Here is a 72089-nt window from a genome sequence, read left to right as displayed (position 1 = left end):
GGTACCCTTCCCCAGATCTGTGCCTCGACACAATCCTGTCTCGGAGCTCTACGGACAATTCCTTCGACCTCATGGCTTGGTTTTTGCTCTGACATGCACTGTCAACTGTGGGACCTTATAGGAATAGAGGAGATGTCTGTGCTAACCAATAGGAATAGAGGAGATGTGTGTGCTAACCAATAGGAATAGAGGAGATGTCTGTACTAACCAATAGGAATAGAGGAGATCTGTGTGTACTAACCAATAGGGATGGAGGAGATCTGTGTGTACTAACCAATAGGGATGGAGGAGATCTGTGTGTACTTACCAATAGGGATGGAGGAGATCTGTGTGCACTAACCAATAGGAATAGAGGAGATCTGTGTGCACTAACCAATAGGGATGGAGGAGATGTGTGTACTAACCAATAGGAACAATTCTTTCGACCTCATGGCATAGTTTTTGCTCTGACATGCACTGTCAACTGTGGGACCTTATATAGACAGTTGTATGCCTTTCCAAATCATGTCCAATCAATTGAATTTAGCACAGGTGGACTCCAATCAAGTTGTAGAAACATCTCAAGGATGATCAATGGAAACAGGATGCACCTGAGCTCCATTTCAAGCCTCATAGCAAAGGGTCTGAATACTTATGTAAATAAGATATTTCTGTTTTTCAATTTTTATAAATTTTCCAACGAATCATGTTGTCATTATGGGGTATTGTGTTTGGATTGTTGAGGATTTTTATTTATTTAATCCATTTTAGAGTAAGGCTGTAACGTAACAAAATGTGGAAAAAGTCAAGGGGTCTGAATACTTTACGAATGCACTGTATATACACACACTTTTAAAAAAAAACAATAACTGCCCTATCTGTCCTAGACCTCATCATAACTAAACACATGAGGACCTCATCATAACTAAACACATGAGGACCTCATCATAACTAAACACATGAGGACCTCATCATAACCAAACACATGAGGACAAGGTTATCATTAACTGCCTTATCTGTCCTAGACCTCATCATGACTAAACACATGGGGACAAGGTCATCATTAACTGCCTTATCTGTCCTAGACCTCATCATGACTAAACACATGGGGACAAGGTCATCATTAACTGCCTTATCTGTCCTAGACCTCATCATGACTAAACACATGGGGACAAGGTCATCATTAACTGCCTTATCTGTCCTAGACCTCATCATGACTAAACACATGGGGACAAGGTCATCATTAACTGCCTTATCTGTCCTAGACCTCATCATAACTAAACACATGAGGACAAGGTCATCATTAACTGCCTTATCTGTCCTAGACCTCATCATGACTAAACACATGAGGACAAGGTCATCATTAACTGCCTTATCTGTCCTAGACCTCATCATGACTAAACACATGAGGACAAGGTCATCATTAACTGCCTTATCTGTCCTAGACCTCATCATGACTAAACACATGAGGACAAGGTCATCATTAACTGCCTTATCTGTCCTAGACCTCATCATGACTAAACACATGAGGACAAGGTCATCATTAACCTGCTAACTCCTACTGCATGTAATCTGGTCCTTAACCTGCTAACTCCTACTGCATGTAATCTGGTCCTTAACCTGCTAACTCCTACATCATGTAATCTGGTCCTTAATCTGCTAACTCCTACTGCATGTAATCTGGTCCTTAACCTGCTAACTCCTACAGCATGTAATCTGGTCCTTAATCTGCTAACTCCTACTGCATGTAATCTGGTCCTTAATCTGCTAACTCCTACTGCATGTAATCTGGTCCTTAATCTGCTAACTCCTACTGCATGTAATCTGGTCCTTAATCTGCTAACTCCTACTGCATGTAATCTGGTCCTTAACCTGCTAACTCCTACAGCATGTAATCTGGTCCTTAATCTGCTAACTCCTACTGCATGTAATCTGGTCCTTAATCTGCTAACTCCTACTGCATGTAATCTGGTCCTTAACCTGCTAACTCCTACTGCATGTAATCTGGTCCTTAACCTGCTAACTCCTACAGCATGTAATCTGGTCCTTAACCTGCTAACTCCTACTGCATGTAATCTGGTCCTTAACCTGCTAACTCCTACAGCATGTAATCTGGTCCTTAACCTGCTAACTCCTACTGCATGTAATCTGGTCCTTAACCTGCTAACTCCTACAGCATGTAATCTGGTCCTTAACCTGCTAACTCCTACAGCATGTAATCTGGTCCTTAACCTGCTAACTCCTACTGCATGTAATCTGGTTTTTAACCTGCTAACTCCTACTGCATGTAATCTGGTCCTTAACCTGCTAACTCCTACTGCATGTAATCTGGTCCTTAACCTGCTAACTCCTACAGCATGTAATCTGGTCCTTAACCTGCTAACTCCTACTGCATGTAATCTGGTCCTTAACCTGCTAACTCCTACTGCATGTAATCTGGTCCTTAACCTGCTAACTCCTACTGCATGTAATCTGGTTTTTAACCTGCTAACTCCTACAGCATGTAATCTGGTCCTTAACCTGCTAACTCCTACAGCATGTAATCTGGTCCTTAACCTGCTAACTCCTACAGCATGTAATCTGGTCCTTAACCTGCTAACTCCTACTGCATGTAATCTGGTCCTTAACCTGCTAACTCCTAAAGCATCTATTGATATCTGTATTGGGCCAATGTTGCCGTTAGTTATATGTTAACTATATATATCTCCTTTAAATCTTAGTCCACCTTCTCTCTGGGTAGAACCTTTAAATCTGAATCCACCTTCTCTCTGGGTAGAACCTTTAAATCTGAATCCACCTTCTCTTTGGGTAGAACCTTTAAATCTGAATCCACCTTCTCTCTGGGTAGAACCTTTAAATCTTAGTCCACCTTCTCTCTGGGTAGAACCTTTACATCTTAGTCCACCTTCTCTCTGGGTAGAACCTTTAAATCTGAATCCACCTTCTCTCTGGGTAGAACCTTTAAATCTTAGTCCACCTTCTCTCTGGGTAGAACCTTTAAATCTTAGTCCCCCTTCTCTCTGGGTAGAACCTTTAAATCTTAGTCCACCTTCTCTCTGGGTAGAACCTTTAAATATTAGCCCCCCTTCTCTCTGGGTAGAATCTACCTCTCCTGTTCTATTATAGTCCTAGTCAGAGAGATTCTCAACTAGAATAGCTACGTTGTGTCCTTCCTCCACTTCCTGACAGTTCCATTAGGTTTCATAACATCACTGTAGAATGTTCTACGTTAATAGGAGACATACTGTAGACACACATTTACATCATTAATGACTGCATGGAAATCCATCAGGAAAAAGTCAAATATAGCACACACACACACACACACACCACACACACACACACCACACACAGGCACACATACGCATGCACACACTCATGCACGCACACCACACACACACGCACGCACGCACACCACACACACACACACGCACACACGCACGCACACACCACACGCACCACACGCACACCACACACACACACACCACACGCACGCACACACACACACACACACACACGCATGCACGCACACCACACACGCACGCACACCACACACACACACACACACACACCCCCTTATCCTCATAAACCAGATAGGACATGAATAAGTCAGCCCCTGACCAGATGGCTTCTCTCTCAGTCTCAGATAAGACAGAGTCCTAGAAACACTCCACACGCCCTACATGCCCCCTATTCCCTACATAGAGCTCTGGTCTAAAGTAGTGCACTATAAATGGCTCCCTATTCCCTACCTAGAACTCTGGTCTAAAGTAGTGCACTATAAATGGCTCCCTATTCCCTACATAGAGCTCTGGTCAAAAGTAGTGCACTATTCCCTACATAGAGCTCTGGTCAGAAGTAGTGCACTATTCCCTACATAGAGCTCTGGTCAGAAGTAGTGCACTATAAATGGCTCCCTATTCCCTACATAAAGCTCTGGTCAAAAGTAGTGCACTATTCCCTACATAGAGCTCTGGTCAGAAGTAGTGCACTATTCCCTACATAGAGCTCTGGTCAGAAGTAGTGCACTATAAATGGCTCCCTATTCCCTACATAAAGCTCTGGTCAAAAGTAGTGCACTATTCCCTACATAGAGCTCTGGTCAGAAGTAGTGCACTATAAATGGCTCCCTATTCCCTACATAGAGCTCTGGTCAAAAGTAGTGCACTATAAATGGAAAAGGGAGCCATTTGGGACACACTCCATTGAAGGGCAGAGCAGCGTCCAGTATGTAGAAGCTTTATCATTGAGAGAACAGTTAGCTACTCTGTCAGGTCACGACCCAGCCTGAAATACGACGCTTCCTGGCTAATGAGTAGCTGCAGTTTATACAGTAACTTCAGAAGTATTCAGACCCCCTGACCTTTCCACATTTTGTTAGGTTACAGCCTAATTACAAAACTGGTTCAATTGTTTTTTCCAGATCCTTTATCTACGTACAATACCCCACAATGACAAAGCAAAAACAGGTCAACTTTGTTTTGCTAATTTATTACAAATTAAAAAATTAAATGTCATATTTACAGACCCTTTTCCCAGTACTTTGTTGAAGCACCTTTGGCAGCGATTACAACCTTGTGTCTTCTTGGGTATGACGCTACAAGCTTGGCACACCTGTATTTGGGGAGTTTCTCCCATTCTTCTCTGCAGATCCTCTCAAGCTCTGTCAGGTTGGATGGGGAGCGTTGCTTCACTGCACAGCTATTTTCAGGTCTCTCCAGAGATGTTCGATCGGGTTCAAGTCCAGGCTCTGGCTGGGCCACTCAAGGACATTCAGAGACTTGTTCCAAGGCCATTCCTGTGTTGTCTTGGTTGTGTGCTTAGGGTCGTCGTCCTGTTGGAAGGTGAACCTTCGCCCCAGTCTGAGGTCCTGAACACTCTGGAGCAGGTTTTCATCAAGGATCTCTCTGTATTTTGCTTCGTTCATCTTTGTCTCGATCCTGACGAGTCTCCCAGTCCCTGCCGCTGAAAAACATCCCCACAGCATGATGCTGCCACCACCATGCTTCACCGTAGGGATGATGCCAGGTTTCCTCCAGACGTGATGCTTGGCATTCAGGCCAAAGAGTTCAATCTTGGTTTCATCAGACCAAAGAATCTGGTTTCTCATGGTCTGAAAGTCCTTTAGGTGCCTTTTGGCAAACTACAAACTGGCTGTCATGTGCCTTTTACTGAGGAGTGGCTTCCGTCTGGCTACTCTACTATAAAGGCCTGATTGGTGGAGTGCTGCAGAGATGGTTGTCCTTCTGGAAGGTTCTCCCATCTCCACAGAGGAACTCTAGAGAGGTGACCATCAAAGTGACCATCAGGTTCTTGGTCACCTCCCTGACCAAGGCCCTTCTCCTCCGATTGCTCAGTTTGGCAGGACAGCCAGCTTGGTGGTTCCAAACTTCTTCCATTTAAGAATGATCAAGGGGACCTTCAATGCTGCAGAAATGTTTTGGTACCCTTCCCCAGATCTGTGCCTCGACACAATCCTGTCTCGGAGCTCTACGGACAATTCCTTCAACCTCATAGCTTGGTTTTTGCTCTGACATGCACTGTCAACTGTGGGACCTTATAGGAATAGAGGAGATGTCTGTGCTAACCAATAGGAATAGAGGAGATGTGTGTGCTAACCAATAGGAATAGAGGAGATGTCTGTACTAACCAATAGGAATAGAGGAGATCTGTGTGTACTAACCAATAGGGATGGAGGAGATCTGTGTGTACTAACCAATAGGGATGGAGGAGATCTGTGTGCACTAACCAATAGGGATGGAGGAGATCTGTGTGTACTAACCAATAGGGATGGAGGAGATCTGTGTGTACTTACCAATAGGGATGGAGGAGATCTGTGTGCACTAACCAATAGGAATAGAGGAGATCTGTGTGCACTAACCAATAGGAATGGAGGAGATCTGTGTGTACTAACCAATAGGGATGGAGGAGATCTGTGTGTACTGACCAATAAGGATGGAGGAGATCTGTGTGTACTAACCAATAGGAACAATTCCTTCGACCTCATGGCTTAGTTTTTGCTCTGACATGCACTGTCAACTGTGGGACCTTATATAGACAGTTGTGTGCCTTTCCAAATCATGTCTAATCAATTGAATTTAGCACAGGTGGACTCCAATCAAGTTGTAGAAACATCTCAAGGATGATCAATAGAAACAGGATGCACCTGAGCTCAATTTCAAGTCTCATAGCAAAGGGTCTGAATACTTATGTAAATAAGGAATCTGTTTTTCAAATGTTATAAATTTTCCAACGAATCATGTTGTCATTATGGGGTATTGTGTTTGGATTGTTGAGGATTTTTATTTATTTAATCCATTTTAGAATAAGGCTGTAACGTAACAAAATGTGGAAAAAGTCAAGGGGTCTGAATACTTTACGAATGCACTGTATATACACACACTTTTAAAAAAAACAATAACTGCCCTATCTGTCCTAGACCTCATCATGACTAAACACATGAGGACCTCATCATAACTAAACACATGAGGACAAGGTCATCAATAACTGCCTTATCTGTCCTAGACCTCATCATAACCAAACACATGAGGACCTCATCATAACTAAACACATGAGGACCTCATCATAACTAAACACATGAGGACCTCATCATAACTAAACACATGAGGACCTCATCATAACCAAACACATGAGGACCTCATCATAACTAAACACATGAGGACCTCATCATAACTAAACACATGAGGACCTCATCATAACTAAACACATGAGGACCTCATCATAACCAAACACATGAGGACCTCATCATAACCAAACACATGAGGACCTCATCATAACCAAACACATGAGGACCTCATCATAACCAAACACATGAGGACCTCATCATAACTAAACACATGAGGACCTCATCATAACTAAACACATGAGGACCTCATCATAACTAAACACATGAGGACCTCATCATAACTAAACACATGAGGACCTCATCATAACTAAACACATGAGGACCTCATCATAACTAAACACATGAGGACCTCATCATAACAAGGTCATCATTAACTGCTGTCACGTTCGTCATACGAATTAGACCAAGGTATAGCGTGCTATGCGTACATTCCTTCTTTATTTAAAGAATGAAACACTGAACAAACTAACAAAATACTAAACATAGAACAAGATCCTACAAACACCAAAGGAATATGGCTACCTAAATATGGTCCCCAATCAGAGAAAACGATAAACAGCTGCCTCTGATTGGGAGCCATATCAGGCCACCATAAACATACAAATACCTAGACCTACAAAACTCTAGACAATTCAAAACCCCTAGACAATACAAAACCCCTAGACAATACAAAAACTAGCGTATCCACCCTAGTCACACCCTGAGCTAACCAAAATATAAAGAAAACAGAGACATCTCAGGTTAGGGCGTGCCAACTGCTGTATGTGGCCTAGCCCTAAACCACTGTAATGTAAACTAAGTCTCTCGCTTCCAGCTGCTTTCTGTGTTGCAATGTCAGGCTAAAAAACACAAGGTCCTCTCAGGTACGTAGCTTTTGGTTTGCAGCGTTCTATAATATAGTAATATAACATAGTAACATAATAATATCAAGATCTTCTAGACACCAACCGATAATGATGGAGGAGGCTTGTGTGCTAACCAATAGGAATAGAGGAGATGTGTGCGCTAACCAATAGGAATAGAGGATATGTGTGCGCTAACCAACAGGAATAGAGGAGATGTGTGTGCTAACCAATAGGAAGAGAGGAGATCTGGGTACTAACCAATAAGGATGGAGATCTGTGTAAATTAAATAACATTTTGTTGGTAACATACACATGGTTAGCAGATGTTATTGCGAGTGTAGCGAAATGCTTGTGGTGTAGAGAAATGCTTTTACTGACCAATAAGGATGGAGCAGATGTGTGTACTAACCAACAGGGATGGAGGAGATGTGTGTACTGACCAATAGGAATAGAGGAGATCTGTGTGTACTAACCAATAGGAATAGAGGAGATCTGTGTGTACTAACCAATAGGAATAGAGAAGATCTGTGTGTACTAACCAATAGGAATGGAGGAGATGTGTGTACTAACCAATAGGAATGGAGGAGATGTGTGTACTAACCAATAGGAATAGAGGAGATGTGTGTACTAACCAATAGGAATAGATGAGATCTGTGTGTACTAACCAATAGGAATAGATGAGATATGTGTGTACTAACCAATAGGAATAGAGGAGATCTGTGTGTACTAACCAATAGGAATAGAGGAGATCTGTGTGTACTAACCAATAGGAATGGAGGAGATGTGTGTACTAACCAATAGGAATAGAGGAGATCTGTGTGTACTAACCAATAGGAATAGAGGAGATCTGTGTGTACTAACCAATAGGAATAGAGGAGATCTGTGTGTACTAACCAATAGGAATAGAGGAGATCTGTGTGTACTAACCAATAGGAATAGAGGAGATCTGTGTGTACTAACCAATAGGAATAGATGAGATGTGTGTACTAACCAATAGGAATAGAGGAGATGTGTGTACTAACCAATAGGAATAGAGGAGATCTGTGTACTAACCAATAGGAATAGAGGAGATCTGTGTGTAGACGTCCAGCATGCGGTTTCCGTCCACGTCCACCAGGTAGTTTCCTCTGCTCTCCTCATAGTTACAGAAGAAATTGATTGCTCCCACGTTCTGGGGGGGAGGGGGGGAGGGAGAGAGCGAGAGAGAGTGAGATGGACAGAGAGAGAGAGAGAGAGAGAGAGAGAGAGAGAGAGAGAGAGAGAGAGAGAGAGAGCGAGATAGTGAGATGGACAGAGAGAGAGAGAGAGAGAGAGAGAGAGAGAGAGAGAGATAAGGTATTCATCCAGTTAACTCAGTCTAGACACAGAGAGAGGCTGTGTGTCTGCGTTGTGTGTGTCTGCGTTGTGTGTGTCTGCGTTGTGTGTGTCTGCGTTGTGTGTGCACGCATGCAAGCGTGTGACGCAATAATGCATTGTTTTATTTCATCATCAAAACAGCCTCACACACACACACACACTCTCTCTTGGCGTACCTGCATCTCTCCCAACTGTTTGGTCAGCTCCTGGTAGGGGAGGAGAAGGAGAGAGGGAGGAGAGAGGAGGGAGGGGAGGAGAGAGGAGGAGGGAGGGGAGGAGAGGAGGGAAGAGGGAGGGGAGGAGAGGAAGAGAGAGATGTCAGGTCAGGGTGGTTCCTCAACAGTAGGTTAATGTATCTCAAAATGGCAGTCTATTCCCTCCATAGTACCCTGGTCTAATGCAGTCTATTCCCTCCATAGTGCAGTCTATTCCCTCCATAGTGCCCTGGTCTAATGCAGTCTATTCCCTCCATAGTGCCCTGGTCTAATACAGTCTATTCCCTCCATAGTGCCCTGGTCTAATACAGTCTATTCCCTCCATAGTGCCCTGGTCTAATACAGTCTATTCCCTCCATAGTGCCCTGGTCTAATACAGTCTATTCCCTCCATAGTGTCCTGGTCTAATGCAGTCTATTCCCTCCATAGTGCCCTGGTCTAATAAAGTCTATTCCCTCCATAGTGTCCTGGTCTAATGCAGTCTATTCCCTCCATAGTACCCTGGTCTAATGCAGTCTATTCCCTCCATAGTGTCCTGGTCTAATGCAGTCTATTCCCTCCATAGTGCCCTGGTCTAATACAGTCTATTCCCTCCATAGTGCCCTGGTCTAATGCAGTCTATTCCCTCCATAGTGCCCTGGTCTAATACAGTCTATTCCCTCCATAGTGCCCTGGTCTAATGCAGTCTATTCCCTCCATAGTGCAGTCTATTCCCTCCATAGTGCCCTACCCTATGGGCCCTGGTCTAATGCAGTCTATTCCCTCCATAGTGCCCTACCCTATGGGCCCTGGTCTAATGCAGCCTATTCCCTCCATAGTGCCCTGGTCTAATGCAGTCTATTCCCTCCATAGTGCCCTGGTCTAATGCAGCCTATTCCCTCCATAGTGCCCTGGTCTAATGCAGTCTATTCCCTCCATAGTGCCCTGGTCTAATACAGTCTATTCCCTCCATAATGCCCTGGTCTAATGCAGCCTATTCCCTCCATAGTGCCCTGGTCTAATGCAGCCTATTCCCTCCATAGTGCCCTGGTCTAATGCAGCCTATTCCCTCCTTAGGGTTCTGTTTGGGACGAAGCCTGTGTGCAACACAGTGTTCAGGGTGGGTGTGTACAGTCCACTGTTCCCATGGCAGGGTCACACAGAGGTCACCATTGAACATGACCCATGTCAAACAGAAGGAGCCTGTTAACAGACAGCTATAGTTCCTACTGGTCCATGGTGCTGTTAGTGACGTACAGGGACTCTGTGTGGTTCAGTACCTGTTAACAGACAGCTATAGTTCCTACTGGTCCATGGTGCTGTTAGTGGCGTACAGGGACTCTGTGTGGTTCAGTACCTGTTAACAGACAGCTATAGTTCCTACTGGTCCATGGTGCTGTTAGTGACGTACAGGGACTCTGTGTGGTTCAGTACCTGTTAACAGACAGCTATAGTTCCTACTGGTCCATGGTGCTGTTAGTGGCGTACAGGGACTCTGTGTGGTTCAGTACCTGTTAACAGACAGCTATAGTTCCTACTGGTCCATGGTGCTGTTAGTGACGTACAGGGACTCTGTGTGGTTCAGTACCTGTTAACAGACAGCTATAGTTCCTACTGGTCCATGGTGCTGTTAGTGGCATACAGGGACTCTGTGTGGTTCAGTACCTGTTAACAGAGAACTATAGTTCCTACTGGTCCATGGTGCTGTTAGTGGCGTACAGGGACTCTGTGTGGTTCAGTACCTGTTAACAGACAGCTATAGTTCCTACTGGTCCATGGTGCTGTTAGTGGCGTACAGGGACTCTGTGTGGTTCAGTACCTTGGAACGGGGTCCTGGGACCTCGGTCTTCATGGACGGCCCATCGTATTCAAACTCCAACTGAGTCTTAGCTGCTGCCTTACTCACATACCTGCAGCCTGTACACACACACACACACACACACACACACACACACACACACACACACACACACACACACACACACACACACACACACACACACACACACACACACACACACACACACACACACACACACACACACACACACACACACACACACACACACACACACACACACACAGTTAAGGCAATGCTGTGTTGCTGACTTGTCCTGCAGAAGATCCTTCAGCTTAACCTTAGACAAGGACAAACCCTCCATTCATTATGTTATGCCGTACCAGCCTTAGTTCCTGTCTGTCTGGCCACAGGGTATGTAGGGTGATGTCATTAGTCTGTCTGGCCACAGGGTTATATAATTAGTCTGTCTGGCCACAGGGTTATACCATTAGTCTGTCTGGCCACAGGGTATGTAGGGTGATATCATTAGTCTGTCTGGCCACAGGGTTATATCATTAGTCTGTCTGGCCACAGGGTTATATCATTAGTCTGTCTGGCCACAGGGTGATATCATTAGTCTGTCTGGCCACAGGGTGATACCATTAGTCTGTCTGGCCACAGGGTATGTAGGGTGATACCATTAGTCTGTCTGGCCACAGGGTATGTAGGGTGATATCATTAGTCTGTCTGGCCACAGGGTATGTAGGGTGATATCATTAGTCTGTCTGGCCACAGGGTATGTAGGGTGAAATCATTAGTCTGTCTGGCCACAGGGTATGTAGGGTGATATCATTAGTCTGTCTGGCCACAGGGTTATACCATTAGTCTGCCTGGCCACAGGGTATGTAGGGTGATATCATTAGTCTGTCTGGCCACAGGGTATGTAGGGTGATATCATTAGTCTGTCTGGCCACAGGGTATGTAGGGTGATATCATTAGTCTGTCTGGCCACAGGGTATGTAGGGTGATATCATTAGTCTGTCTGGCCACAGGGTTATATCATTAGTCTGTCTGGCCACAGGGTATGTAGGGTGATATCATTAGTCTGTCTGGCCACAGGGTTATATCATTAGTCTGTCTGGCCACAGGGTTATATCATTAGTCTGTCTGGCCACAGGGTATGAAGGGTGATATCATTAGTCTGTCTGGCCACAGGGTATGTAGGGTGATATCATTAGTCTGTCTGGCCACAGGGTACGTAGGGTGATATCATTAGTCTGTCTGACCACAGGGTACGTAGGGTGATATCATTAGTCTGTCTGGCCACAGGGTACGTAGGGTGATATCATTAGTCTGTCTGGCCACAGGGTACGTAGGGTGATATCATTAGTCTGTCTGGCCACAGGGTACGTAGGGTGATATCATTAGTCTGTCTGGCCACAGGGTACGTAGGGTGATATCATTAGTCTGTCTGGCCACAGGGTATGTAGGGTGATATCATTAGTCTGTCTGGCCACAGGGTATGTAGGGTGATATCATTAGTCTGTCTGGCCACAGGGTATGTAGGGTTAAATCATTAGTCCGTCTGGCCACAGGGTATGTTGGGTGATATCATTAGTCTGTCTGGCCACAGGGTACGTAGGGTGATATCATTTGTCTGTCTGGCCACAGGGTATGTAGGGTGATATCATTAGTCTGTCTGGCCACAGGGTATGTAGGGTGATATCATTAGTCTGTCTGGCCACAGGGTATGTAGGGTTAAATCATTAGTCCGTCTGGCCACAGGGTATGTAGGTTGATATCATTAGTCTGTCTGGCCACAGGGTATGTAGGGTGATATCATTAGTCTGTCTGGCCAGAGGGTGATATCATTAGTCTGTCTGGCCACAGGGTATGTAGGGTGATATCATTAGTCTGTCTGGCCACAGGGTATGTAGGGTGATATCATTAGTCTGTCTGGCCATAGGGTGATATCATTAGTCTGTCTGGCCACAGGGTATGTAGGGTGATATCATTAGTCTGTCTGGCCACAGGGTATGTAGGGTGATATCATTAGTCTGTCTGGCCACATGGTATGTAGGGTGATATCATTAGTCTGTCTGGCCACAGGGTATGTAGGGTGATATCAGTAGTCTGTCTGGCCACAGGGTATGTAGGGTTAAATCATTAGTCCGTCTGGCCACAGGGTATGTAGGGTGATATCATTAGTCTGTCTGGCCACAGGGTACGTAGGGTGATATCATTAGTCTGTCTGGCCACAGGGTACGTAGGGTGATATCATTAGTCTGTCTGGCCACAGGGTATGTAGGGTGATATCATTAGTCTGTCTGGCCACAGGGTATGTAGGGTTAAATCATTAGTCCGTCTGGCCACAGGGTATGTAGGGTGATATCATTAGTCTGTCTGGCCACAGGGTATGTAGGGTGATATCATTAGTCTGTCTGGCCATAGGGTGATATCATTAGTCTGTCTGTCCACAGGGTATGTAGGGTGATATCATTAGTCTGTCTGGCCATAGGGTGAAATCATTAGTCTGTCTGGCCACAGGGTATGTAGGGTGATATCATTAGTCTGTCTGGCCATAGGGTGATATCATTAGTCTGTCTGGCCACAGGGTATGTAGGGTGATACCATTAGTCTGTCTGGCCACAGGGTATGTAAGGTGATATCATTAGTCTGTCTGGCCATAGGGTGATATCATTAGTCTGTCTGGCCACAGGGTATGTAGGGTGATATCATTAGTCTGTCTGGCCACAGGGTATGCAGGGTGATATCATTAGTCTGTCTGGCAACAGGGTATGTAGGGTGATGTCATTAGGCTGTCTGGCCACAGGGTATGTAGGGTGATACCATTAGTCTGTCTGGCCACAGGGTATGTGTGTGAGCGGTGTGTGTGAGCGGAGTGTGTGAGCGGAGTGTGTGAGGGGCGTGTGTGAGCGGCATGTACCTGGTGCAGTGAGCCTGAGGTTCTGCTGGAGGGAGAGGACCAGCTGCCTGCTGAGCAGGGAGGACGCCATGACTCAGAACAACAGAATGAGACAGAGAGAGAAAGACAGTCCTCAACACCTGCCTTCACGCCACCTGAAGACGGAGGGAGAAATGTCATAAACAATCAGAGGACACACACAGAGAGAGAGAGGACTAAGGCATAGGTACAGTTCTCAGAGCAGTGGTTTTAACTGAGAATCCATCCAACAGCACCACAACAAGTCTGTCAGACAGTGGAGAGGTTAGCAGCACAGAGACAGACAGTGGAGAGGTTAGCAGCACAGAGACAGACAGTGGAGAGGTGTGTGTGTGTGTGTGTGTGTGTGTGTGTGTGTGTGTGTGTGTGTGTGGGGGTGGGGAGGCGTTATGGGTGGGGTTATGATAACTAAAAGGAATCTGAGGACAACTGACTGGCTTCATTAATACCATAGTTGCAACATTCTGGAAACATTCCCAAAATCCTATCAGGTTTTGATCAACTGTATAAATCCCCAGGTTGTATAAATCCCCAGGTGGTATAAACTGTATAAATCCCCAGGTTGTATAAACTGTATAAATCCCCAGGTTGTATAAACTGTATAAATCCCCAGGTTGTATAAACTGTATAAATCCCCAGGTTGTATAAACTGTATAAATCCCCAGGTTGTATAAACTGTATAAATCCCCAGGTGGTATTAACTGTATAAATCCCCAGGTTATATAAACTGTATAAATCCCCAGGTTGTATAAACTGTATAAATCCCCAGGTTGTATAAACTGTATAAATCCCCAGGTTATATAAACTGTATAAATCCCCAGGTTATATAAACTGTATAAATCCCCAGGTGGTATAAACTGTATAAATCACCAGGTTATATAAACTGTATAAATCCCCAGGTTGTATAAACTGTATAAATCCCCAGGTTGTATAAACTGTATAAATCCCCAGGTTATATAAACTGTATAAATCCCCAGGTTGTATAAACTGTATAAATCCCCAGGTGGTATAAACTGTATAAATCCCCAGGTGGTATAAATCCCCAGGTTATATAAACTGTATAAATCCCCAGGTTGTATAAACTGTATAAATCCCCAGGTTGTATAAACTGTATAAATCCCCAGGTTGTATAAACTGTATAAATCCCCAGGTTGTATAAACTGTATAAATCCCCAGGTTATATAAACTGTATAAATCCCCAGGTTATATAAACTGTATAAATCCCCAGATTGTATAAACTGTATAAATCCCCAGGTTGTATAAACTGTATAAATCCCCAGGTGGTATAAACTGTATAAATCCCCAGGTTGTATAAACTGTATAAATCCCCAGGTTGTATAAATCCCCAGGTGGTATAAACTGTATAAATCCCCAGGTTATATAAACTGTATAAATCCCCAGGTTGTATAAACTGTATAAATCCCCAGGTGGTATAAACTGTATAAATCCCCAGGTTATATAAACTGTATAAATCCCCAGGTTGTATAAATCCCCAGGTGGTATAAACTGTATAAATCCCCAGGTTATATAAACTGTATAAATCCCCAGGTTGTATAAATCCCCAGGTTGTATAAACTGTATAAATCCCCAGGTGGTATAAACTGTATAAATCCCCAGGTTATATAAACTGTATAAATCCCCAGGTTGTATAAATCCCCAGGTGGTATAAACTGTATAAATCCCCAGGTTATATAAACTGTATAAATCCCCAGGTTGTATAAATCCCCAGGTTATATAAACTGTATAAATCCCCAGGTTATATAAACTGTATAAATCCCCAGGTTATATAAACTGTATAAATCCCCAGATTGTATAAACTGTATAAATCCCCAGGTGGTATAAACTGTATAAATCCCCAGGTTATATAAACTGTATAAATCCCCAGGTTGTATAAACTGTATAAATCCCCAGGTTGTATAAACTGTATAAATCCCCAGGTGGTATAAACTGTATAAATCCCCAGGTTGTATAAACTGTATAAATCCCCAGGTTATATAAACTGTATAAATCCCCAGGTTGTATAAATCCCCAGGTGGTATAAACTGTATAAATCCCCAGGTTGTATAAACTGTATAAATCCCCAGGTTGTATAAACTGTATAAATCCCCAAGTGGTATTAAATGTATAAATCCCCAGGTTGTATAAACTGTATAAATCCCCAGGTTATATAAACTGTATAAATCCCCAGGTTGTATAAATCCCCAGGTGGTATAAACTGTATAAATCCCCAGGTTGTATAAACTGTATAAATCCCCAGGTTGTATAAACTGTATAAATCCCCAAGTGGTATTAACTGTATAAATCCCCAGGTTGTATAAACTGTATAAATCCCAAGGTTGTATAAATCCTATCAGTTTGTATCAACTGTATAAATCCCCAGGTGGTATAAACTGTATAAATCCCCAGGTGGTATAAACTGTATAAATCCCCAGGTTGTATAAATCCCCAGGTGGTATAAACTGTATAAATCCCCAGGTTGTATCAACTGTATAAATCCCCAGGTGGTATAAACTGTATAAATCCCCAGGTTGTATAAACTGTATAAATCCCCAGGTTGTATAAATCCCCAGGTGGTATAAACTGTATAAATCCCCAGGTTGTATAAACTGTATAAATCCCCAGGTTGTATAAACTGTATAAATCCCCAGGTTGTATTAACTGTATAAATCCCCAGGTTGTATAAACTGTATAAATCCCCAGGTTGTATAAACTGTATAAATCCCCAGGTGGCATAAACTGTATAAATCCCCAGGTTGTATAAACTGTATAAATCCCCAGGTTGTATAAACTGTATAAATCCCCAGGTTATATAAACTGTATAAATCCCCAGGTTGTATAAACCCCATGGTGGTATTAACTGTATAAATCCCCAGGTTGTATAAACTGTATAAATCCCCAGGTTGTATAAACTGTATAAATCCCCAGGTGGTATTAACTGTATAAATCCCCAGGTTATATAAACTGTATAAATCCCCAGGTTGTATAAACTGTATAAATCCCCAGGTTGTATAAATCCCCAGGTTATATAAACTGTATAAATCCCCAGGTTGTATAAACTGTATAAATCCCCAGGTTGTATAAACTGTATAAATCCCCAGGTTGTATAAACTGTATAAATCCCCAGGTTGTATAAATCCCCAGGTTATATAAACTGTATAAATCCCCAGGTTTGTATAAACTGTATAAATCCCCAGGTTATATAAACTGTATAAATCCCCAGGTTGTATAAATCCCCAGGTGGTATAAACTGTATAAATCCCCAGGTTATATAAACTGTATAAATCCCCAGGTTATATAAACTGTATAAATCCCCAGGTTGTATAAACTGTATAAATCCCCAGGTTGTATAAACTGTATAAATCCCCAGGTTGTATAAACTGTATAAATCCCCAGGTTGTATAAACTGTATAAATCCCCAGGTTGTATAAACTGTATAAATCCCCAGGTGGTATAAACTGTATAAATCTACGTCAATTATAATGAGGGATGGAGAGAGGCAGAGAGAGACTAACAGAGAAGCCAGTCTCCAGGTCTTTACTCTCTCCATGTTAACAGAGAAGCCAGTCTCCAGGTCTTTCCTCTCTCACCTCTCCATGTTAACAAAGAAGCCAGTCTCCAGGTCTTTCATCTCTCACCTCTCCATGTTAACAGAGAAGCCAGTCTCCAGGTCTTTCCTCTCTCACCTCTCCATGTTAACAGAGAAGCCAGTCTCCAGGTCTTTCATCTCTCCATGTTAACAGAGAAGCCAGTCTCCAGGTCTTTCCTCTCTCCATGTTAACAGAGAAGCCAGTCTCCAGGTCTTTCCTCTCGCCATGTTAACAGAGAAGCCAGTCTCCAGGTCTTTCCTCTCTCACCTCTCCATGTTAACAGAGAAGCCAGTCTCCAGGTCTTTCCTCTCTCCATGTTAACAGAGAAGCCAGTCTCCAGGTCTTTCATCTCTCCATGTTAACAGAGAAGCCAGTCTCCAGGTCTTTCCTCTCTCCATGTTAACAGAGAAGCCAGTCTCCAGGTCTTTCCTCTCTCACCTCTCCATGTTAACAAAGAAGCCAGTCTCCAGGTCTTTCCTCTCTCACCTCTCCATGTTAACAGAGAAGCCAGTCTCCAGGTCTTTCCTCTCTCCATGTTAACAGAGAAGCCAGTCTCCAGGTCTTTCCTCTCTCTATGTTAACAGAGAATCCAGTCTCCAGGTCTTTCCTCTCTCCATGTTAACAGAGAAGGCAGTCTCCAGGTCTTTCCTATCTCCATGTTAACAGAGAAGCCAGTCTCCAGGTCTTTCCTCTCTCCATGTTAACAGTGTAGCCAGTCTCCAGGTCTTTCCTCTCTCACCTCTCCATGTTAACAGAGAAGCCAGTGTCCAGGTCTTTCCTCTCTCCGTTATAAAACTGAACTGATCATTATTCATCAGGGGTCTCCACTTCATTCTGTCACTGAGCAGAGGGCTGACACACACACACACACACACACACACACACATTTTGGCTCGGTTCTCAGTCAGTCAGAGAGTCCAGTGTTTAGCGAGAATGGAGAATGAATGACACACAAAAGCAGAAAGACATTCATGAATGAATCTGGCTTGAACACCGGTGTCCTCTATCTGTATAACACGAGGACGTAACCTGGGTGTCGTTATAACACGAGGACATAGCCTGAGTGTCGTTATAACACGAGGACATAGCCTGGGTGTTGTGTTACAACACGAGGACATAGCCTGGGTGTCGTTATAACACGAGGACATAGCCTGGGTGTCGTTATAACACGAGGACATAGCCTGGGTGTCGTTATAACACGAGGACGTAGCCTGGGTGTCGTTATAACACGAGGACGTAGCCTGGGTGTCGTTATAACACGAGGACGTAGCCTGGGTGTCGTTATAACACGAGGACGTAACCTGGGTGTCGTTATAACACGAGGACGTAACCTGGGTGTTGTTATAACACGAGGACGTAACCTGGGTGTTGTTATAACACGAGGACGTAACCTGGGTGTCGTTATAACACGAGGACGTAACCTGGGTGTCGTTATAACACCAGGACGTAGCCTGGGTGTCGTTATAACACGAGGACGTAGCCTGGGTGTCGTTATAACATGAGGACGTAACCTGGGTGTCGTTATAACACAAGGACGTAGCCTGGGTGTAGTTATAACACGAGGACGTAGCCTGACTGTATAGGACTGTATAGGACTGAACACTGTAGGACTGAACACTGTAGGACAGGCTGTAGGACAGGCTGACTGTATAGGACTGAACACTGTAGGACTGAACACTGTAGGACAGGCTGCCTGTACAGGACTGAACACTGTAGGACAGGCTGACTGTATAGGACTGAACACTGTAGGACAGGCTGACTGTATAGGACTGAACACTGTAGGACAGGCTGACTGTATAGGACTGAACACTGTAGGACAGGCTGACTGTATAGGACTGAACACTGTAGGACAGGCTGACTGTATAGGACTGAACACTGTAGGACAGGCTGACTGTAGAGGACTGAACACTGTAGGACAGGCTGACTGTACAGGACTTAACACTGTAGGACAGGCTGACTGTAGAGGACTGAACACTGTAGGACAGGCTGACTGTACAGGACTGAACACTGTAGGACAGGCTGACTGTACAGGACTGAACACTGTAGGACAGGCCGACTGTATAGGACTGAATACTGTAGGACAGGCTGACTGTAAAGGACTGAACACTGTAGGACAGGCTGACTGTACAGGACTGAACACTGTAGGACAGGCTGACTGTACAGGACTGAACACTGTAGGACAGGCTGACTGTACAGGACTGAACATAGGACAGGCTGACTGTACAGGACTGAACATAGGACAGGCTGACTGTACAGGACTGAACACTGTAGGACAGGCTGACTGTACAGGACTGAACCCTGTAGGACAGGCTGACTATATAGGACTGAATACTGTAGGACAGGCTGACTGTAAAGGACTGAACACTGTAGGACAGGCTGACTGTATAGGACTGAACACTGTAGGACTGAACACTGTAGGACAGGCTGTAGGACAGGCTGACTGTATAGGACTGAACACTGTAGGACTGAACACTGTAGGACAGGCTGCCTGTACAGGACTGAACACTGTAGGACAGGCTGACTGTATAGGACTGAACACTGTAGGACAGGCTGACTGTATAGGACTGAACACTGTAGGACAGGCTGACTGTATAGGACTGAACACTGTAGGACAGGCTGACTGTATAGGACTGAACACTGTAGGACAGGCTGACTGTAAAGGACTGAACACTGTAGGACAGGCTGACTGTAGAGGACTGAACACTATAGGACAGGCTGACTGAACACTTTAGGACAGGCTGACTGTATAGGATTGAACACTGTAGTACAGGCCGACTGTATAGGACTTATCACTGTAGGACAGGCTGACTGTATAGGACTGAACACTGTAGGACAGGCTGACTGTACAGGACTGAACACTGTAGGACAGGCTGACTGTATAGGACTGATCACTGTAGGACAGGCTGACTGTATAGGACTGAACACTGTAGGACAGGCTGACTGTAAAGGACTGAACACTGTAGGACAGGCTGACTGTACAGGACTGAACACTGTAGGACAGGCTGACTGTATAGGACTGAACATAGGACAGGCTGACTGTAGAGGACTGAACACTGTAGGACAGGCTGACTGTACAGGACTGAACACTGTAGGACAGGCTGACTGTATAGGACTGAACATAGGACAGGCTGACTGTAGAGGACTGAACACTGTAGGACAGGCTGACTGTAAAGGACTGAACACTGTAGGACAGGCTGACTGTAGAGGACTGAACATAGGACAGGCTGACTGTACAGGACTGAACATAGGACAGGCTGACTGTATAGGACTGAACACTGTAGGACAGGCTGACTGTATAGGACTGAACACTGTAGGACAGGCTGTAGGACAGGCTGACTGTATAGGACTGAACACTGTAGGACAGGCTGTAGGACAGGCTGACTGTATAGGACTGAACACTGACCCCTCCTGTCTCAGCCTCCAGTATTTATGCTGCAGTAGTTTATGTGTCGGGGTATTCGACCATGCTGGTCATTTATGAACATTTGAACATCTTGGCCATGTTCTGTTATAATCGCCACCCGGCACAGCCAGAAGAGGACTGGCCATCCCACATATGCTCTCTCTAATTCTCTTTCTTTCTCTCTCTCGGAGGACCTGAGCCCTAGGACCATGCCCCAGGAATACCTGACATGATGACTCCTTGCTGTCCCCAGTCCACCTGACTGTGCTGCTGCTCCAGTTTCAACTATTCTGCCTTATTATTATTCGACCATGCTGGTCATTTATGAACATTTGAACATCTTGACCATGTTTTGTTATAATCTCCACCCGGCACAGCCAGAAGAGGACTGGCCGTCCCACATAGCCTGGTTCCTCTCTAGGTTTCTTCCTAGGTTTTGGCCTTTCTAGGGAGTTTTTCCTAGCCACCGTGCTTCTACACCTGCATTGCTTGCTGTTTGGGGTTTTAGGCTGGGTTTCTGTACAGCACTTTGAGATATCAGCTGATGTACGAAGGGCTATATAAATACATTTGATTTGATTTGATTTGATTTGACTGAACACTGTAGGACACACTGACTGTAGAGGACTGAACACTGTAGGACAGGCTGACTGTACAGGACTGAACACTGTAGGACAGGCTGACTGTACAGGACTGAAGATAGGACGGCTGACTGTACAGGACTGAACACTGTAGGACAGGCTGACTGTACAGGGCTGAACATCGGACAGCCTGACTGTACAGGACTGAACACTGTAGGACAGGCTGACTGTACAGGACTGAACACTGTAGGACAGGCTGACTGTACAGGACTGAACACTGTAGGACAGGCTGACTGTATAGGACTGAACACTGTAGGACAGGCTGACTGTAGAGGACTGAACACTGTAGGACAGGCTGACTGTATAGGACTGAACATCGGACGGCTGACTGTACAGGACTGAACATAGGACAGGCTGACTGTACAGGACTGAACACTGTAGGACAGGCTGACTGTAGAGGACTGAACACTGTAGGACAGGCTGACTGTATAGGACTGAACATCGGACGGCTGACTGTACAGGACTGAACACTGTAGGACAGGCTGACTGTACAGGACTGAAGATAGGACAGGCTGACTGTACAGGACTGAACACTGTAGGACAGGCTGACTGTATAGGACAGGCTGACTGTATAGGACTTAACACTGTAGGACAGGCTGATTGTATAGGACTGAACCCTGTAGGACAGGCTGACTGTATAGGACTGAATACTGTAGGACAGGCTGACTGTAAAGGACTGAACACTGTAGGACAGGCTGACTGTATAGGACTGAACACTGTAGGACTGAACACTGTAGGACAGGCTGTAGGACAGGCTGACTGTATAGGACTGAACACTGTAGGACAGGCTGGCTGTACAGGACTGAACACTGTAGGACAGGCTACCTGTATAGGACTGAACACTGTAGGACAGGCTGACTGTATAGGACTGAACACTGTAGGACAGGCTGACTGTAAAGGACTGAACACTGTAGGACAGGCTGACTGTAAAGGACTGAACACTGTAGGACAGGCTGACTGTATAGGACAGGCTGACTGTAGAGGACTGAACACTGTAGGACAGGCTGACTGTAGAGGACTGAACACTGTAGGACAGGCTGACTGTATAGGACTGAACACTGTAGTACAGGCTGACTGTACAGGACTGAACACTGTAGGACAGGCTGACTGTAGAGGACTGAACACTGTAGGACAGGCTGACTGTACAGGACTGAACACTGTAGGACTGAACACTGTAGGACAGGCTGACTGTATAGGACTGAACACTGTAGGACAGGCTGACTGTACAGGACTGAACACTGTAGGACAGTCTGACTGTAGAGGACTGAACACTGTAGGACAGGCTGACTGTATAGGACTGAACACTGTAGGACAGGCTGACTGTAGAGGACTGAACACTGTAGGACAGGCTGACTGTATAGGACTGAACACTGTAGGACAGGATGACTGTATAGGACTGAACACTGTAGGACAGGCTGACTGTACAGGACTGAACACTGTAGGACAGGCTGACTGTAGAGGACTGAACACTGTAGGACAGGCTGACTGTAAAGGACTGAACACTGTAGGACAGGCTGACTGTACAGGACTGAACACTGTAGGACAGGCTGACTGTAGGACAGGTTGACTGTAGAGGACTGAACACTGTAGGACAGGCTGATTGTATAGGACTGAACACTGTAGGACAGGCTGACTGTATAGGACTGAACACTGTAGGACAGGCTGACTGTAAAGGACTGAACACTGTAGGACAGGCTGTCTGTATAGTACTGAACACTGTATGACAGGCTGACTGTAAAGGACTGAACACTGTAGGACTGAACACTGTAGGACAGGCTGACTGTATAGGACTGAACACTGTAGGACAGGCTGACTGTATAGGACTGAACACTGTAGGACAGGCTGACTGTATAGGACTGAACACTGTAGGACAGGCTGACTGTATAGGACTGAACACAATAGGACAGGCTGACTGTAAAGGACTGAACACTGTAGGACTGAACACTCTAGGACAGGCTGACTGTATAGGACTGAACACTGTAGGACAGGCTGACTGTACAGGACTGAACACTGTAGGACAGGCTGACTGTAGAGGACTGAACACTGTAGGACAGGCTGACTGTATAGGACTGAACACTGTAGGACATGCTGACTGTAAAGGACTGAACCCTATAGGACAGGCTGACTGTAAAGGACTGAACACTGTAGGACAGGCTGACTGTATAGGACAGGCTGACTGTAGAGGACTGAACACTGTAGGACAGGCTGACTGTAGAGGACTGAACACTGTAGGACAGGCTGACTGTATAGGACTGAACACTGTAGGACAGGCTGACTGTAGGACAGGTTGACTGTAGAGGACTGAACACTGTAGGACAGGCTGACTGTAGAGGACTGAACACTGTAGGACAGGCTGACTGTATAGGACTGAACACTGTAGGACAGGCTGACTGTATAGGACTGAACACAATAGGACAGGCTGACTGTAAAGGACTGAACACTGTAGGACTGAACACTGTAGGACAGGCTGACTGTATAGGACTGAACACTGTAGGACAGGCTGACTGTACAGGACTGAACACTGTAGGACAGGCTGACTGTAGAGGACTGAACACTGTAGGACAGGCTGACTGTATAGGACTGAACACTGTAGGACATGCTGACTGTAAAGGACTGAACCCTATAGGACAGGCTGACTGTAAAGGACTGAACACTGTAGGACAGGCTGACTGTATAGGACAGGCTGGCTGTAGAGGACTGAACACTGTAGGACAGGCTGACTGTAGAGGACTGAACACTGTAGGACAGGCTGACTGTATAGGACTGAACACTGTAGGACAGGCTGACTGTAGGACAGGTTGACTGTAGAGGACTGAACACTGTAGGACAGGCTGACTGTAGAGGACTGAACACTGTAGGACAGGCTGACTGTAAAATACTGAACACTGAAGGACAGGCTGACTGTACAGGACTGAACACTGTAGGACAGGCTGACTGTAAAGGACTGAACACTGTAGGACAGGCTGACTGTATAGGACTGAACACTGTAGGACAGGCTGACTGTATAGGACTGAACACTGTAGGACAGGCTGACTGTATAGGACTGAACACTGTGGACTTCAGCACCAGAGACTGTCTGTCCTGTGGACTTCAGCACCAGAGACTGTCTGTCCTGTGGACTTCAGCACCAGAGACTGTCTGTCCTGTGGACTTCAGCACCAGAGACTGTCTGTCCTGTGGACTTCAGCACCAGAGACTGTCTGTCCTGTGGACTTCAGCACCAGAGAGTGTATACTAGCTAAACAACATGACATAACAGAAACTACAGTAGAGGAATAATGTATCTGGCCTCTCAGAAATAGGTTAACTAGCACAGGCTTTTCATACACCCTGCACTCTCCCTCTGTCCTGTTCTGCCTCAGTAGATCTGAATAGACGTCGGATGTATAGATGTTGCAGTACCTCCACAGGGGCCGTGCCAAAGATGATGTCATGGAACTATATTCAACTGTCACTTTTAGCGTTGGCGCTGTGCAGCCTAAAGGTCAGAGGTTAAATGATCATAACAATCAGGTAGTCAGTCAGTGTAATTCTGAGGGGGGGGGGGGGGGGGGGGGGGGGACCATGTATACTGCTCTGTATCAGAGAATTCTACAGGAGAATATCAGGCCAGCTGTCTTTGAGCTGAAGACGAAGCACAGCTGGTTTATGCAGCAAGACAATGATCCAAAACACAATCAAGTCGACTGCTGTAACTCAGACTGGGCTTGTGCAAGAGTTGGAATGCAAAATGATGCAAATGAGGCCACACACACACACACACACACACACACACACACACACACACACACACACGGATGTTTCTGGGTTGAGGCTTGTCCTTCAAAACACAAACCGTGGTGATGAGGAAAGCTGCTGTTAAAAGGTTAGTTCTCTCCAATTCGCTCAACTAGCTAAACGACACGCCACAGGACCACACCAGTCCACCCGATCCCCTGTGGCGGAGATTAACACAACAACCACCTGTTAAGCACTTTGTGATAACTCCGGATGTAAGAAAAGGGCTTTATAAAATTAAATGTGATGGATTGGACAACAACAACAACCAGTAACTATAGGAACGGTCCTGGGAGAGGTCACTGTAACTATAGGAACGGTCCTGGGAGAGGTCACTGTAACTATAGGAACAGTCCTGGGAGAGACCACTGTAACTATAGGAACGGTTCTGGGAGAGGTCACTGTAACTATAGGAACGGTCCTGGGGGAGGTCACTGTAACTATAGGAACGGTCCTGGGGGAGGTCACTGTAACTATAGGAACGGTCCTGGGAGAGACCACTGTAACTATAGGAACGGTCCTGGGAGATGTCACTGTAACTATAGGAACGGTCCTGGGAGAGACCACTGTAACTATAGGAACGGTCCTGGGAGAGGTCACTGTAACTATAGGAACGGTCCTGGGAGAGACCACTGTAACTATAGGAACGGTCCTGGGAGAGGTCACTGTAACTATAGGAACGGTCCTGGGAGAGTTCACTGTAACTATAGGAACGGTCCTGGGAGAGGTCACTGTAACTATAGGAACGGTCCTGGGGGAGGTCACTGTAACTATAGGAACGGTCCTGGGAGAGACCACTGTAACTATAGGAACGGTCCTGGGAGAGACCACTGTAACTATAGGAATGGTCCTGGGAGAGGTCACTGTAACTATAGGAACGGTCCTGGGAGAGTTCACTGTAACTATAGGAACGGTCCTGGGAGAGGTCACTGTAACTATAGGAACGGTCCTGGGGGAGGTCACTGTAACTATAGGAACGGTCCTGGGAGAGGTCACTGTAACTATAGGAACGGTCCTGGGAGAGGTCACTGTAACTATAGGAACGGTCCTGGGAGAGACCACTGACACAGTAACTCTAGTGTTGTGTAATCATGGGAGCGACCACTGACACAGTAACTCTAGTGTTGTGTAATCATGGGAGAGACCACTGACACAGTAACTCTAGTGTTGTGTAATCATGGGAGAGACCACTGACACAGTAACTCTAGTGTTGTGTAATCACTGCTACAGTGGGGTGGGGGTTATTATTATGGAACACTGCAGACAGTAATACTGAACAGAGAGGTTTGACAACACAGGGAGAGTGTGTGTGTGTGTGTGTGTGTGTGTGTGTGTGTGTGTGTGTGTGTGTGTGTGTGTGTGTGTGTGTGTGTGTGTGTGTGTGAGATCTTCATAACCTGTGATACTGAACAGAGAGGTTTGACAACACACACAGAGAGAGAGTAAGATATTTCAATGAAACTGAAGCCCCCCCCCCCCATAAAGACAGAGCTCTCAGAGTGGTGTCTACGGTGTTGTGATCATTGTCCCCCCCCCCCCCCATAAAGACAGAGCTCTCAGAGTGGTGGCTACGATGTTGTGATCATTGTCCCCCCCCCCCCCCTCCCTCCCGTAAAGACAGAGCTCTCAGAGTGGTGTCTCCGGTGTTGTGATCATTGTCCCCCCCCCCCCCCCCCATAAAGACAGAGCTCTCAGAGTGGTGTCTCCGGTGTTGTGATCATTGTGTAACATTGACGTTACATGACTCTCTGTAAAAGGTGCTAGATCAACAGCACTGCAAGTTCAACTCAGTTCCTCCAGCCCAACCCTGGGAAGTTCAGTCTACTCTATTCTAGCCTTCCCACCCCATCTGTCTCTCTAAGGACTTGGAGAGCGCTGGTTCATTTGTAAGAGATATGGTGTGCATTTCCAATGGCACCCTATTCCCTATATAGTGCACTACTTTTGACCAGGGCCTATGAGGCTAAAGTAGTGCACTAAAATAGGGAATAGGCAAGGTGCCATTTGGGAACACATCCATGCTGTCAGAAGTTGAAGTGGTTTTGTACGGAAGCCTCCACGGAGCCAGTGATCCCACAACAACATCGCCACCCACATGGTCTAGGCTGTGACCTATAGTAACCTGACAGGTTCAAAAACATCAGAGTCCCTAATGACACCTGTTCCCTGTCTAAAGCACAACTTGTCCTATTGACATCCTTACGATGCATTGTAACCACATCATGATGCATTACACAGAGATGCCATACAAGTAGTTCTTGTTATTAATTATACGGGACTATACCTGCAAGCTCCGGACTAAGAGATAATAGGTATCCGTAAAGTAAAAGTGTTACCGGCTTTTGTTATGCAAATCAATCCTAGCTGCTTTTAGAACCAGAATAAACTGCCTGCCACTGGGCGCTATCAGAAGAGCACTGCGCTGTTGCACAACAACTGTGGCCTAGTGCATCACGAACCGGTTCCGACTGGATCAGTCTGGATCCCTTCCGCAGAGAACAGGCAAGAAGAATTGAGTCTGTCTGTCTGTCTGCAGCAGACTACTAAAAAGGCAGAATAAAAAGCGACACAATGCGAAATGACCATCTAATCTCTAGGCTGCATTAGGACCGCAGCGCTACAGTGTAGTGACGTTACATAGACTAGTGGCCTATCTGGCGGCGCCGTTGACCTGTTCACTAGCTAGAATACCTACTACCTACTCTACTGTATTGTTTTGTATTGTATTGCTAACTAGAATATAGGCGAACGCGCGCACGTCAAGACAGAAAGTGTCCAGAGTCATTGCTAACTAAGTGCAGATGTGTCTTGCAAAGACGATTGAAAAGCGTCTTTATGAGCCATATAACAGCTAGCGCGGTGGGTTCGATATGTCACATGTCTGTGCGTCCTAGTGTGTGCAGAGTTATTTGGTGGTTTGTGTGTGTGTGTGTGTGTGTGTGTGAGAGAGAGAGCGAGAGACACAGACAGATGACAGCGCACAGGGGAACTCACCGAGGCTTCACCCGGTACCGCTGGGAACTTGGTGTCCGCTTGGGTCGTGCGATAAGACTGGCTGGCTGAAACACTTTGTGTAAAAACGGTGGAGACGCGCACTGGAAGGATGAACAGAAAGACTGCCTTTAAATGATCAATCAGAATCTGTCCGTTTTGCTGGGAGGAGGCGGGTCCACGGGCAGGCTGACTGCGGCTCAGCCAATAGCAGAAGCCGAAGTAGTCAAAAGGAACTAATACTGGCCAATGAGCGACGTGACTTCACAGTTCAGCGGAACTCCAGACGATTCATCGAAGCGAATCACGACATCTACGTTCACGAAGTATCAGTTTGACAGAACAGTGTCAATGTAGCGGACTGGCTAAACACGATCCACTCAATGATAAAACTAGGAAACGTTATATTGGACTCATACACGGATTATGTCAGAGTCTCAGAGAGCATGCCGTATAACAACCTAGTTTAAATGACTGATAGGCATGGATAAAGACCTATGTGACCGAAATACCTTTGCTCCTAGTCAATCATTCATGACGCGTATCAACATTTTCCGAATAAGTGACTGGCTACAGTAGCCTATTGACAGCTTTTCAGATGACACCCTAGGCTTCACTCTCCCGACATCTACTGCAGCCCTCATCCCCCACACGTTCTGCCAGTCACATTCTGTTAAAGGTCCCCAAAGCACACACATCCCTGGTCGCTCGTCTTTTCAGTTCGCTGCAGCTAGCGACCGGAACGAGCTGCAACAAACACTCAAACTGAACAGTTTTTATCTCAATCTCTTTATTCAAAGACTCAGTCATGGACACTCTTACTGACAGTTGTGGCTGCTTTGTGTGATGTATTGTTGTCTCTACCTTCTTGCCCTTTGTGCTGTCGGCTGTGCACAATAATGTTTGTACCATGTTTTGTCCTGCTACCATGTTGTTGTCTGTCATGTGTTGCTGCCTTGCTATGTTGTCGTATTAGGTCTCTATGCAGTGTTGTGTTGTCTCTCTTGTCGTGATGTGTGTTTTGTGATATATTTCATTTAATTTCATTTATTTTTAATCCCAGCTCCCATCCCCTGCAGGAGGCCTTTTGGTAGGCCGTCATTGTAAATAAGAATGTGTTCTTAACTGACTTGCCTTGTTAAATAAAGGTTAAATAAGTACAAATAAAATTCTGACTACATGGAACTCTATTCCACAGTACTACAGAGCCATGACTACATGGAACTCTATTCCACAGTACTACAGAGCCATGACTACATGGAACTCTATTCCACAGTACTACAGAGCCATGACTACATGGAACTCTATTCCACAGTACTTCATAGAGCCATGACTACATGGAACTCTATTCCACAGTACTACAGAGCCATGACTACATGGAACTCTATTCCACAGAACTACATAGAGCCATGACTACATGGAACTCTATTCCACAGTACTACAGAGCCATGACTACATGGAACTCTATTCCACAGTGCCACAGAGCCATGACTACATGGAACTCTATTCCACAGAACTACATAGAGCCATGACTACATGGAACTCTATTCCACAGAACTACATAGAGCAATGACTACATGGAACTCTATTCCACATCAAGTAACTGATGCAGCAGTAAAAACAGATTTAAAAAGCAGGTCAAATCAAATCAAAGTTTATTTGTCACATGGTGTAGTAGACCTTACAGTGAAATGCTTACTTACAACAGGCTCTAACCAAAAGGCTAAACCCCAGGAAGAGTAGCTGCTGCCTTGGCAGGAACTAATGGGGATCCATAATAAACCCCAGGAAGAGTAGCTGCTGCCTTGACAGGAACTAATGAGGATCCATAATAAACCCCAGGAAGAGTAGCTGCTGCCTTGGCAGGAACTAATGGGGATCCATAATAAACCCCAGGAAGAGTAGCTGCTGCCTTGGCAGGAACTAATGGGGATCCATAATAAACCCCAGGAAGAGTAGCTGCTGCCTTGGCAGGAACTAATGGGGATCCATAATAAATACAAATACACTAGAGGAATAGACAGCCTGCAAACATCAACTATAACTTAAGACAGGAACACAGAGCTCCCTCTGCTGGTTACTCTGGGGTATGGCTTTAGTTCATTTCTGTACAGAACACACAGAGCTCCCCCTGCAGGTCACTCTGGGGTATGGCATTGGTTAATCTCAGTACAGAACACACAGAGCTCCCCCTGCAGGTCACTCTGGGGTATGGCATTGGTTAATCTCAGTACAGAACACACAGAGCTCCCCCTGCAGGTCACTCTGGGGTATGGCATTGGTTAATCTCAGTACAGAACACACAGAGCTCCCCCTGCAGGTCACTCTGGGGTATGGCATTGGTTAATCTCAGTACAGAACACACAGAGCTCCTCCTGCAGGTCACTCTGGGGCATTGCACTGGTTCATTTCTAGAATCAAACACTTCCATTTCACAACAGGATGCTGACAAACGAGTCCAATGCATTTGTCTTACCAGGGTTATATTATTGGAACACCCTCCTATCTAGTGGCTCAACTAAAACCCTGCAACTTGTTTCAGTTTCTAGTTTGATTAGTCCTATGTACAGAACACACACATGGTAACAGGAAGTTATCATTCCTTTTTTTGGGGAGGGGGGGGGGGGAGGGGGGTATGATATGTATGTCTCCAACTTCCTCACTCATTAATATTCATGGTTCATTCAGGATGATCTGTAACCACGGTAACATCCACATAACCATGGTAACATCCATGTTTAGAAACATTCCATTCGTATTTATAGGATTTACAAGCTTGATGTAGTCATTGGGTGCTATGAATATGGGCCCAAATACTTCACTGTTTAATACTTTAATACGCCAGTGGATCTGTCCCAATACTTCCTGTCCCCTAAAATGGGGGGGGGGGGGACTATTTACAACAAGCGCTGTCATTTCTAAATGGTTCACCTGATATGGATGAAAATACACTCAAATTAAAGCTGACAGTCTGACCTTTAACCTTGTAGTCCTTGTATCATTTCAAATCCCAAAGTGTTGGGAGTACAGAGACAAAACAACAACAACAAAACGTGTCACTGTCCCAATACTTTTGGAGCGTACTGTGTATATTGACGGATAACACTTATGACTGAGGAGCTTAATTAAACTGTCTTACCGGATCAGAACCCCAAACACAAGCTTGTTATCCTCCACTGTGTGTAAAGAATGTCATTGTAAGCAAACACCGTATCGCCTGAAAACACAGTTAAAACCATTATTCTGATCTTTTTATTTTATTTTACCTTTATTTAACCAGGCAAGTCAGTTAAGAACAGATTCTTATTTACAATGACAGCCTAGGAACAGTGGGTTAACTGCCTGTTCAGGGGCAGAACGACAGATTTGTACCTTGTCAGCTCGGGGGTTTGATCTCTCAACCTTCCGGTTACTAGTCGAACGCTCTAACCACTAGGCTACCCTGCCTGATGGTCAGTCGTAGCTGCGTCTATGAACTTGAGAGTGGCCCCATTCCTCAGCTGTTGACATGAAAAAGCAGCTTGGTTGTTGTTTCAATCCCAGAATGCTCCTTTAAGACGGTATGAATCAAAGTTCACAAATTCTAATAAAGACATTTTTCTGTTGTTGAAATAAATCAATAACTTGTATTTTATTTAGTCATTTTGAATCAAAAGATGTGTATAATTGTGAAATAAACAGTGCCGTGGTCTTGTATCAATATACACACATCATTAACACTATATGTCTGCTTATAAAGCTCTTATAAACATTATTAGGTAGTTTATTTTATTAAATATATGAACTTAGAAATACTGATTGATAAACAGTTTATTTACTCAATTGTTAACAAGCTATATAATAATGTCTTATAAGTTATAAACAGACATTAAGGTAGTGTCCCATAGGACTCTATAGGTCCCTATATAGTGCACTCTTGTCCATTTGATTTGATTTGATTTGACTCTATAGGTCCCTATATAGTGCACTATTTTAGACCAGGGTCCACAGGGCTCTAGACCAGGGTCCACAGGGCTCTAGACCAGGGTCCACAGGGCTCTAGACCAGGGTCCATAGGGCTCTAGACCTGGGTCCATAGGGCTCTAGACCAGGGTCCACAGGGCTCTAGACCAGGGTCCACAGGGCTCTAGACCAGGGTCCACAGGGCTCTAGACCAGGGTCCACAGGGCTCTAGACCAGGGTCCACAGGGCTGTAGACCAGGGTCCACAGGGCTCTAGACCAGGGTCCATAGGGCTGTAGACCAGGGTCCATAGGGCTCTGGTCCAGGGTCCATAGGGCTCTGGTTCAGGGTCCATAGGGCTCTAGACCAGGGTCCATAGGGCTCTGGTCCAGGGTCCATAGGGCTCTGGTCCAGGGTCCATAGGGCTCTGGTCCAGGGTCCATAGGGCTCTGGACCAGGGTCCACAGGGCTCTGTTCCAGGGTCCACAGGGCTCTGGTCCAGGGTCCACAGGGCTCTGTTCCAGGGTCCACAGGGCTCTAGACCAGGGTCCATAGGGCTCTAGACCAGGGTCCATAGGGCTCTAGACCAGGGTCCATAGGACTCTAGACCAGGGTCCACAGGGCTCTGGTCCAGGGTCCATAGGGCTCTGGACCAGGGTCCACAGGGCTCTGTTCCAGGGTCCACAGGGCTCTGGTCCAGGGTCCACAGGGCTCTGTTCCAGGGTCCACAGGGCTCTAGACCAGGGTCCATAGGGCTCTAGACCAGGGTCCATAGGGCTCTAGACCAGGGTCCATAGGACTCTAGACCAGGGTCCACAGGGCTCTGGTCCAGGGTCCATAGGGCTCTAGACCAGGGTCCATAGGGCTCTAGACCAGGGTCCACAGGGCTCTAGACCAGGGTCCATAGGGCTCTGGTCTAAAGTAGTGCACTATATTGAGGATAGGATACCATTTGGGATGCATCCCAGGTCAGTGTTTAACCTGATCACTCATCATTTACATCGGAACAAAACATTCAGAGGCTATGGGGCTGTCCCATTTCACCGGTTCACATCAATCCAACAGCAAGTAAATGAGAATATAGTGAATATATATATATATATCACAACCCCTGGTCTGAGCTTAAAAACATCTTATTTAACAAGTGAGTTCATTTACAGAGATCATTCCTAGTGTCTTTGTTCAGTGCTGTCCAGCTGCCCTGATTGAAATGATTGCTATTAGTTCACTAAATAATCTACATATTTTATCAATACCTTCTCAACACTGACCACAAGAGGCTCCGAAAACACCAGGAGCAGGTCTAGGAGCAGGTCTAAGATCAGAAAACTCCATGGAGCAGGTCTAGGAGCAGGTCTAAGATCAGAAAACTCCATGGAGCAGGTCTAGGAGCAGGTCTAAGATCAGAAAACTCAATGGAGCAGGTCTAGGAGCAGGTCTAAGATCAGAAAACTCCATGGAGCAGGTCTAGGAGCAGGTCTAAGATCAGAAAACTCCATGGAGCAGGTCTAGGAGCAGGTCTAGGAGCAGGTCAAGGAGCAGGTCTTGGAGCAGGTCTAAGGAGCAGGTCTAAGGAGCAGGTCTAGGAGCAGGTCTAGGAGTAGGTCTTGGAGCAGGTCTAAGGAGCAGGTCTAAGGAGCAGGTCTAGGAGCAGGTCTAGGAGCAGGTCTAGGAGCAGGTCTAAGGAGCAGGTCTAAGGAGCAGGTCAAGGAGCAGGTCTAGGAGCAGGTCAAGGAGCAGGTCTAAGGAGCAGGTCTAAGGAGCAGGTCTAGGAGCAGGTCTAGGAGCAGGTCTAGGAGCAGGTCTAAGGAGCAGGTCTAAGGAGCAGGTCTAAGGAGCAGGTCTAAGGAGCAGGTCTAAGGAGCAGGTCTAAGGAGCAGGTCTAGGAGCAGGTCAAGGAGCAGGTCTAAGGAGCAGGTCTAGGAGCAGGTCTAGGAGCAGGTCTAAGGAGCAGGTCTAGGAGCAGGTCTAGGAGCAGGTCTAGGAGCAGGTCTAGGAGCAGGTCTAAGGAGCAGGTCTAGGAGCAGGTCTAGGAGCAGGTCTAGGAGCAGGTCTAGGAGCAGGTCAGCTCCTCAGAGGGTTAGACAGGCACCGCTGTCACTTTCCACAACTCCTGAAAAAGAGAAAGTCTAACATTGGAATTGGAGTTGATGACAACGCAATATATAAAAGACTGTAAATACCCAACTTGAAGCAACCACGTATTTAGCCCTGGAGCACGTTCTGATTGGCCAGTGAGGGGGTCATGCCTCAACACACCTACAACACGTTCCGATTGGCCAGTGAGGGGGTCATGCCTCAACACACCTACAACACGTTCTGATTGGCCAGTGAGGGGGTCATGCCTCAACACACCTACAACACGTTCTGATTGGCCAGTGAGGGGGGTCATGCCTCAACACACCTACAACACGTTCTGATTGGCCAGTGAGGGGGTCATGCCTCAACACACCTACAACACGTTCTGATTGGCCAGTGAAGGGGTCATGCCTCAACACACCTACAACACGTTCTGATTGGCCAGTGAGGGGGTCATGCCTCAACAAACCTACAACACGTTCTGATTGGCCAGTGAGGGGGTCATGCCTCAACAGTGCTGGAAACATAGTTTTGGATAGGGGTTTAGGATATAGTACTAGAAACATTCTGTTGGGTTTAGGATATAGTACTAGAAACATTCTGTTGGGTTTAGGATATAGTACTAGAAACATTCTGTTGGGTTTAGGATATAGTACTAGAAACATACTGTTGGATAGGGGTTTAGGATATAGTACTAGAAACATTCTGTTGGGTTTAGGATATAGTACTAGAAACATACTGTTGGGTTTAGGATATAGTACTAGAAACATACTGTTGGATAGGGGTTTAGGATACAGTACTAAAAACATACTGTTGGGTTTAGGATATAGTTCTAGAAACATACTGTTGGATAGGGGTTTAGGATATAGTACTAGAAACATACTGTTGGATAGGGGTTTAGGATATAGTACTAGAAACATACTGTTGGGTTTAGGATATAGTACTAGACACATACTGTTGGGTTTAGGATATAGTACTAAAAACATACTGTTGGGTTTAGGATATAGTACTAGAAACATACTGTTGGATAGGGGTTTAGGATATAGTACTAGAAACATACTGTTGGGTTTAGGATATAGTACTAGAAACATACTGTTGGATAGGGGTTTAGGATATAGTACTAGAAACATTCTGTTGGGTTTAGGACATAGTACTAGAAACATACTGTTGGATAGGGGTTTAGGATATAGTACTAGAAACATACTGTTGGGTTTAGGATATAGTACTAGAAACATACTGTTGGGTTTAGGATATAGTACTAGAAACATACTGTTGGATAGGGGTTTAGGATATAGTACTAGAAACATACTGTTGGGTTTAGGATATAGTACTAGAAACATACTGTTGGGTTTAGGATATAGTACTAAAAACATACTGTTGGGTTTAGGATATAGTACTAGAAACATACTGTTGTATAGGGGTGTAGGATATAGTACTAGAAACATACTGTTGGGTTTAGGATATAGTACTAGAAACATACTGTTGGGTTTAGGATATAGTACTAAAAACATACTGTTGGGTTTAGGACATAGTACTAGAAACATACTGTTGGATAGGGGTTTAGGATATAGTACTAGAAACATACTGTTGGATAGGGGTTTAGGATATAGTACTAGAAACATACTGTTGGATAGGGGTTTAGGATACAGTACTAAAAACATACTGTTGGGTTTAGGATATAGTACTAGAAACATACTGTTGGGTTTAGGATATAGTACTAGAAACATTCTGTTGGGTTTAGGATATAGTACTAGAAACATACTGTTGGATAGGGGTTTAGGATATAGTACTAGAAACATTCTGTTGGATAGGGGTTTAGGATATAGTACTAGAAACATACTGTTGGATAGGGGTTTAGGATATAGTACTAGAAACATACTGTTGGATAGGGGTTTAGGATATAGTACTAGAAACATACTGTTGGGTTTAGGATATAGTACTAGAAACATTCTGTTGGGTTTAGGATATAGTGCTAGAAACATACTGTTGGATAGGGGTTTAGGATATAGTACTAGAAACATACTGTTGGATAGGGGTTTAGGATATAGTACTAGAAACATACAGTTGGATAGGGGTTTAGGATATAGTACTAGAAACATACTGTTGGATAGGGGTTTAGGATACAGTACTAGAAACATTCAGTTGGGTTTAGGATATAGTACTAGAAACATACTGTTGGATAGGGGTTTAGGATATAGTACTAGAAACATACTGTTGGGTTTAGGATATAGTACTAGAAACATACTGTTGGGTTTAGGATATAGTACTAGAAACATACTGTTGGGTTTAGGATATAGTACTAGAAACATACTGTTGGGTTTAGGATATAGTACTAGAAACATTCTGTTGGGTTTAGGATATAGTACTAGAAACATACTGTTGGATAGGGGTTTAGGATATAGTACTAGAAACATACTGTTGGATAGGGGTTTAGGATATAGTACTAGAAACATTCTGTTGGGTTTAGGATATAGTACTAGAAACACACTGTTGGATAGGGGTTTAGGATATAGTACTAGAAACATTCTGTTGGGTTTAGGATATAGTACTAGAAACATACTGTTGGGTTTAGGATATAGTACTAGAAACATACTGTTGGGTTTAGGATATAGTACTAGAAACATACTGTTGGATAGGGGTTTAGGATATAGTACTAGAAACATACTGTTGAATAGGGGTTTAGGATATAGTACTAGAAACATACTGTTGGATAGGGGTTTAGGATATAGTACTAGAAACATACTGTTGGGTTTAGGATATAGTACTAGAAACATTCTGTTGGGTTTAGGATATAGTACTAGAAACATACTGTTGGGTTTAGGATATAGTACTAGAAACATACTGTTGGGTTTAGGATATAGTACTAGAAACATTCTGTTGGGTTTAGGATACAGTACTAGAAACATACTGTTGGATAGGGGTTTAGGATACAGTACTAGAAACATACTGTTGGGTTTAGGATATAGTACTAGAAACATTCAGTTGGATAGGGGTTTAGGATATAGTTCTAGAAACATACTGTTGGGTTTAGGATATAGTTCTAGAAACATACTGTTGGATAGGGGTTTAGGATATAGTACTAGAAACATACTTTTGGATAGGGGTTTAGGATATAGTACTAGAAACATACTGTTGGGTTTAGGATATAGTACTAGAAACATACTGTTGGGTTTAGGATATAGTACTAGAAACATTCAGTTGGATAGGGGTTTAGGATATAGTTCTAGAAACATACTGTTGGGTTTAGGATATAGTTCTAGAAACATTCAGTTGGATAGGGGTTTAGGATATAGTACTAGAAACATTCTGTTGGGTTTAGGATACAGTACTAGAAACATACTGTTGGATAGGGGTTTAGGATATAGTTCTAGAAACATACTGTTGGGTAGGGGTTTAGGATATAGTACTAGAAACATACTGTTGGATAGGGGTTTAGGATATAGTACTAGAAACATACTGTTGGGTTTAGGATATAGTACTAGAAACATTCTGTTGGGTTTAGGATATAGTACTAGAAACATTCTGTTGGATAGGGGTTTAGGATATAGTTCTAGAAACATACTGTTGGGTTTAGGATATAGTACTAGAAACATTCTGTTGGGTTTAGGATATAGTACTAGAAACATACTGTTGGATAGGGGTTTAGGATATAGTACTAGAAACATACTGTTGGATAGGGGTTTAGGATATAGTACTAGAAACATTCAGTTGGGTTTAGGATATAGTACTAGAAACATTCTGTTGGGTTTAGGATATAGTACTAGAAACACACTGTTGGATAGGGGTTTAGGATATAGTACTAGAAACATTCTGTTGGGTTTAGGATATAGTACTAGAAACATACTGTTGGGTTTAGGATATAGTACTAGAAACATACTGTTGGGTTTAGGATATAGTACTAGAAACATACTGTTGGATAGGGGTTTAGGATATAGTACTAGAAACATACTGTTGAATAGGGGTTTAGGATATAGTACTAGAAACATACTGTTGGATAGGGGTTTAGGATATAGTACTAGAAACATACTGTTGGGTTTAGGATATAGTACTAGAAACATTCTGTTGGGTTTAGGATATAGTACTAGAAACATACTGTTGGGTTTAGGATATAGTACTAGAAACATACTGTTGGGTTTAGGATATAGTACTAGAAACATTCTGTTGGGTTTAGGATACAGTACTAGAAACATACTGTTGGATAGGGGTTTAGGATACAGTACTAGAAACATACTGTTGGGTTTAGGATATAGTACTAGAAACATTCAGTTGGATAGGGGTTTAGGATATAGTTCTAGAAACATACTGTTGGGTTTAGGATATAGTTCTAGAAACATTCAGTTGGATAGGGGTTTAGGATATAGTACTAGAAACATACTTTTGGATAGGGGTTTAGGATATAGTACTAGAAACATACTGTTGGGTTTAGGATATAGTACTAGAAACATACTGTTGGGTTTAGGATATAGTACTAGAAACATTCAGTTGGATAGGGGTTTAGGATATAGTTCTAGAAAGATACTGTTGGGTTTAGGATATAGTTCTAGAAACATTCAGTTGGATAGGGGTTTAGGATATAGTACTAGAAACATTCTGTTGGGTTTAGGACACAGTACTAGAAACATACTGTTGGATAGGGGTTTAGGATATAGTTCTAGAAACATACTGTTGGGTAGGGGTTTAGGATATAGTACTAGAAACATACTGTTGGATAGGGGTTTAGGATATAGTACTAGAAACACACTGTTGGGTTTAGGATATAGTACTAGAAACATTCTGTTGGGTTTAGGATATAGTACTAGAAACATTCTGTTGGATAGGGGTTTAGGATATAGTTCTAGAAACATACTGTTGGGTTTAGGATATAGTACTAGAAACATTCTGTTGGGTTTAGGATATAGTACTAGAAACATTCTGTTGGGTTTAGGATATAGTACTAGAAACATGCTGTTGGATAGGGGTTTAGGATATAGTACTAGAAACATACTGTTGGATAGGGGTTTAGGATATAGTACTAAAAACATACTGTTGGATAGGGGTTTAGGATATAGTACTAAAAACATACTGTTGGGTTTAGGATACAGTACTAGAAACATACTGTTGGATAGGGGTTTAGGATATAGTACTAAAAACATACTGTTGGGTTTAGGATATAGTACTAGAAACATACTGTTGGATAGGGGTTTAGGATATAGTACTAAAAACATACTGTTGGGTTTAGGATATAGTACTAGAAACATACTGTTGGGTTTAGGATATAGTACTAGAAACATACTGTTGGATAGGGGTTTAGGATATAGTACTAGAAACATATTGTTGGATAGGGGTTTAGGATATAGTACTAGAAACATACTGTTGGATAGGGGTTTAGGATATAGTACTAGAAACATACTGTTTGTTGGATAGGGGTTTAGGATATAGTACTAAAAACATACTGTTGGGTTTAGGATACAGTACTAGAAACATTCTGTTGGATAGGGGTTTAGGATATAGTACTAGAAACATGCTGTTGGATAGGGGTTTAGGATATAGTACTAGAAACATTCTGTTGGGTTTAGGATATAGTACTAGAAACATACTGTTGGATAGGGGTTTAGGATATAGCACTAGAAACATTCTGTTGGGTTTAGGATATAGTACTAGAAACATACTGTTGGATAGGGGTTTAGGATATAGTACTAGAAACATACTGTTGGATAGGGGTTTAGGATATAGTACTAGAAACATACTGTTGGATAGGGGTTTAGGATATAGTACTAGAAACATACTGTTGGGTTTAGGATATAGTACTAGAAACATACTGTTGGGTTTAGGATATAGTACTAGAAACATACTGTTGGGTTTAGGATATAGTACTAGAAACATACTGTTGGATAGGGGTTTAGGATATAGTACTAGAAACATACTGTTGGATAGGGGTTTAGGATATAGTACTAGAAACATACTGTTGGATAGGGGTTTAGGATACAGTACTAGAAACATACTGTTGGATAGGGGTTTAGGATATAGTACTAGAAACATACTGTTGGATAGGGGTTTAGGATATAGTACTAGAAACATACTGTTGGGTTTAGGATATAGTACTAGAAACATACTGTTGGATAGGGGTTTAGGATATAGTACTAGAAACATACTGTTGGGTTTAGGATATAGTACTAGAAACATACTGTTGGATAGGGGTTTAGGATATAGTACTAGAAACATACTGTTGGATAGGGGTTTAGGATACAGTACTAGAAACATACTGTTGGGTTTAGGATATAGTACTAGAAACATTCTGTTGGGTTTAGGATATAGTACAAGAAACATACTGTTGGATAGGGGTTTAGGATATAGTTCTAGAAACATACTGTTGGGTTTAGGATATAGTACTAGAAACATACTGTTGAATAGGGGTTTAGGATATAGTACTAGAAACATTATGTTGGGTTTAGGATATAGTACTAGAAACATACTGTTGGGTTTAGGATATAGTTCTAGAAACATACTGTTGGATAGGGGTTTAGGATATAGTACTAGAAACATTCTGTTGGGTTTAGGATATAGTACTAGAAACATACTGTTGGGTTTAGGATATAGTACTAAAAACATACTGTTGGGTTTAGGATATAGTACTAGAAACATACTGTTGGATAGGGGTTTAGGATACAGTACTAGAAACATTCAGTTGGGTTTAGGATATAGTACTAGAAACATTCTGTTGGGTTTAGGATATAGTACTAGAAACATACTGTTGGGTTTAGGATATAGAACTAAAAACATACTGTTGGGTTTAGGATATAGTACTAGAAACATACTGTTGGATAGGGGTTTAGGATACAGTACTAGAAACATTCAGTTGGGTTTAGGATATAGTACTAGAAACATACTGTTGGATAGGGGTTTAGGATATAGTACTAAAAACATACTGTTGGGTTTAGGATACAGTACTAGAAACATTCTGTTGGATAGGGGTTTAGGATATAGTACTAGAAACATGCTGTTGGATAGGGGTTTAGGATATAGTACTAGAAACATTCTGTTGGGTTTAGGATATAGTACTAGAAACATACTGTTGGATAGGGGTTTAGGATATAGCACTAGAAACATTCTGTTGGGTTTAGGATATAGTACTAGAAACATACTGTTGGATAGGGGTTTAGGATATAGTACTAGAAACATACTGTTGGATAGGGGTTTAGGATATAGTACTAGAAACATACTGTTGGATAGGGGTTTAGGATATAGTACTAGAAACATACTGTTGGGTTTAGGATATAGTACTAGAAACATACTGTTGGGTTTAGGATATAGTACTAGAAACATACTGTTGGGTTTAGGATATAGTACTAGAAACATACTGTTGGATAGGGGTTTAGGATATAGTACTAGAAACATTCTGTTGGATAGGGGTTTAGGATACATTACTAAAAACATACTGTTGGGTTTAGGATATAGTACTAAAAACATACTGTTGGGTTTAGGATATAGTACTAGAAACATACTGTTGGATAGGGGTTTAGGATATAGTACTAGAAACATACTGTTGGATAGGGGTTTAGGATATAGTACTAGAAACATACTGTTGGATAGGGGTTTAGGATACAGTACTAGAAACATACTGTTGGATAGGGGTTTAGGATATAGTACTAGAAACATACTGTTGGATAGGGGTTTAGGATATAGTACTAGAAACATACTGTTGGGTTTAGGATATAGTACTAGAAACATACTGTTGGATAGGGGTTTAGGATATAGTACTAGAAACATACTGTTGGATAGGGGTTTAGGATATAGTACTAGAAACATACTGTTGGGTTTAGGATATAGTACTAGAAACATACTGTTGGGTTTAGGATATAGTACTAGAAACATACTGTTGGGTTTAGGATATAGTACTAGAAACATACTGTTGGATAGGGGTTTAGGATATAGTACTAGAAACATTCTGTTGGATAGGGGTTTAGGATACAGTACTAAAAACATACTGTTGGGTTTAGGATATAGTACTAAAAACATACTGTTGGGTTTAGGATATAGTACTAGAAACATACTGTTGGATAGGGGTTTAGGATATAGTACTAGAAACATACTGTTGGATAGGGGTTTAGGATATAGTACTAGAAACATACTGTTGGATAGGGGTTTAGGATACAGTACTAGAAACATACTGTTGGATAGGGGTTTAGGATATAGTACTAGAAACATACTGTTGGATAGGGGTTTAGGATATAGTACTAGAAACATACTGTTGGGTTTAGGATATAGTACTAGAAACATACTGTTGGATAGGGGTTTAGGATATAGTACTAGAAACATACTGTTGGGTTTAGGATATAGTACTAGAAACATACTGTTGGATAGGGGTTTAGGATATAGTACTAGAAACATACTGTTGGATAGGGGTTTAGGATACAGTACTAGAAACATACTGTTGGGTTTAGGATATAGTACTAGAAACATTCTGTTGGGTTTAGGATATAGTACAAGAAACATACTGTTGGATAGGGGTTTAGGATATAGTTCTAGAAACATACTGTTGGGTTTAGGATATAGTACTAGAAACATACTGTTGAATAGGGGTTTAGGATATAGTACTAGAAACATTATGTTGGGTTTAGGATATAGTACTAGAAACATACTGTTGGGTTTAGGATATAGTTCTAGAAACATACTGTTGGATAGGGGTTTAGGATATAGTACTAGAAACATTCTGTTGGGTTTAGGATATAGTACTAGAAACATACTGTTGGGTTTAGGATATAGTACTAAAAACATACTGTTGGGTTTAGGATATAGTACTAGAAACATACTGTTGGATAGGGGTTTAGGATACAGTACTAGAAACATTCAGTTGGGTTTAGGATATAGTACTAGAAACATTCTGTTGGGTTTAGGATATAGTACTAGAAACATACTGTTGGGTTTAGGATATAGAACTAAAACATACTGTTGGGTTTAGGATATAGTACTAGAAACATACTGTTGGATAGGGGTTTAGGATACAGTACTAGAAACATTCAGTTGGGTTTAGGACATAGTACTAGAAACATACTGTTGGGTTTAGGATATAGTACTAGAAACATACTGTTGGGTTTAGGATATAGTACTAGAAACATTCTGTTGGGTTTAGGATATAGTACTAGAAACATACTGTTGGGTTTAGGATATAGTACTAGAAACATACTGTTGGGTTTAGGATATAGTACTAGAAACATACTGTTGGATAGGGGTTTAGGATATAGTACTAGAAACATACTGTTGGATAGGGGTTTAGGATATAGTACTAGAAACATACTGTTGGGTTTAGGATATAGTACTAGAAACATACTGTTGGATAGGGGTTTAGGATACAGTACTAGAAACATTCATTTGGGTTTAGGACATAGTACTAGAAACATACTGTTGGGTTTAGGATATAGTACTAGAAACATTCTGTTGGGTTTAGGATATAGTACTAGAAACATACTGTTGGATAGGGGTTTAGGATATAGTACTAGTAACATACTGTTGGATAGGGGTTTAGGATATAGTTCTAGAAACATACTGTTGGATAGGGGTTTAGGATATAGTACTAAAAACATACTGTTGGATAGGGGTTTAGGATATAGTACTAGAAACATACTGTTGGGTTTAGGATATAGTACTAGAAACATACTGTTGGGTTTAGGATATAGTACTAGAAACATACTGTTGGGTTTAGGATATAGTACTAGAAACACACTGTTGGATAGGGGTTTAGGATATAGTACTAGAAACATACTGTTGGGTTTAGGATATAGTACTAAAAACATACTGTTGTGTTTAGGATATAGTACTAGAAACATACTGTTGGGTTTAGGATATAGTACTAGAAACATACTGTTGGATAGGGGTTTAGGATATAGTACTAGAAACACACTGTTGGATAGGGGTTTAGGATATAGTACTAGAAACATACTGTTGGGTTTAGGATATAGTACTAGAAACATACTGTTGGGTTTAGGATATAGTACTAGAAACATACTGTTGGATAGGGGTTTAGGATATAGTACTAGAAACATACTGTTGGATAGGGGTTTAGGATATAGTACTAGAAACATACTGTTGGATAGGGGTTTAGGATATAGTACTAAAAACATACTGTTGGGTTTAGGATATAGTACTAGAAACATACTGTTGGGTTTAGGATATAGTACTAGAAACATACTGTTGGATAGGGGTTTAGGATATAGTACTAGAAACATACTGTTGGATAGGGGTTTAGGATATAGTACTAGAAACATACTGTTGGATAGGGGTTTAGGATATAGTACTAGAAACATACTGTTGAATAGGGGTTTAGGATATAGTACTAGAAACATTCAGTTGGGTTTAGGATATAGTACTAGAAACATTCTGTTGGGTTTAGGATATAGTACTAGAAACATACTGTTGGATAGGGGTTTAGGATATAGTACTAGAAACATACTGTTGAATAGGGGTGTAGGATATAGTACTAGAAACATACTGTTGGATAGGGGTTTAGGATATAGTACTAGAAACATACTGTTGGATAGGGGTTTAGGATATAGTAATAGAAACATACTGTTGAATAGGGGTTTAGGATATAGTACTAGAAACATACTGTTGGATAGGGGTTTAGGATATAGTACTAGAAACATTCTGTTGGGTTTAGGATATAGTACTAGAAACATACTGTTGAATAGGGGTTTAGGATATAGTACTAGAAACATACTGTTGGGTTTAGGATATAGTACTAGAAACATACTGTTGGGTTTAGGATATAGTACTAGAAACATACTGTTGGATAGGGGTTTAGGATACAGTACTAGAAACATACTGTTGGGTTTAGGATATAGTACTAGAAACATACTGTTGGGTTTAGGATATAGTACTAGAAACATTCTGTTGGGTTTAGGATATAGTACTAGAAACATTATGTTGGGTTTAGGATATAGTACTAGAACCATACTGTTGGATAGGGGTTTAGGATATAGTACTAGAAACATACTGTTGGGTTTAGGATATAGTACTAGAAACATACTGTTGGATAGGGGTTTAGGATATAGTACTAGAAACATACTGTTGGGTTTAGGATATAGTACTAGAAACATACTGTTGGATAGGGGTTTAGGATATAGTACTAGAAACATTCTGTTGGATAAGGGTTTAGGATATAGTACTAGAAACATTCTGTTGGATAAGGGTTTAGGATATAGTACTAGAAACATACTGTTGGATAGGGGTTTAGGATATAGTACTAGAAACATTCTGTTGGATAAGGGTTTAGGATATAGTACTAGAAACATACTGTTGGGTTTAGGATATAGTACTAGAAACATACTGTTGGGTTTAGGATATAGTACTAGAAACATACTGTTGGGTTTAGGATATAGTACTAGAAACATACTGTTGGATAAGGGTTTAGGATATAGTACTAGAAACATTCTGTTGGATAAGGGTTTAGGATATAGTACTAGAAACATACTGTTGGGTTTAGGATATAGTACTAGAAACATACTGTTGGGTTTAGGATATAGTACTAGAAACATTCTCTTGGGTTTAGGATATAGTACTAGAAACATACTGTTGGATAAGGGTTTAGGATATAGTACTAGAAACATACTGTTGGATAGGGGTTTAGGATATAGTACTAGAAACATACTGTTGGATAGGGGTTTAGGATATAGTACTAAAAACATACTGTTGGGTTTAGGATATAGTACTAGAAACATACTGTTGGGTTTAGGATATAGTACTAGAAACATACTGTTGGATAGGGGTTTAGGATATAGTACTAGAAACATACTGTTGGATAGGGGTTTAGGATATAGTACTAGAAACATACTGTTGGATAGGGGTTTAGGATATAGTACTAGAAACATACTGTTGAATAGGGGTTTAGGATATAGTACTAGAAACATTCAGTTGGGTTTAGGATATAGTACTAGAAACATTCTGTTGGGTTTAGGATATAGTACTAGAAACATACTGTTGGATAGGGGTTTAGGATATAGTACTAGAAACATACTGTTGAATAGGGGTGTAGGATATAGTACTAGAAACATACTGTTGGATAGGGGTTTAGGATATAGTACTAGAAACATACTGTTGGATAGGGGTTTAGGATATAGTAATAGAAACATACTGTTGAATAGGGGTTTAGGATATAGTACTAGAAACATACTGTTGGATAGGGGTTTAGGATATAGTACTAGAAACATTCTGTTGGGTTTAGGATATAGTACTAGAAACATACTGTTGAATAGGGGTTTAGGATATAGTACTAGAAACATACTGTTGGGTTTAGGATATAGTACTAGAAACATACTGTTGGGTTTAGGATATAGTACTAGAAACATACTGTTGGGTTTAGGATATAGTACTAGAAACATACTGTTGGATAGGGGTTTAGGATACAGTACTAGAAACATACTGTTGGGTTTAGGATATAGTACTAGAAACATACTGTTGGGTTTAGGATATAGTACTAGAAACATTCTGTTGGGTTTAGGATATAGTACTAGAAACATTATGTTGGGTTTAGGATATAGTACTAGAACCATACTGTTGGATAGGGGTTTAGGATATAGTACTAGAAACATACTGTTGGGTTTAGGATATAGTACTAGAAACATACTGTTGGATAGGGGTTTAGGATATAGTACTAGAAACATACTGTTGGGTTTAGGATATAGTACTAGAAACATACTGTTGGATAGGGGTTTAGGATATAGTACTAGAAACATTCTGTTGGATAAGGGTTTAGGATATAGTACTAGAAACATTCTGTTGGATAAGGGTTTAGGATATAGTACTAGAAACATACTGTTGGATAGGGGTTTAGGATATAGTACTAGAAACATTCTGTTGGATAAGGGTTTAGGATATAGTACTAGAAACATACTGTTGGGTTTAGGATATAGTACTAGAAACATACTGTTGGGTTTAGGATATAGTACTAGAAACATACTGTTGGGTTTAGGATATAGTACTAGAAACATACTGTTGGATAAGGGTTTAGGATATAGTACTAGAAACATTCTGTTGGATAAGGGTTTAGGATATAGTACTAGAAACATACTGTTGGGTTTAGGATATAGTACTAGAAACATACTGTTGGGTTTAGGATATAGTACTAGAAACATTCTCTTGGGTTTAGGATATAGTACTAGAAACATACTGTTGGATAAGGGTTTAGGATATAGTACTAGAAACATACTGTTGGGTTTAGGATATAGTACTAGAAACATACTGTTGGATAAGGGTTTAGGATATAGTACTAGAAACATACTGTTGGATAAGGGTTTAGGATATAGTACTAGAAACATACTGTTGGGTTTAGGATATAGTACTAGAAACATTCTCTTGGGTTTAGGATATAGTACTAGAAACATACTGTTGGATAGGGGTTTAGGATATAGTACTAGAAACATTCTGTTGGGTTTAGGATATAGTACTAGAAACATACTGTTGGATAAGGGTTTAGGATATAGTACTAGAAACATTCTGTTGGGTTTAGGATATAGTACTAGAAACATACTGTTGGGTTTAGGATATAGTACTAGAAACATTCTCTTGGGTGTAGGATATAGTACTAGAAACATACTGTTGGGTTTAGGATATAGTACTAGAAACATACTGTTGGATAGGGGTTTAGGATATAGTACTAGAAACATACTGTTGGGTTTAGGATATAGTACTAGAAACATACTGTTGGATAGGGGTTTAGGATATAGTACTAAAAACATACTGTTGGGGGTTTTCTAGGTTCAGTAAAGTCTGTATATGAAATTGTCTGTCTCTCACCAGTTGCTCTATGCGCTCATACAGCAGGCACTGTGGGAAAGAGGGTGTGACCTGCTCCACTGTGAAGCATGTCCGTCCGTCCCTCAGCTCCTGCATCTCACACAGACAGTGGCGGAAATGGTCGTAGGCCTCGCAGGATATGTCCATGTGTCTCAGAGTGAAGTTCAGCCTGGGGAAGGAAGGAAGGAAGGAAGGAAGGAAGGAACACACACACAAACAAAGACTGTAATTACAAGATGTGGCACATGAGCTGGATTTATTTTTTACATTAAGCATAAATCTATATATACAAGAACCTGATGGTCACTCTGACAGAGCTCCAGAGTTCCTCTGTGGAGATGGGAGAAACTTCCAGAAGGACAACCATCTCTGCAGCACTCCACCAATCAGGCCTTTATGGTAGAGTGGTCAGACAGAAGCCACTCCTCAGGAAAAGGCACATGACAGCCCGCTTGGAGTTTGTCAAGATGCACCTAAAGGACTCTCAGACAATGAGAAACAGGATTCTCTGGTCTGATGAAACCAAGATTGAACTCTTTGGCCTGAATGCCAAGCGTCACGTCTGGAGGAAACCTGGCACCATCCCTACGGTGAAGCATGGTGGTGGCACCATCCCTACGGTGAAGCATGGTGGTGGCACCATCCCTACGGTGAAGCATGGTGGTGTTTTTCAGCAGCAGGGATTGGGAGACTAGTCAGGATCGAGGGAAAGATGAATGGAGCAAAGTACAGAGAGATCCTTCATGAAAACCTGCTCCAGAGTGCTCAGAACCTCAGACTGGGGCGAAGGTCCAACAGGACAACGACCCTAAGAACACAGCCAAGACAACGCAGTAGTGGCTTCGGGAAAAGTCTCTGAATGTCCGTGAGTGGCCCAGCCAGAATAGACAGGTATGTAGTACAGGTATGTTACCTCTTCTCTATAGACAGGTATGTAGTACAGGTATGTTACCTCTTCTCTATAGACAGGTATGTAGTACAGGTATGTTACCTCTTCTCTATAGACAGGTATGTAGTACAGGGGAGACGGAGGTTGTTACAGATTCTGTACAGAGTTCGGAACAGCGCGTCTGTCAGGTCGTCATCGTAGCACACTGGTACAAATGACAAATAAATGCAGTTTATTACCATTAACATTCCACAGAGATCATTAACATTCCACAGAGATCATTAACGTTCCACAGAGATCATTAACGTTCCACAGAGATCATTCACATTCCACAGAGATCATTCACATTCCACAGAGATCATTCACATTCCACAGAGATCATTAACATTCCACAGAGATCATTAACATTCCACAGAGATCATTAACATTCCACAGAGATCATTAACATTCCACAGAGATCATTAACATTCCACAGAGATCATTAACATTCCACAGAGATCATTAACATTCCACAGAGATCATTAACGTTCCACCGAGATCATTAACGTTCCACAGAGATCATTAACGTTCCACAGAGATCATTAACGTTCCACAGAGATCATTAACATTCCACAGAGATCATTAACGTTCCACAGAGATCATTAACATTCCACAGAGATCATTAACATTCCACAGAGATCATTAACGTTCCACAGAGATCATTAACGTTCCACAGAGATCATTAACGTTCCACAGAGATCATTAACGTTCCACAGAGATCATTAACATTCCACAGAGATCATTCAGCACCATACTGTCTGTGTTCTGTACCTGTAGTCTGCTCTGAGTGAATTAGCAGATTACATTTGATACCATAAAAATAACACCTGATCCTACAGGTTAACACCTGATCCAACAGGTTAACACCTGATCCTACCGGTTAAACACCTGATCCTACAGGTTAAACACCTGATCCTACAGGTTAAACACCTGATCCCACCGGTTAAACACCTGATCCTACCGGTTAAACACCTGATCCTACCGGTTAAACACCTGATCCTACAGGTTAAACACCTGATCCCACCGGTTAAACACCTGATCCTACCGGTTAAACACCTGATCCTACCGGTTAAACACCTGATCCTACCGGTTAAACACCTGATCCTACAGGTTAAACACCTGATCCTACAGGTTAAACACCTGATCCTACCGGTTAAACACCTGATCTTACCGGTTAAACACCTGATCCTACAGGTTAAACACCTGATCCTACCGGTTAAACACCTGATCCCAGCGGATAAACACCTGATCCTAGCGGATAAACACCTGATCCTACAGGTTAAACACCTGATCCCACCGGTTAAACACCTGATCCTACCGGTTAAACACCTGATCCTACAGGTTAAACACCTGATCCTACAGGTTAAACATCTGATCCTACAGGTTAAACACCTGATCCTACCGGTTAAACACCTGATCCTACCGGTTAAACACCTGATCCTACAGGTTAAACACCTGATCCTACAGGTTAAACACCTGATCCTACCGGTTAAACACCTGATCCTACAGGTTAAACACCTGATCCTACCGGTTAAACACCTGATCCTACCGGTTAACACCTGATCCTACCGGTTAAACACCTGATCCTACAGGTTAAACACCTGATCCTACAGGTTTAACACCTGATCAAAACTGTCTTACCGTCAGCTGCGATGATAATTGTTGTGTTGTCATGGAGATCTGCCACTTCATCCTCTGTCCATCCAAACTCTGCATCAGCGTCTGAGAAACAAGAGATGAATGGATGAGAAAGAGGAGAGATCAGCAGAGAGACCATGGTTTAACATCACGTGTGTTTCTCTATGTGTGTGTGTGTGTAGCTTGCCCACCTGTGCAGAGATCATGTCTGAGCCAGTCCAGTAGACGTACTCGCACCTCCCCACCTGTTAAAGAGACAACACTATAATGATATATATATGAAACAGTCAGAGAGAGAGAGAGAGACAACACTATAATGATATATATATGAAACAGTCAGAGAGAGAGAGAGCTAGCCTGGTACTACATATTGTAATGAAACAGGGAGAGAGAGAGAGAGAGGGAGAGAGAGAGCTAGCCTGGTACTACATATTGTAATGAAACAGCCAGGGAGAGAGAGAGCTAGCCTGGTACTACATAATGTAATGAAACAGCCAGGGAGAGAGAGAGGGAGAGAGAGAGCTAGCCTGGTACAACATAATGTAATGAAACAGTCAGGGAGTTAGAGAGAGAGAGAGCTAGCCTGGTACTACATTTTGTAATGAAACAGCCAGGGAGAGAGAGAGCCTGGTACAACATATTGTAATGAATTGTTGCTTAGTTACACTCTGGTATGAATCGTTGCTTAGTTACACTCTGGTATGAATAGTTGCTTAGTTACACTCTGGTATGAATCGTTACTTAATTACACTCTGGTATGAATCGTTACTTAGTTACACTCTGGTATGAATCGTTACTTAGTTACACTCTGGTATGAATCGTTACTTCGTTACACTCTGGTATGAATCGTTGCTTCGTTACACTCTGGTATGAATCGTTGCTTCGTTACACTCTGGTATGAATCGTTGCTTCGTTATACTCTGGTATGAATCGTTGCTTCGTTACACTCTGGTATGAATCGTTGCTTCGTTACACTCTGGTATGAATCGTTGCTTCGTTACACTCTGGTATGAATCGTTGCTTCGTTACACTCTGGTATGAATCGTTGCTTCGTTACACTCTGGTATGAATCATTGCTTAGTTACACTCTGGTATGAATCGTTACTTAGTTACACTCTGGTATGAATCGTTGCTTAGTTACACTCTGGTATGAATCGTTGCTTAATTACACTCTGGTATAAATCGTTACTTAGTTACACTCTGGTATGAATCGTTGCTTAGTTACACTCTGGTATGAATCGTTGTTTAGTTACACTCTGGTATGAATCGTTGCTTAGTTACACTCTGGTATGAATCGTTGCTTAGTTACACTCTGGTATGAATCGTTGCTTAATTACACATTTGTCAGCTACAGCAACATCCTCTCTGCAACAACGTTCAAACCTACATCTGTTTTTCCATACAAAGATGAACAAAGTGTGCTGAATCACAACAGAACAGAACCCAGAACCCAGTCAGTGAACCAGTCACCAGTCTGTGAACAGAACCCAGTCAGTGAACCAGTCACCAGTCTGTGAACAGAACCCAGTCAGTGAACCAGTATGGTAGCAAGTACCAAGGCGGAAAAACCCTACAGTACATCTAACATCGGCTAAACCAGAGGTGTGGGGTTCAGATTTGTGACTGATAATGTCCAGGAGGACTAGCTAGCCCGAAATTTGAATATAAAGCAAATTTGATGACCTTAACTGATTTTCTCCTGTTGGCGCCCGGGGAATAGTGGGTTAAATGCCTTGCTCAGGGGCAGAACGGCAGATTTTTTACCTTGTCAGCTCGGGGATTCGATCCAGCAACCTTTCGGTTACTGGCCCAACGCTCTAACCACGAGGCTACCTGCCACCCCTGCCGGACCACAGTAGGCTGAATTCAGTAGGCCAGTTGATCAGACTGGTAAATCATCTCCTTGTTATCCCATACAGCATGTCAGACTGCTCATGGTCTGGTGTAGGCTGCAGCAACATTTCTGTTAAAGAGTTTCTGCTTGTATCTGGACTCGGGAGGGACGCGTTATCATGTTTGCTAAATAAATAGGCCTATTCTTTAATACAGAGTGCCTGGCCTGCGTGACCTGTGATTTCTGGGAATCTGGCCGGTCAAGAAACTCACAGCCTGCAGCACTCCCATGTGCCTGTAGCACTCCCATGTGCCTGCAGCACTCCCATGTGCCTGTAGCACTCCCATGTGCCTGCAGCGCTCCCATGTGCCTGTAGCACTCCCATGTGCCTGTGGCACTCCCATGTGCCTGTGGCACTCCCATGTGCCTGCGGCACTCCCATGTGCCTGCGGCACTCCCATGTGCCTGCGGCACTCCCATGTGCCTGCAGCACTCCCATGTGCCTGTAGCACTCCCATGTGCCTGTAGCACTCCCATGTGCCTGTAGCACTCCCATGTGCCTGTAGCACTCCCATGTGCCTGTAGCACTCCCATGTTCCTGCAGCACTCCCATGTGCCTGTAGCACTCCCACGTTCCTGTAGCACTCCCATGTGCCTGCAGCACTCCAATGTTGACAAATCATGAGGTAAATCAGTCTAAAAAAAAACATGACTTTCTACTTCATCTTTACGCTTTTCATAAATATTTGTTATTAAACTAAAATCAAAAGTGGTGAGGCGCTGGCCGAGCTGATTGAAAATGCCAGCTGGTCACACGTTTGCCGGCAACCCTGTGTGTGCAAAAAAACGTTGTTTAAGTAACGTTCTCTCGCTACACATTGTCTAACTGTTCAATGTTGGCTCACCTGCCGGTTCCATCAGGTGTCTGTTCAACGTCACGTTCTTCTGGCACATGCTCAGTAGGTCCTCCCCAACGTCTGCAACACAACGTTACACAGATATTGGGATGTTGACACAGCGTTTATGTAACTTTGAACTTAGAAACATTACACAGCGTCCAACATTCTAAAACACAACATTGGTAATAGAACAAACACAACCAATAAGAGACCTTCATTTAGGAACAGCTTGCTGCCAGCTCATCAATTCTTACAATGATTCTGACCTTGGATCAGTGAAGCATGGTGGCTACCATGTAGAATGGATTCTGTATCAGAGATGATTCTGACCTTGGATCAGTGAAGCATGGTGACTACCATGGAGAATGGTTTCTGTATCAGAGATGATTCTGACCTTGGATCAGTGAAGCATGGTGACTACCATAGAGAATGGTTTCTGTATCAGAGATGATTCTGACTTTGGATCAGTGAAGCATGGTGACTACCATGGAGAATGGTTTCTGTATCAGAGATGATTCTGACCTTGGATCAGTGAAGCATGGTGACTACCATGGAGAATGGTTTCTGTATCAGAGATGATTCTGACCTTGGATCAGTGAAGCATGGTGACTACCATGGAGAATGGTTTCTGTATCAGAGATGATTCTGACCTTGGATCAGTGAAGCATGGTGACTACCATGGAGAATGGTTTCTGTATCAGAGATGATTCTGACCTTGGATCAGTGAAGCATGGTGACTACCATGGAGAATGGTTTCTGTATCAGAGATGATTCTGACCTTGGATCAGTGAAGCATGGTGACTACCATGGAGAATGGTTTCTGTATCAGAGATGATTCTGACCTTGGATCAGTGAAGCATGGTGACTACCATGGAGAATGGTTTCTGTATCAGAGATGATTCTGACCTTGGATCGGTGAAGCATGGTGACTACCATGGAGAATGGTTTCTGTATCAGAGATGATTCTGACCTTGGATCAGTGAAGCATGGTGACTACCATGGAGAATGGTTTCTGTATCAGAGATGATTCTGACCTGGGATCAGTGAAGCATGGTGACTACCATGTAGAATGGATTCTGTATCAGAGATGATTCTGACCTTGGATCAGTGAAGCATGGTGACTACCATGGAGAATGGTTTCTGTATCAGAGATGATTCTGACCTTGGATCGGTGAAGCATGGTGACTACCATGGAGAATGGTTTCTGTATCAGAGATGATTCTGACCTTGGATCAGTGAAGCATGGTGACTACCATGGAGAATGGTTTCTGTATCAGAGATGATTCTGACCTGGGATCAGTGAAGCATGGTGACTACCATGTAGAATGGATTCTGTATCAGAGATGATTCTGACCTTGGATCAGTGAAGCATGGTGACTACCATGGAGAATGGTTTCTGTATCAGAGATGATTCTGACCTTGGATCAGTGAAGCATGGTGACTACCATGGAGAATGGTTTCTGTATCAGAGATGATTCTGACCTGGGATCAGTGAAGCATGGTGACTACCATGTAGAATGGATTCTGTATCAGAGATGATTCTGACCTTGGATCAGTGAAGCATGGTGACTACCATGGAGAATGGTTTCTGTATCAGAGATGATTCTGACCTTGGATCAGTGAAGCATGGTGACTACCATGGAGAATGGTTTCTGTATCAGAGATGATTCTGACCTTGGATCAGTGAAGCATGGTGACCATGGAGAATGGTTTCTGTATCAGAGATGATTCTGACCTTGGATCAGTGAAGCATGGTGACTACCATGGAGAATGGTTTCTGTATCAGAGATGATAGGCAGTAGTACTATTACTCACTCTGACTTGAGAAGTAAATTGAATTTTCATTCTCTGAATACATTCAGAAGAACAGTCTATTTAATATGATGCTTCCTGGTCTACGCAGACAGACAGACAGACAGGCAGGCAGGCAGGCAGGCAGAAAGACAGGCAGACAGACAGGCAGGCAGGCAGGCAGGCAGAAAGGCAGGCAGGCAGACAGGCAGAAAGGCAGGCAGGCAGACAGGCAGAAAGGCAGGCAGAAAGGCAGGCAGAAAGACAGGCAGAGTATCTTGGAATGATCCTGCCCTTTGAAATGTTCTTTCCCTCTCCAGAAGAGCACTTTAATACAAGTGCAATAATTATCATTTAAGTATAACATTTAAGTATAACATTTAAGTACCTTACTGTGATGGGTTTCAATGACAACAAAAAAACGAGACAAAAATTGCTTCTTAGAAAACTGCAATTTCTCAAGCAATAATTTTGCTAGGACTGTCTGAGTGGTCTGAGTTGGTAGGGGAGAACTAGCTGGTATTGGGAGAGAGGTGTTGAACACTTGGACTGTCAGAGGGGTCTGAGTTGGGAGGAGAGAACTAGATGTTATTGGGAGAGAGGTGTTGAACACTAGGACTGTCAGAGTGGTCTGAGTTGGGAAGGGAGAACTAGCTGTTATTGGGAGAGAGGTGTTGAACACTAGGACTGTCAGAGGGGTCTGAGTTGGGAGGAGAGAACTAGATGTTATTGGGAGAGAGGTGTTGAACACTAGGACTGTCAGAGTGGTCTGAGTTGGGAAGGGAGAACTAGCTGTTATTGGGAGAGAGGTGTTGAACACTAGGACTGTCTGAGGGGTCTGAGTTGGGAGGGGAGAACTAGCTGTTATTGGGAGAGAGGTGTTGAACACTAGGACTGTCAGAGGGGTCTGAGTTGGGAGGGGAGAACTAGCTGTTATTGGGAGAGAGGTGTTGAACACTAGGACTGTCTGAGGGGTCTGAGTTGGGAAGGGAGAACTAACTGTTATTGGGAGAGAGGTGTTGAACACAAGGACTGTCTGAGGGGTCTGAGTTTGGAGGGGAGAACTAGATGTTAAAGAACACTAGGACTGTCTGAGGGGTCTGAGTTGGGAGGGGAGAACTAGATGTTAAAGAACACTAGGACTGTCTGAGGGGTCTGAGTTGGGAGGGGAGAACTAGATGTTAAAGAACACTAGGACTGTCTGAGGGGTCTGAGTTGGGAAGGGAGAACTAGATGTTATTGGGAGAGAGGTTTGGAACACTTTTTCCATATTGGTCTAGTAACTAATAGGTGATGACACCAGGCAGGCCAAAACTCCACCCCACCAAAACAGGCTGAGATTTCAGGCGGTCTTTTCATACTAAAAGGACATGATTATGATTTTCCCAATTACACAGTATTATTCCAACCTCATAGTGTGGTAATATACAGCGTCATCGGAAAGTATTCAGACCCCTGGACCGTTTACACATTTTGTTACGTTACAGCTTTATTGTAAAATGTATTAAATCATCAATCAATCTCCACACAGTACCCCATAATGACATCACAATACTCCATAATGACATCACAATACCCCATAATGACATCACAATACTCCATAATGACATCACAATACCCCATAATGACATCACAATACCCCATAATGACATCACAATACCCCATAATGACATCACAATACACCATAATGACATCACAATACCCCATAATGACATCACAATACCCCATAATGACATCACAATACCCCATAATGACATCACAATACACCATAATGACATCACAATACCCCATAATGACATCACAATACACCATAATGACATCACAATACCCCATAATGACAGCTTATTGATTTATTTTTGCTCATTTATAAAAAACCGAAATATCCTATTTACATAAGTATTCAGACCTTTTACTCAGTAACTTGTTGAAGCACCTTTGACAGCGATTACAGCCTCAAGTCTTCTTGGGTATGACGCTACAAGCTTGGCACACCTGTATTTGGGGAGTTTTCCCCATTCTTCTCTGCAGATCCTCTCAAGCTCTGTCAGGTTGGATGGGGAGCGTCGCTGCACAGCTATTGTCAGGTCTCTCCAGAGATGTTCGATCGGGTTCAAGTCCGGGCTCTAGCTGGGCCACTCAAGAACATTCAGAGACTTGTCCCGAAGCCACTCCTGCATTGTCTTGGCTTTGTGCTTAGGGTCGTTGTCCTGTTGGAAGATGAACCTTCGTCCCAGTATGAGGTCCAGCGCTCTGGAGCAGGTTTTCATCAAGGAACTTTCAGTACTTTGCTCCGTTCATCTTTGTCTCGATCCTAACGAGTCTACCAGTTCCTGCCGCTGAAAAACTTCCCCACAGCATGATGCTGCCACCGCCATGCTTCACCGTAGGGATGGTACCAGGTTTCCTCCAGAGTTGACGCTTGACATTCAGGCCAAAGAGTTCAATCTTGGTTCCATCAGACCAGATCAAATCTCCACAGAGGATTTCTGGAGCTCCGTCAGAGTGACCATCGGGTTCTAGGTCACCTCCCTGGACCAAGGCCCTTCTCTCCTGATTGACCAGGTTGGCTGGGTGGCCAGCTCTAGGAAGAGTCTTGGTGGTTCCAAATGTCTTCCATTTAAGAATGATGGAGGCCACTGTGTTCTTGGGGACCTTTAATGCTGCAGAAATGTTTTGGTACCCTTCCCCAGATCTGTGCCTCGACACAATCCTGTCTTGGAGCTCCGCTGTCAATTCCTTCAACCTCATGACTTGGTTTTTGCTCTGACATGCACTGTCAACTGTGGGAACTTAAATAGACTGGTGTGTACCTTTCCAAATCATGTCCAATCAAATGAATTTACAACAGGTGGACTCCAATCAAGTTGTAGAAACATCGCAAGGATGATCAACGAAAACAGGATGCACCTGAGATCAATTTCGAGTCTCAAAGCAAAGGGTCTGAATACTTATGTAAATAAGGTGTTTCTGTTTTTTTATTTTATAAATGAGCAAACATTTCTAAAAACCTGTTTTCGCTTTGTCATCAGGAGGTATTGTATGTAGACTGCTGAGGATAAAAATAAAAAATTAAATCCATTTTAGAAAAAGGCTGTAAAACATGGAAAAAGTCGATGGGGTATGAATACTTTCCAAAGGCACCGTGTATAAAACCCAGGAAAAGCACATTGTGGACTGCACTGGGCCTTTACAGAAGAAACACAGACCTGCACTCAGTTCATTAAGCTGAAAAGAACTGATGTGATATTCGCTAGAGCAGTATGCTTTTTCTCTTTCAACACATGACTCTCACGCACCTGCAACAAGCCCAAATCAGATGGGAGAGTGCTTTTCCTCACACTGAATGTCTTGATTGCACTATATAATAGTGACAGAGGTAGAATAGAGGGGTTTGAAACTGCCAAGGTCGTGGAGACCAGTGCTGCCTCCTCTCAACTCAGTTGTAACTGTGAAATCACTATCCTGGTCACCATTATCTACAGATGTGGGTTTAGAGGCATGTTAAATCACTATCCCTGGTCACCATTATCTACAGATGTGGGTTTAGAGGCATGTTAAATCACTATCCCTGGTCACCATTATCTACTGATGTGGGTTTAGAGGCATGTGAAATCATTATCCTGGTCACCATTATCTACAGATGTGGGTTTAGAGGCATGTTAAATCACTATCCCTGGTCACCATTATCTACTGATGTGGGTTTAGAGGCATGTGAAATCATTATCCTGGTCACCATTATCTACAGATGTGGGTTTAGAGGCATGTTAAATCACTATCCCTGGTCACCATTATCTACTGATGTGGGTTTAGAGGCATGTGAAATCATTATCCTGGTCACCATTATCTACAGATGTGGGTTTAGAGGCATGTTAAATCACTATCCCTGGTCACCATTATCTACAGATGTGGGTTTAGAGGCATGTTAAATCACTATCCTGGTCACCATTATCTACAGATGTGGGTTTAGAGGCATGTTAAATCACTATCCTGGTCACCATTATCTACAGATGTGGGTTTAGAGGCATGTTAAATCACTATCCTGGTCACCATTATCTACAGATGTGGGTTTAGAGGCATGTGAAATCATTATCCTGGTCACCATTATCTACAGATCTATGTCTTATTTAATTCAACCGAGTAGACTAGTACAGTACCAGGCAACAGTTTGGACACACCTACTCATTCAAGGGTTTTTCTTTCTTTTTAACATTTTCTACCTGATAAAATAATAGTGACGACATCAAAACTATGAAATAACACATATGGAATCATGTAGTAAGCAAAAAATAAAAAAATAAATGTTAAACTAATCTAAATATATGTTAATATTATTCAAAGTAGTCACCCTTTGCCTTGATGACAGCTTTGAACACTCTTGGCATTCTCTCCACCAGCTTCATGAGGTTGTCCCATTGAATGCATTCTAATGAACAGATGTGCCTTGTTAGAAGTTAATTTGTGGAATTTCTTTCCTTCTTAATGCGTTTGAGCCAGTCAGTTGTGTTGGTGGGGGGGGGGGGGGTATACAGAAGGTTGTCTTATTTGTGGTATTTCAACAAAAAAAAACTTAAAAACCCGTTTTCACTTTGTCATTATGGGGGTATTGTGATGTCATTTTGGGGTATTGTGATGTCATTATGGGGGTATTGTGATGTCATTATGGGGTATTGTGTGTAGATTGATGAGGGGGGAAAAGTAACTCAATTTAATCAGTTTTAGAATTTGGCTGTAACGTAACAGAATGTGGAAAAAGTCAAGGGGTCGGAACACTTTCCGAAGGCACTGTAGATGTTCTGTCTCTGTCCACAACAATTTAACATTGTTTTCTCTTTCAGAAACGGTCACAGTCCTTGGTTTCAAATACAGCATAAATTACTGATAAAAAAAAAATCATTCTTCCAAACATAGTAAATAGACCGGTAGCTTATGTAAAAGTATAGTATATGCTACAGTATTGCTTTGCAACAGGAGCACAACATCACAGCCTAATGAATCTCAGAGCCCAGACCATAGCAGATAGAAATACAATAATATAGGGCCTCATTGTCCAGGCGGAGTTACCTATATCGCAGATAGAAATACAATAACATAGGGCCTCATTGTCCAGGCGGAGTTACCTATATCGCAGATAGAAATACAATAACATAGGGCCTCATTGTCCAGGCGGAGTTACCTATATCGCAGATAGAAATACAATAACATAGGGCCTCATTGTCCAGGCGGAGTTACCTATATCGCAGATAGAAATACAATAACATAGGGCCTCATTGTCCAGGCGGAGTTACCTATATCGCAGATAGAAATACAATAACATAGGGCCTCATTGTCCAGGCGGAGTTACCTATATCGCAGATAGAAATACAATAACATAGGGCCTCATTGTCTAGGCGGAGTTACCTATATAGCAGATAGAAATACAATAATATAGGGCCTCATTGTCCAGGCGGAGTTACCTATATAGCAGATAGAAATACAATAACATAGGGCCTCATTGTCCAGGCGGAGTTACCTATATAGCAGATAGAAATACAATAATATAGGGCCTCATTGTCCAGGCGGAGTTACCTATATAGCAGATAGAAATACAATAACATAGGGCCTCATTGTCCAGGCGGAGTTACCTATATAGCAGATAGAAATACAATAATATAGGGCCTCATTGTCCAGGCGGAGTTACCTATATAGCAGATAGAAATACAATAATATAGGGCCTCATTGTCCAAGGCGGAGTTACCTATATAGCAGATAGTTACCTATTCTTCTCAGAAACGCAGTTATTTAATGTGGCGTTTACACAGCAAAATGTATTCATGAGGCCCCCAGAGGGGCGAAGACCCCTGGTTTACCTGACGGTACCTTACCTGTGCAGTACACTGTTTTGGCCACCGTTGCCATGACTACGCTGGTCAGCCCAGTCCCTGCCCCCAACTCCAAGACGGTGGCTCCTCTGAATGTAGTTGGCTGAGACAGGATTAAATCAGCCAATAGGAAGGCGCCACGCCAGACCTAGTAAAAGAGCCACACAGCACCTTCAGAAACTATTCACACACCTTGACTTTATCCACATTGTGTTGTGTTACAGCCTGAATTTAAAATGGATTACATGGAGATTGTGTTGGTCACTGGCCTGACACACAATACCCCATAATGTCAAAGTGGAATTAAGTTTTTCAATTTTTTTTAATAAACAAAAAATTATAATATGAAAAGCTGAAATGTCTTGAGTCAATAAGTATTCAACCCCGTTGTTATGGAAACGGCTAAATAAGTTCAGGAGTAAAAAATGTGCTTAACAAGTCACATAATGAGTTGCGTGGACTCACTGTGTGTAATAATAGTGGTTAACATGATTTCTGACCACCTCATTTCTGTACCCCACATATACAATTATCTGTAAAGTCGAGAAGTGAATTACAAGCACAGAATCAACTATTAAAGACCAGGGAGGTTCTCCAATGCCTCGTTAAGAAGAGCTCCTATTGGTAGACATTGAATATCCCTTTGAGCATGGTGAAGTTATTAATTACACTTTGGATGGTGCAACAATACACCCAATCACTTCAAAGATACAGGCGTCCTTCCTAACTCAGTTGCCGGAGAGGAAGGAAACCACTCAGTGATTTCACCATGAGAACAAAGGTGACTTTAAAACAGTTACAGAGTTTAATGGCTGTGACAGGAGAAAACTGAGGATGGATCAACTACATTTATTTTTTTTATTTTACCCCTTTTTCTCCCCAATTTCGTGGTGTCCAATTGTTGTAGTAGCTACTAGCTTGTCTCATCGCTACAACTCCCGTACGGGCTCGGGAGAGACGAAGGCTGAATGTCATGCGTCCTCCGATACACAACCCAACCAGCCGTACTGCTTCTTAACACAGCGCGCATCCAACCCGGAAGCCAGCCGCACCAATGTGTCGGAGGCTACACCGTGCACCTGGCAACCTTGGTTAGCGCGCACTGCGCCCGGCCCGCCACAGGAGTCGCTGGTGCGCGATGAGACAAGGAGATCCCTACCGACCAATCCCTTCCTAACCCGGACGACGCTAGGCCAATTGTGCGTCGCCCCACGGACCTTCCGGTCGCGGCCGGTTACGACAGAGCCTGGGCGCGAACCCAGGGACTCTGATGTGGATCAACAACATTGTAGTTACTCCACAATACTAAACTAAATGACAGAGTGAAAAGAAGGAAGCCTGTACAAAATAAAAACTGACCACTCTCCATATTTTCAAGCATAGTGGTGGAAGCATCATGTTATGGGTATGCTTGTAAGAATTAAGGGCCGGGGAGTTTTTCAGGATAAAAAAAGAAACTAAATGAGCTAAGCACAGGCAAAATCCTAGAGGAAAACCTGGTTCAGTCTGCTTTCCAACAGACACTGGGAGATTAATTCATCTTTCAGCAGGACAATAACCTAAAACACAAGGCCAAATATACACTGGAGTTGTTTACCAAGAAGACAGTGAGGATAACCTGGGAGATGAATTCACCTTTCAGCAGGACAACAACCTAAAACACAGGGCCAAATATACACTGGAGTTGTTTATGTTCCTGAGTGGCCGAGTTACAGTTATGACCTAAATCTACCTGTAAATCTATGGCAAGACCTACAAATGGTCGTCTAGCAATGATCAACAACCAATTTGACAGTTTGAAGATTTAAAAAAAAGAATATTTAGGAAATGTGGAACATCTATGTGTGAAAACTTTTGTAAATTAGTTATTTCTCTACATCTTTTTCAATAAATTTGCAAAAATGTCAAAAAACATGTTTTCTCTTTGTCATTATGGAGTATTGTGTCTTGATGGGTGAGAAAATCAATCAATTTTGAATACAAGCTGTCACCCAACAACATGTGGAATAAGTCAAGGGGAGAGAGAGAAAGGCAAAGAGAGAGAGAGAGAGAGAGAAAGAGAGAGAGAGAAAGAGAGAGAGAGAGAGAGAGAGAGAAAGAGAGAGAGCGACACTCACCTGTTTGCCAACATCTTCTAAAGGCGTGGCCATAGTGTGTTCTGTTAAAGACATGTTGGATTTAAACAGTTATAACACAAATAAACACAGTTATAACACATATAAACAGTTAAAACACAGTTATAAAACACAGTTATAACACTCATACACAGTTATAACACATAAACAGTTATAACACAGTTATAACACATATAAACAGTTATAACACACAAACAGTCATAACACACACAAACACAGTTATAACACACACAAACACAGTTATAACACACACTTCTGCCTCTCAGACCTGTCTTCACTCAGCTCTTCAGGAATTACATTGGACTAAAAACAAAATAAGTGACCAGGGTCAGTCAGCGGTAGAAACCAGTCCTGTTCTCTTCTCACCTATCCTGATGACGTCTCTAGGACACTCCTCCTCCTCATCCTCCTCCTCTTCATCTCTTCTTGCCTGGCTGAGGATGATGGGGTAGACCATGTCTCTGTCCCTCTCAGGGAGTCTTTGTCTGGGCCTGGATAACATGTACAATATTTAGTCATGTCTCTATCTCAGACTCTGACAGGTATAACATGTACAATAGTTAGTTAGTCATGTCTCTATCTCAGACTGTCTAGACAGGTATAACATCTACAATAGTTAGTTAGTCATGTCTCTATCTCAGACTGTCTAGACAGGTATAACATCTACAATAGTTAGTCATGTCTCTATCTCAGACTCTGACAGGTATAACATGTACAATAGTTAGTTAGTCATGTCTCTATCTCAGACTGTCTAGACAGGTAGAACATCTACAATAGTTAGTTAGTCATGTCTCTATCTCAGACTGACAGGTATAACATCTACAATAGTTAGTTAGTCATGTCTCTATCTCAGACTGTCTAGACAGGTATAACATGTACAATAGTTAGTCATGTCTCTATCTCAAACTGACAGGTATAACATGTACAATAGTTAGTCATGTCTCTATCTCAGACTGTCTAGACAGGTATAACATCTACAATAGTTAGTTAGTCATGTCTCTATCTCAGACTGTCTAGACAGGTATAACATGTACAAAAGTTAGTCATGTCTCTATCTCAGACTGTCTAGACAGGTAGAACATCTACAATAGTTAGTTAGTCATGTCTCTATCTCAGACTGACAGGTATAACATGTACAATAGTTAGTCATGTCTATCTCAGACTGACAGGTATAACATGTACAATAGTTAGTTAGTCATGTCTCTATCTCAGACTCTGACAGGTATAACATGTACAATAGTTAGTCATGTCTCTATCTCAGACTGTCTAGACAGGTATAACATCTACAATAGTTAGTTAGTCATGTCTCTATCTCAGACTGACAGGTATAACATCTAAAATAGTTAGTTAGTCATGTCTCTATCTCAGACTGTCTAGACAGGTATAACATGTACAATAGGTAGTCATGTCTCTATCTCAGACTCTGACAGGTATAACATCTACAATAGTTAGTTAGTCATGTCTCTATCTCAGACTCTGACAGGTATAACATCTACAATAGTTAGTTAGTCATGTCTCTATCTCAGACTCTGACAGGTAGAACATGTACAATAGTTAGTCATGTCTCTATCTCAGACTGACAGGTATAACATCTACAATAGTTAGTTAGTCATGTCTCTATCTCAGACTCTGACAGGTATAACATGTACAATAGTTAGTCATGTCTCTATCTCAGACTCTGACAGGTATAACATGTACAATAGTTAGTTAGTCATGTCTCTATCTCAGACTGTCTAGACAGGTATAACATGTACAATAGGTAGTCATGTCTCTATCTCAGACTGACAGGTATAACATCTACAATAGTTAGTTAGTCATGTCTCTATCTCAGACTGTCTAGACAAGTATAACATGTACAATAGTTAGTTAGTCATGTCTCTATCTCAGACTGACAGGTATAACATCTACAATAGTTAGTTAGTCATGTCTCTATCTCAGACTGTCTAGACAAGTATAACATGTACAATAGTTAGTTAGTCATGTCTCTATCTCAGACTGTCTAGACAGGTATAACATCTACAATAGTTAGTTAGTCATGCCTCTATCTCAGACTGTCTAGACAGGTATAACATCTACAACAGTTAGTCATGTCTCTATCTCAGACTGACAGGTATAACATGTACAATAGTTAGTCATGTCTCTATCTCAGACTGTCTAGACAGGTATAACATCTACAACAGTTAGTCATGTCTCTATCTCAGACTGTCTAGACAGGTATAACATCTACAATAGTTAGTTAGTCATGTCTCTATCTCAGACTGACAGGTATAACATGTACAAAAGTTAGTCATGTCTCTATCTCAGACTCTGACAGGTATAACATGTACAATAGTTAGTCATGTCTATCTCAGACTGACAGGTATAACATGTACAATAGTTAGTCATGTCTCTATCTCAGACTGTCTAGACAGGTATAACATCTACAACAGTTAGTCATGTCTCTATCTCAGACTGTCTAGACAGGTATAACATCTACAATAGTTAGTTAGTCATGTCTCTATCTCAGACTGTCTAGACAGGTATAACATGTACAATAGTTAGTTAGTCATGTCTCTATCTCAGACTGACAGGTATAACATGTACAATAGTTAGTCATGTCTCTATCTCAGACTGACAGGTATAACATCTACAATAGTTAGTTAGTCATGTCTCTATCTCAGACTGACAGGTAGAACATGTACAATAGTTAGTCATGTCTCTATCTCAGACTGACAGGTATAACATGTACAATAGTTAGTCATGTCTCTATCTCAGACCCTGACAGGTATAACATCTACAATAGTTAGTCTGGAACAGGGATGGGAAACTTTGATGGGGAAATGGGCCATAAAAAAAGTGTCGGAGAGAAGATTTAGCTATGTTTATTTTATTACTACTTTGCTGCAATTCTACACATTCTGCTACAGGGTAGAGAGAAATGTTTGCTGTTTTTAATATGATACCTGAGTGAGATTGACGAACAAAATCAATGCGGGCTCCTCGGTCGGCAATTCGACCATGATATACTACAAGTTTACATAGCTGGCCGCTAGACTAACTTACCAATATAAAAAAAAAGTACTAAATAATGCTGAGAGAGATAATTGAGTGACTGTCGGTGGCTGTCATAAGAAGAGAAACCCTGCCGATGCACAACCACATTTCTAAATAATGTTGAGAGAGATAATTGAGTGACTGTCGGTGGCTGTCATAAGAAGAGAAACCCTGCCGATGCACAACCACATTTCTAAATAATGTTGAGAGAGATAATTGAGTGACTGTCGGTGGCTGTCATAAGAAGAGAAACCCTGCCGATGCACAACCACATTTCTAAATAATGTTGAGAGAGATAATTGAGTGACTGTCGGTGACTGTCATAAGAAGAGAAACACCGCTGATGCACAACCACATTTCTAAATAATGCTGAGAGAGATAATTGAGTGACTGTCATAAGAAGAGAAACACTGCTGATGCACAACCACATTTCTAAATAATGCTGAGAGAGATAATTGAGTGACTGTCATAAGAAGAGAAACACTGCTGATGCACAACCACATTTCTAAATAATGCTGAGAGAGATAATTGAGTGACTGTCATAAGAAGAGAAACACTGCTGATGTACAACCACATTTCTATACTGGACCTTGGTGTATTCTACCATTCTATTGACCCACTGGCCGTAAAACATCTACAGGACAACAATCAAATGAAGGCTATAAAACACAAAGGGAAGGTTTGACTGTAATAACTGTGGTGATGTGGAGGTGGGATGTAACTGACCTGCGTGGTACCTCTAAATCTCCATCTTCATCCAGGGGTGGTTCTACCCCTCCGTCCTCATCCCTGTCAGCCCCTCTGTCCTCATCCCTGTCCACTCCTCCGTCAGCCCCTCGGTCCTCATCCCTGTCCACTCCTCCGTCAGCCCCTCGGTCCTCATCCCTGTCCACTCCTCCGTCCTCATCCCTGTCCACTCCTCTGTCAGCCCCAGTCTCACTCCCTCTAGCATCTCCCCTTCCACTCTCCTCCTGGGTGTCGCGGTCTAACTCTTCCCCTCCGCAGGGGGAACCGAGGTCACAGGTGCGCTGCTTCGTTCCGTCCCACAGGATTCTGAACCGGGAGATGAAGACTAGACACACAGGCTGCGTTTAGACAGGCACCCCAATTCTGATCTTGTTTTCACTCATTGGTATTTTGACCAATCAGATCAGCTCTGAAACAGATCTGACGTGAAAAGATCTGATGTGATTGGTAAAAAGACCAATTATTGGGGGGAAAAAAAATACCAGAATTGTGCTGCCTGTGTAAACACAGCAATAGAGGGTTGGGACAGTTCAGTTGACATTCAGGAAAGACCTACATTGAAACTAAATTAAAACATTTTCATAATTTAATTTTGTGTCATTTTACACACACACACACACACACACACACACACACACACACACAGACACACACACACACACACACCCCTCCAGTACCTGGTTGTCCTACGCGGTTGAGGCGTGCCATGAGGTGGCGAGAGTTGGGCAGCAACAGGTGAACGTCAGACAGCACTGTGTCATAATGGAAGGTGATCTGGTCCATGGCTCACCCTGCATGTCATCTACCTGCCTGCAGCACACCTGGGGAACACACACACACGTCACACACACACGTTGCAAGCACAAACTGACACACAGGTGCATATATACATTTGTCGCAAGCACACAGGTCACACACACACTTTTAAGAGCTTAAACTACCAAATGGGCTGTATTTCAGGTGAAATAAAGCATGTCTCTGTTATCTGTTAGACAGGTGAAATACAGCCTGTCCAGGAACTCAGAACTAAAAGACAAGGCCAACAGCTAAATGGATTCCCCAACCCTCAGCCAGAGGCAATCTGCGGCTCAGCAAAGTGCCCTCTCCAGCATCACAGTGAACTGTTGTAGCAGCAAGCCGCCTCATAGCTGGAAAAGCACCAATTGACGTCGCCATAGCTACCGACCAAGGAGAGTGTGTTGACGACCCTGTATTCATTATGTCAACAAGAGACATCATACATGGTTCTTAAACACAATCTTCTTAGTCGGTGTGGCTAACATGTATGTTGTTATGCCCTGCAGTTAGCAGCCAACGTTACTTATAACTGTTAGCGGTCACTCACCTTTCCAGTGGTAGTTAGCTAACTTTTCTAGCCAGAAGCTGTCAATGAAAATGCTGCAAAGACGTGTGTCTGGTAAACATGTATTCATTTGGTTAGCCAAATAAACTAGCCTTCTCCACGGTGGGAACTTCTGACAAACGTAACTGAATGGGTGGGAGGGAACCTGCTAGAAACAGCTATCATGAGCTAGCTTGATGCTAGCTACTCTGATAATGAATGACTTGGCAATGTCCAGGGGCAGACTAACTAACTAACAACGACGCTAGCTAACGAGGGACATTTAACGGGCACATTTAAATGAAAGACTTCCAACACATGACATTCAATACAGTCTAATAAGATGAACACGCATTTAATTCACTCTGAGCTTACAACGACGCGCAGATTGTCTCAAATATCAGCTTCCAAGTCGTACAGAAATAACACTAGGTGTACAGAATACAGGCGGTGCCACATTATTATTTCACCCACCAACAAAGGAAACAAAAGCCATTCAAAACGTTCCGTGTGCTACGCATTTAGAAATAACTCAATATGTAAACCACAACACTGCTCCGAAAGGATTTAAATGGCATTTGGATTAGAATTCTAATTTAAACATAGTTTGAATTTCACTTAGATTGTGATGAAATATCTACATGTGTGTGTTGTAGACACTTTTCCTCACTCAAATAATAAACATTTTAAAACTCTGATTAAATTAACATAATGTGTTCAACACTTTGAAACGTTAAACTGTCCCTACTGTGAAGCATGGTGGTGGCAGCATCATGCTGCGGGGATGTTTTTCAGGGGCAGGGACTGGGAGACTAGTCAGGATCCCTACTGTGAAGCATGGTGGTGGCAGCATCATGCTGCGGGGATGTTTTTCAGGGGCAGGGACTGGGGGACTAGTCAGGATCCCTACTGTGAAGCATGGTGGTGGCAGCATCATGCTGCGGGGATGTTTTTCAGGGGCAGGGCCTGGGAGACTAGTCAAGATCCCTACTGTGAAGCATGGTGGTGGCAGCATCATGCTGCGGGGATGTTTTTCAGGGGCAGGGACTGGGAGACTAGTCAGGATCCCTACTGTGAAGCATGGTGGTGGCAGCATCATGCTGCGGGGATGTTTTTCAGGGGCAGGGCCTGGGAGACTAGTCAAGATCCCTACTGTGAAGTATGGTGGTGGCAGCATCATGCTGCGGGGATGTTTTTCAGGGGCAGGGACTGGGAGACTAGTCAGGATCCCTACTGTGAAGCATGGTGGTGGCAGCATCATGCTGTGGGGATGTTTTTCAGGGGCAGGGACTGGGAGACTAGTCAGGATCCCTACTGTGAAGCATGGTGGTGGCAGCATCATGCTGTGGGGATGTTTTTCAGGGGCAGGGACTGGGAGACTAGTCAGGATCGAGGGAAAGGTGAACGGAGCAAAGTACAGAGAGATCCTTGATGAAAACCTGCTCCAGAGTGCTCAGGACCTCAGACTGCTGCGAAGGTTCCAACAGGACAACGACCCTAAGCACACAGCCAAGACAATGCAGGAGTGGCTTCGGGACAAGTCTCTGAATGTTCTTGAGTGGCCTAGTGAGAGCCCGGACTTGAACCCGATCGAACATCTCTGAAGAGGCCTGAAAATAGCTGTACAGCGACCCTCCCCATTCAACCTGACAGAGCTTGAGAGGATCTGCAGAGAAGAATGGGAGAAACTCCCCAAATACAGGTGTGCCAAGCTTGTAGCGTCATACCCAAGAATGCTCGATGCTGTAATCGCTACCAAAGGTGCTTCAATAAATTACTGAGTTAAGGGTCTGAATACGTATGTAAATGTGATATTTATTTGATTATTTCTTTGCCACATTCTTTGACAACTGACATTTACTCCTGAGGTGCTGACCTGTTGCACCCTCGACAACTACTGTGATTATTATTATTTGACAATGCTGGTCATTTATGAACATTTGAACATCTTGGCCATGTTCTGTTATAATCGCCACCCGGCACAGTCTAATAACAGAATTCCACTTTGACATTATGGGGTAAATGTAATCCATTTTCAATTTTAAACACAACAACGTGTGGGGAAAGCCAAGCCAAGGTCTGTGAACCCTTTCTGAAGGCGCTGTACGCACCTGGTCCTAATGAACTTTAGTCAATGATCAACACATGTATCTTTGCTATATTGTTTCAGAGATTTTAAAAGTTATTGTGTTGAATTACATAGCTTTTTTTTAAAATGTATTTACTTCTCTTGGTTTAGTAAATTATTGAATGGTCACTAATCCCATTGGGAATGACACCGAATCCTAGATGTATCAGACACCAAGATCACATCTATGATGGTTTGAGTGGCGTTACGTACTCCAGTGGGATATTTTATCAGTTGAAGCAAATCAAACCCCCTTCAAAAACGTAAATTAAAACTTTAATAACGGTTTTGTCTTTGACTTGAGTGGTTGTGTTGAAATCACCAATCAAAACATTTACATTGAAGATCTAAACATTTAGAGAAAGGTTTCTCCAATGCTGGGTAATAGTCATTCTGATTGGCTGGTATGTACCATGCCTCCTCCAGTGCTGTGTAAAAGTCATTCTGATTGGCTGGTCTGTAGTAGCATGCCTCCTCCAGCGCTGGGTAAAAGTCATTCTGATTGGCTGGTATGTAGCATGCCTCCTCCAGTGCTGGGTAAAAGTCATTCTGATTGGCTGGTCTGTAGCATGCCTCATCCAGCGCTGGGTAAAAGTCATTCTGATTGGCTGGTCTGTAGCATGCCTCATCCAGCGCTGGGTAAAAGTCATTCTGATTGGCTGGTCTGTAGCATGCCTCCTCCAGCGCTGGGTAAAAGTCATTCTGATTGGCTGGTCTGTAGCATGCCTCATCCAGCGCTGGGTAAAAGTAATTCTGATTGGCTGGTCTGTAGCATGCCTCCTCCAGCGCTGGGTAAAAGTAATTCTGATTGGCTGGTCTGTAGCATGCCTCCTCCTGCGCTGGGTAAAAGTAATTCTGATTGGCTGGTCTGTAGCATGCCTCCTCCAGCGCTGGGTAAAAGTAATTCTGATTGGCTGGTCTGTAGCATGCCTCCTCCAGCGCTGGGTAAAAGTAATTCTGATTGGCTGGTCTGTAGCATGCCTCCTCCTGCGCTGGGTAAAAGTCATTCTGATTGGCTGGTCTGTAGCATGCCTCCTCCAGCGCTGGGTAAAAGTCATTCTGATTGGCTGGTCTGTACCATGCCTCCTCCAGCGCTGGGTAAAAGTCATTCTGATTGGCTGGTCTGTAGCATGCCTCCTCCTGCGCTGGATAAAAGTCATTCTGATTGGCTGGTCTGTAGCATGCCTCCTCCTGCGCTGGATAAAAGTCATTCTGATTGGCTGGTCTGTAGCATGCCTCCTCCAGCGCTGGGTAAAAGTCATTCTGATTGGCTGGTCGGTGGCATGCCTCCTCCAGCGCTGGGTAAAAGTAATTCTGATTGGCTGGTCTGTATCATGCCTCCTCCAGCGCTGGGTAAAAGTCATTCTGATTGGCTGGTCTGTAGCATGCCTCCTCCAGCGCTGGGTAAAAGTCATTCTGATTGGCTGGTCTGTAGCATGCCTCCTCCTGCGCTGGGTAAAAGTAATTCTGATTGGCTGGTCTGTAGTAGCATGCCTCCTCCAGCGCTGGGTAAAAGTAATTCTGATTGGCTGGTCTGTAGCATGCCTCCTCCAGCGCTGGGTAAAAGTCATTCTGATTGGCTGGTCTGTAGTAGCATGCCTCCTCCAGCGCTGGGTATGTCTTGTCTCAGAGAAGCACATAATCACTTTCAGAGATGGTACTGTCCATACATGTCTCAGAGAAACACAGAATCAATTTGGTGAAGAAGCCCAGTGTGGAGTTCCTGGGTTGCCGTGGTTACACGGGGTCTGCGGTTCTGAGGCCGGATGGACGTACTGCCAAATTCTCAAAAATGACATTGGAGG

The 72089-nt window shown here is 43.0% G+C and overlaps 2 protein-coding genes across 3 annotated transcripts; both read right to left on the bottom strand.

Moving 5' to 3' along the window:
* Window positions 1-8500: 8500 nt before the first annotated feature.
* Window positions 8501-28480, bottom strand: LOC139396490 (4-aminobutyrate aminotransferase, mitochondrial-like). The gene is made up of 5 exons (XM_071143512.1): window positions 28168-28480; window positions 13748-13881; window positions 10840-10937; window positions 9003-9032; window positions 8501-8641 (listed from the first exon to the last, which is right to left on the bottom strand). Exons 2-5 carry the CDS (start codon window positions 13815-13817, stop codon window positions 8519-8521), a joined length of 321 nt encoding a protein of 106 aa, XP_070999613.1. The 5' UTR covers window positions 13818-13881; window positions 28168-28480; the 3' UTR covers window positions 8501-8518.
* A 3279-nt stretch (window positions 28481-31759) lies between these two features.
* LOC139396489 (methyltransferase-like protein 22) lies at window positions 31760-68607 on the bottom strand. 2 transcript variants are annotated; one of them, XR_011630757.1, is made up of 13 exons: window positions 68160-68592; window positions 67492-67635; window positions 66794-67139; window positions 63401-63525; window positions 63017-63057; window positions 60903-61047; window positions 53257-53328; window positions 50709-50762; window positions 50521-50601; window positions 48943-49045; window positions 47952-48120; window positions 32791-34218; window positions 31760-32620 (listed from the first exon to the last, which is right to left on the bottom strand). XR_011630757.1 is itself a non-coding variant. In XM_071143511.1 (12 exons), the coding sequence occupies exons 2-12, from the start codon at window positions 67595-67597 to the stop codon at window positions 34186-34188; spliced, it is 1275 nt and encodes a 424-aa protein (XP_070999612.1). In that variant the 5' UTR covers window positions 67598-67635; window positions 68532-68607; the 3' UTR covers window positions 34040-34185. The 2 variants fall into 2 exon arrangements, 1 of the variants encoding a protein (XP_070999612.1); XM_071143511.1 differs by lacking the exon at window positions 31760-32620 and having other exon boundaries at window positions 34040-34218; window positions 68532-68607.
* Between the last annotated feature and the right edge of the window lie 3482 nt (window positions 68608-72089).

This window comes from Oncorhynchus clarkii, unplaced genomic scaffold (genome assembly GCF_045791955.1).
Source record: "Oncorhynchus clarkii lewisi isolate Uvic-CL-2024 unplaced genomic scaffold, UVic_Ocla_1.0 unplaced_contig_7030_pilon_pilon, whole genome shotgun sequence".
In the NCBI taxonomy this organism is placed as follows: domain Eukaryota; kingdom Metazoa; phylum Chordata; class Actinopteri; order Salmoniformes; family Salmonidae; genus Oncorhynchus; species Oncorhynchus clarkii.
Note: the sequence above shows the minus strand (reverse complement) of the source record. Positions and strands in the feature narration are given on the sequence as shown.

Bases quoted from the DNA above. Each gene is read 5' to 3' on its own strand.
- LOC139396490 (XM_071143512.1), bottom strand. From the start codon at position 13,817: ATGGCGTCCTCCCTGCTCAGCAGGCAGCTGGTCCTCTCCCTCCAGCAG. The intron at 9,033-10,839 runs GTACTGAACCAC...CTCCCCTACCAG, and splicing joins TCCCAGGACCCCGTTCCAAG to GAGCTGACCAAACAGTTGGG. The intron at 8,642-9,002 runs GTACGCCAAGAG...CCTCCCCCCCAG, and splicing joins AACAGTTGGGAGAGATGCAG to AACGTGGGAGCAATCAATTT.
- LOC139396489 (XM_071143511.1), bottom strand. From the start codon at position 67,597: ATGGACCAGATCACCTTCCATTATGACACAGTGCTGTCTGACGTTCAC. The intron at 63,526-66,793 runs GTCAGTTACATC...CATGTTATCCAG, and splicing joins GATTTAGAGGTACCACGCAG to GCCCAGACAAAGACTCCCTG. The intron at 48,121-48,942 runs GTAACATACCTG...TTCCTTCCCCAG, and splicing joins TACCTGTCTATAGAGAAGAG to GCTGAACTTCACTCTGAGAC.